Source organism: Henckelia pumila, chromosome 3 (genome assembly GCF_033568475.1).
Source record: "Henckelia pumila isolate YLH828 chromosome 3, ASM3356847v2, whole genome shotgun sequence".
Classification (NCBI taxonomy): domain Eukaryota; kingdom Viridiplantae; phylum Streptophyta; class Magnoliopsida; order Lamiales; family Gesneriaceae; genus Henckelia; species Henckelia pumila.
The window spans coordinates 155,489,094-155,561,182 of NC_133122.1; the positions used below are offsets into that span (position 1 = coordinate 155,489,094).

Genomic DNA, 72,089 nt, shown 5'->3' on the forward strand with positions numbered 1-72,089 from the left:
GATTAGCTGTAGGTCTTTACCCTTAGGATTATTTTTAATTCGATTGGGTTGTATATTGTTTTATTTAGCTTGTTGTATTCTGCTGGTCTGCTTTTATTTAAGTTTTTCGCGGCGATTTATTTAATGCATGCTTAATTATGCTCTAACTCTGATTAGGTAGTGGATCGGGTTGGGTCGCTACATTTATTGGTATCAGAGATGCATGCAAGAGGCTTGGGATATAGTATTGAGACGTTAATCCTTGTAGGATTGATGAGACCTTTAAAGAAACGATGATGAGGCGATTAGGTTGCCCGAAGACTATCATCATCAGTGGGATTTCTAAAGATTTGGCTTATGGGATTCCAACAAGTGCGGACAGGAGCGATGGATCGTGCCCGAGTTTTTGAGACTTCTACTCATGTGGATCCTAGATTTGGATCAAGTACTGGATGCCAGAGGCAGTGGCAGAGGATTGGTTGGTACATACCTGATGTTTGCATCTGTACCGTCCGTACCTTGATGACACTACTCTGAAGATTCTTCAATTGTAGTTGGAGAGATTGTCAGATAGACCTTCACCAGGGAATGCCTCGAGTGACCAAGACATGACTGGATTCGAATGTAAGGTCATAAAATTAATGAAGGACATGATTTTATCTGTATGCTTGTACCGATGCGTTTGGTAAGCACACAGAAAACTTCATGTTCAAAATCGTGAATTAGATACAAGAAGAATGCTGACGGTAGATCGTGAGCAAAAGAGGTCGACTGACAGGCACTGATGCAGAGCATACCTGGTTAGCGAGCTCGAGTTAACTTCTCCAAAAGTCTTGGCAGGACTAGATACCGAGAGAGTTGGACAGAAGTACGCTTGCATTGATGCATGTGTCGATGAGAAGCTTCATGCTCAAGAAACGAAGACTACTACGATGATTTTAAATACTGTATTGTTTTAGTTGTAAACAGTATTTCAATTGTAATTAATCATCATACTTTGATTGTATCATTTCATGTTTTTGGATGTAACTTTTCATTGTATTTTGAATACTGTATGTATTACATGAGATTGTAATAAAGAAAATTGTACATAACTTGAAACGATGATAGGAGTATTAATTATCCAGTAATTTTTGAATGACTGCGGTGATTTTTCTAAGTTTGGCTTGGTATTAGTTGATTAGTGTTCAACTATTGTAACTCATAGGTTTTTGAGTGAGCCAGTTGTAGCTCTTTGACTTGTGGTTAGTCTAGGCTTTTTCCTAGAATTGACCTAGTTAGTCAGTGGATTAAGATAGTGCGAGTGATGAAGTGATTCATCTGGAGGCATGGGAATATTGTTTGGTTGGGGACATGAGTTTGTTCTAGGTTGTTTCCTTAGAACAATAGTCGGTTTGACCTTCGTAAGGTTGAGACTTGTGATGATAGGTTTCATCATGGAACCAGGTCGGGTATATGCCGAGAGTTGTGTACTATGACCATGGCTAGACGTGATGGGGCGCGACCCTATGCCAATATTACTCTGGGAGTCTTTGTACTTTGGAGTTTGTCTGGAAGACTTCGTGCTTCAGGATCGGCGGTGGGGAGGCTAATTAGTCTAGAATTTTGGTAAAAGTCACGACGGGATATGACCTTGGATTAGATTCCTAGTTTGGTATAATGATTTAGATATTGTCTGGCTTTTGTCAGAGATATTAGTTTTAGTTTCTGTTGTGAGAACCAGTCTTGGAGGGATTTTCCTTGACAAGCATGTACTCTGAGCAGATAGTTTTAGCCTATGAGATATTGCTAGATGGATCGATCTAGTAGGTTGACGGATTTCTACCAGCGATGGCTAGGGATTGTCATCAGTGTTATGATTTGGATTTTTTGGTGATAGAACTTGTCCAGAAGATGAGATTGTAGACTGTCTGGGACATTGACTTAGAGACGAGTATTTCCCGCGATGATAGTTCTCATCAGTGGTGGATTATACCAAATGCTAAGGATTGTATACGACTATTTGAGACAAGAGGGAAGTATGGCCTATGCCCGTGAAACCTCGGTGGTTGTCCAGGTGGGTTATTGAGGTAAGCTACCTTAGTCTTGAATTGTTGCAAAATCGTAGCGAGGGATATGATCAGGGGCATGTCCAGAGATTTTGGAAATCTTTGGGGATTCGTTAGTTGTAATTCTTGGACTCGACGAGTCATGACGCTCTTTCCGAACAAATGAGACAAGGGATATTTAGTCCAGTGTTAGCGCTAAGTACTGTCTGAAATTTTCAAAAGTTGAGCGTAGGATTTTCCATGGGATGGAAATGATCTAGGTTGATAGATCACGAACATTTCTTGGGTTTAGTTCTCCTTAATATTCGATTTCAGCATACGAGGTAGCTGTCAGTATTAAGGCGCGAGATTGTGCCGATAGATTGCTAATAGTTATTATATGGCTATCGAGTATAGGTGAGTTAGAAACAGATCGATTTGGGATTGCTGTAATCGGGGACAATTGCAATTGGACTTGTATGGTCAAGTAAGGCGGTAACTTGACAATAGAGACCAGCAAGGGATTCGGTAGTTTCTCAGGATAGAATCTCTCGCTAAGAAGAAACTAATATTGATTCCAACAATTACTTAGTGATAGTAATCGCATACTTGGGATCGAGTATCGGAAGGGATCAAGATTTCTGCTTCGTGTGAGAATTTTTCACTAACAACGATATCAAGAGTGTCAACAGAACAATTCGACGGAGTGTGCTTGTGTTGAACCGTTATGTTGAATCCGACGAGTATTGGAAAAAGCTAATGGACATTAGCAAGGAGACATCAGTTGTCTGAGCATGATATGTGAAATTTTCTAGGATCTAGTTCTTGGGTTCTAGCAGGTTGTGTCACTATTATTCCAGCATGAGATGCATGATGCTGTTGAGGTGACTGAGTTAGTCTATGATCGAAGTAGTAGCCAACGAGGTTTGCCTTGGGATTGAAGACTTTGCAAGATCGCGATGGAAATGATTCGTTCTTTCCAATCAGCAAATTTCATCCGAAAGGATTGTTTATCAGGAACATTACGTTTCGTAAATGGACAATGGTCGGATGTGTTTTGTGAGACAAGTTACTTCAAGTGAAAAATGTCTCCAGGAGTGACTCGAGGACCTATGATTTAGTCCTCTTAGTGCTAAGGCTGATGCGTTCAGCAAAGGCACGAGTTGACTGTTTGAATCTATTGGGATTTAGTTTCCAGGATCAATAAGTTCCACCTTGTGAGGTTGGAATGAGCGTTGATGGTAATCATCATAGGCTCCGTAGCAAGTTATACCAGGTGCAATTACTGTCGAGTTTTGAGACTAAATAGGAAGTGTTTCCATATTTCTGTGCACTGTGGAATGTCCTAATCGAACATAATGGTGGGAGCTTGCCTTAGTCTTGATGTGTGTACAGTGATTGCGAGTATGTATAACTATCAGGAGGATGTCCATCGATTGAATTCATGGGTGAATAACCTATGGTCGAGATGATGTAGATCATCAGAGGCGTGATTACTTCCATTGCAGTGTATGCGTTGCTTCGCAGGTCAATGGTTAAGAGATGACTTAGCGTCATTATTGGCGAGCGATGATAGTTTTCATCAGGGAACAGTGTTGACTTATACTGAGAAACGTGAACTATGATTCGCACTATACATGGTGGACTGAATTCCCAGTATTGCGTGGGAAGCTTGGTTGCTTCAGGAGGGCATGGGAAGGATAATCAGTCTGGGAATCATGTTAAACAGTTACATTGAAGTATATATTAGTGTCAACTGGGTTCTCTTGAAGAAAGACTCATGATAGGATGTGTCACCACGATGTTGGGATTGGTGTTTCTGAAAGAGTGGGTGCCCGGTGAGCCAACTTGTGGCTAAGGGCTTTGATGACTCTTTGTATAAACAATCTTTTGTTTAATATAATTTACACTTTTATTAATGGCAATGACTTTATCTTTCTTCATATTGTTATATTGTGATATACTATTGTTGTTTTGATAAAGACCTTGAATATACTATAGTGTATGTAAGATGTGGTAGAACATGGGGATGTCTATCATGAAACACATCTTATAGTCACTGTATATTCTAAACTGTTCCTAGTCGATTGAGCCGTCCGATAATAAGGATAAGGATCGCTCGAGTTGGAGACTAGCATTTGCGATGCAGAGTACCACGTTTCATTGGTAAGGAACATAGAGATGTTCGAAGCATGCAAATGGATATTCATACGATGAATGATCGAACTACACTATCCGGACTTTCCAAGTGGTTATCACTTATCGAGTGGATAAAGTCCGCGGTTTTGGTTGTACACCATTAGTCCTTACTACTTGAAACATCATTGAGACTCTATATGCTAGTACTGTGCTTTGACTCGTTTACCGACTCTATTGGGGTCATCAGGTGTCGGGATTGGGTACAGTTACAACGCATATAGGAGTCGATGCTTTGTTGTCAAGGATTCACCACATACTTGCGAGTGTGGATATCCTATGCGATCTGAGGAGATATTAGTGTGACGAATCTCTGGCCAGAGTACATGATGTGTTTTAAGAAATGGTTTCTTAGTAACACATGAGATGTCACTATTTGATCTTCAAGATGTATTGCATAGTTATCGAATCTCGAACGACTCTCGATATACCAATGGTTGTTGATTCGATCGGGATATATGGATGAAGGGACCGTACTGTACGCTAACCAAAATCTATTGGTTCTTGCAGGCACTATCAGTAATACCTAGGGAATCATGGGGCGATGTTGCTAGGCGCTCTTACCATGATTCGATGGGCAAGTCGGAAATCGTTGTTTCGAGTCACAAGGAGTTGTGAGCCCACGGCTAGCTGTATCCCTGAACCATTGAGGGTCACACAGAGTAATGGATTTTTAATCCCCGTTGAGATAGTTAAATTTAAAGAGTTAAATTTAATGAACAAAGAAGTTGGACTTCTTAATTATGAGTAGAGGAGTAAGATTTCCTAAAATGACATAGGGATGGGCATTTTTTGGAAACCACTGAATTCGGATTCAGAAAAATTTATCTTGACTTTAAAAGGTGCAGAAATGGTTTCTGTGCACATTGGTGAAATCAGTTTATCAATCGGAGTCATGATGAATTTTATATTAATTTCTGAACATGCGGGCTTTGCTTGTCGGGCTTGAACTTATGTCTAATGGGCCCTAAGCTGTTAGTGGCCTACATTATAAATAAGTTATTGCAGTACAGAAATTAAACACAACAGGTCACAATTTTCGAAAAAAACCCTATTTTTCTCTCAGTAGTGGCCGCCCCCCTTCTCCCCTCTGCTCGGAAAATCCAGTCTGTGAATTTTGAATTGCAGTCTGGTTTAACGGATCAAATTCGTTAATCTCTTCGTAGAAACTTCTGATAGATTTTCTAGTGCAATCTATCAGAGGGATTAAATATCCGTTCGTGGACCTGATTGAAGAACAGTTCGTCCATCAGTTCCAGGGATATACAACAAGAGCAGAGCAATCTGTTGGTGTCCATAATCTCGCTTCGAGATTGGAGGTAAAAATTTATAATCGTTATTTAATTTTTACACACACACAATTTAATCGTAAGGTTGATACCCATTATGGAATCGTTCCATATAAAATTTTTAAACTTCCGCTGCACCGGGTATCAATTCTGATTGATCTGATCGCCGCGTTCTCCAACAGTGGTATTAGAGCCAGGTTACTCAGATCAAGCGATTAAATTAATCGATTGTACAAAAAAATTTTGAGCCTCGGTTTTTGAAACAAAATAAATATTTTAAAAATAAAAAAAAAATTTCGTGCAAAAACCCGGGCAGCGATTGGATCGCTGCCCGGGGGGGCAGCGATGTGATCGCTGCCCGGCCCGAGCCCTATGGGGCGCGGGCAGCCCGGGAATGTCCCGGGCGGCCCGCGGAAAAATTAATTTTTTAATTTTTAAATTAAATTTTAATATGTTAAAATTCTATTTTTGGTCCGATCGAAAATTGTTTTTGATTGGTCCACGAGGCGTCGGATCGAATTGTTCGAGTCCGAAAATTTTAAAATTGATTTTGGATAAATTTGAATTTTTGGAAAATTTAAATATTTTATCCGTTAAATTGAATTTTGAAATTAATTATTTTTGGTACAATTGATGATAAGATATGATCTTATGGATATATTGAGTAAAATATGATTTTATGTATAAAATTGGATTTTATAGATAAAATATGATTTTATTTGATAAAAAAATAAAATATGATTTTGTATATAAAATAAGATTTTATGTATGAAATATGATTTTATCCTTTTAAATTTAAATTGCCATTGAATGTTATCCAATAAATTAATTTTGAATTAAATGTTATTGGATAAGGATGATCGATTGCCATGACCAATTTTGTAGGTGTATGTTAGGAATTTACATTTGTTTTTATTGTTGTTGGATTTATTAATGGGCCTGGTTTATGGCCCAATATGAATTGTCATATGTAATAAAAGTGGGCTTGGTTTATGGCCCGTTCCCACCCCTTAAAAATGTATCCCCTACTTGTCATTGTTATTTATTGTAAATACATTAGATTTAGTGGGAGATCAAGATTTGAAGATGGAGGTGGGCCCAGCAGACAATAAAGACAGAAGAAATATAAATTGGAAGCTCAATGTAATAGGATTGCATTGCATACTGCATATTACCTAGGATTGGACTAAGACTCGTGATTGGCAACCACGGGTCAATTAGAAATGGAATCGATCATCCTATATAATATGTGATATTATTGTTGTATGCATGTTTTAGACAAAATTGTGTGAATCCGGCAAGCATACAAAATTTTAAAAATGATGAGACAAATTTTCATAATTAAAATCCCTCATTTTAAATATGATTTAAAATTGATATCAATATAAATAAAGGAAATTTAAATTTATTTAAATGTTCCTACCTTCCATCAACGATCAATGTATGAGATGCTACCCGCGGATACGGTCCGGCTCATATTATTGAGGGGGCCCGTTCGTCGGAAAGCTGTACATTGGATCGACACATGTTGTAAGTTGGGTGGAACTCCCATGGGATCGGCTCATATTATTGGGGGATCCACATGGCGACCGTCCATCACAACTTAATATTGATGGGTCATCTTGACATGTCACAATAAACGGCGTCATATTATTGGGCCCTTATTGGACATGAGGTAAAAACGTGGAGGTTGCTTTGGAAGCAATTGGGCTCTACCTTTTGAAAATTATGGTTGGCTGATATTATTCGGGACCATAGATTGTCAATTGGACTCCATGTTCTCACTAAGGAAAACAGTTTCCCGTTTTCACTAGAGGGTAGTGAAATCGTTAAAATAGTGGGAATGAGATTCATAAAATAAATTTCGCCTATTTTATGTCTTAGTAAATTAATTAAACAATCATCGATAATTGTCTGTTTCATCTCAGTAATCCACATGTTTCTATTCTCCAACAAAACAAACTTACTGGCGCAAACAATACAGAATGATTCCATAAGTTAAGATTGTTCTAAGTTCGGAAAAGATTTTCTAAAGTGTTAGAAAAGGCTTCTCCGAAAACAGCCCCGGCTGATGTAACTGCCGAAAGGTTGGCCGAACTAGAGAAATGGTTGGACCATGATCTCAAGGCCAAATGTTACATGCAAAATTGGACAAATCTAAACAAGTTTGCCATCACTGCAAGAAATCCGGTCATTGGAAACGTAACTGCAAGGAATACCTCAAGCAGTTGCGAACTGCAAAGAGTATGTTTTACATTAAAATGTTTTTCTTAATACTACTTCTTGGGTATTGGATACCAGATGTAGATCTCATATTTGCAATGAGTTGCAAATGATGACAAGAAGTAATAGTCTAAGGATGGGTGAGACCCAGTCAAGGCTCGGGAATGGTTCCAGGGATAAATCCAAAGCTATAGGAGACATTTATTTTTGCAGAACAATTTTAAGTTTTTTTGAGAGATGTTTTATTTGTTCCAGATTTGATTAAAAACATTATTTCTGTTTCTATGCTTGATAGAGATGGTTATTCTTGCAATTTTGTGAATGGGATTTGCAATATTTACAAGAATAAATGTTTGATTGGAAATGGACAACTTGAAAACGATCTATATAACTTAAAATTAAAAGACGTTCCAATAAATTATGTTGATAAACCGGCAACAACAAACAAAAGGAAAATCGATAGTCAAAACCCGGCAAACCTTTGGCATGCTAGGCTAGGTCATATTTCCTCAAGGAGGATGAACAAGCTAGTGGGAGAGGGCATGTTTGATATGTCTGATATTAACTCTCTACCTACTTGTGAATCCTGCCTGAAAGGAAAAATGACTAAATCTCCTTTTAAGGGGAAACCTGAGCGTAGTCAAAATCTATTGGATTTGATCCATACAGATGTTTGTGGTCCATTTAGAGTTGGTACTCAATATGGCCACACCTACTTCATTACCTTTACTGATGATTATTCTAGGTATGGGTATTTATATTTAATGAAATATAAGTCTGAAGCATTTGAAAAGTTCAAAGAATTCAAGGCTGAAGTAGAAAACAAACTAGGTAAAAGTATTAAAGCACTTCGATCGGATCGAGGTGGAGAATACTTAAGTACCGAGTTTTTGTACTATCTGAAAGAGAATGGGATTCTCTCTCAGTAGACTCCTCCTATGACACCACAGCTGAATGGTGTATCGGAGCGTCGTAATCGAACTTTGTTGGACATGGTTCGATCCATGATGAGCTTCACTGAGCTTCCACCTTCGTTTTGGGGCTATGCGCTTGAAACGGCGGTATTGTTGTTGAACAACGTCCACACTAAAGCAGTGGAAAAAACACCATACGAGTTATGGAATGGCAAAGCTCCTAAGTATTCGTACTTGAGGATTTGGGGATGTCCTGCTTACGTGAAGCGGACAGTGGGAGATAAGTTGGATAGTCGATCCAGCTTATGTTATTTTTTAGGGTATCCGAAGAATTCAATCGGATATTATTTCTATCATCCTGCTGAAACAAAGGTGTTTGTTTCAAGGAATGCCACCTTCTTGGAGAAGGAGTTCTTATTGGATAATAAAGGCGAGATGATGGAACTCGAAGAAATTCGAGAAGAACCCGAAATACAAAATAACGATCCTACACCTCAGGAACCATTGATAGACACGCCTGTACCTAGAAGATCCGAGAGGACTTCTAGACCTCCTATTCGATATGGTCTTCTTCTTGAAGGGGATCAAGATGAACCCGATGTTGGATGTGATCCAAGAAACTTCAAGGAAGCAATTTCTGATGCGGATTCAAATTTATGGCTTGAAGCTATGCAGTCGGAAATAGATTCGATGCATACAAACCAAGTTTGGTCTTTAGTAGATCCTCCCGATGGAATTGTTCCAATAGGGTGTAAATGGATCTACAAGAGAAAGCTTGGGCCTGATGGTAAGGTATTGACCTACAAGGCGCGATTGGTGGCGAAAGGTTATACTCAAAGACAAGGAGTTGACTATGATGAAACCTTTTCACCAGTTGCAATGTTCAAGTCCATAAGAATCCTTATTGCCATAGCTGCTTGGTATGACTATGAGATATGGCAAATGGATGTGAAGACTGCTTTTCTTAATGGAGACATTAAGGAAGAAATCTATATGAAGCAGCCTGAGGGGTACACATCCATGGGAAGCGAGCATAAGGTATGCAAGCTTCAGAGATCAATTTATGGTCTAAAACAAGCATCAAGAAGTTGGAACCAGAAATTTGATGAAACAATAAAGGATTTTGGTTTCATCAAGAACCCGGAGGAACCATGCGTGTACAAGAAAGTAGTTAAGGATGCGGTGACATTCTTAGTACTTTATGTTGATGACATCCTACTCATTGGGAATGACGTAGGAATGTTGCAGTCAACAAAGATATGGTTATCAGGTAGATTCTCGATGAAGGATTTGGGTGATGCATCCTATATTCTAGGGATACAGATCTATAGAGATAGATCTAAGAGAATGATAGGACTCACTCAATCAACCTACATCGACACCATATTGAAACGGTTTTCAATGGATGGCTCCAAGAGAGGACATCTACCCATGTGTCATGGAGTTTCTCTATCCAAGTCTATGTGTCCCAAGACGGATGAAAAGATAGAGAAAATGGCACATGTACCATATGCGTCAGCCATAGGTAGTATCATGTATGGGATGATATCTACCAGACCGGATGTAGCATTTGCTCTGAGTGTCACGAGCAGATATCAAGCTAATCCCGGTCAAATGCATTGGAAAGCCGTGAAGGACATTCTTAAGTACTTACAAAGGACTAAGAATATGTTCATGGTATATGGAGGAAGAGAACTAAAATTGGAAGGCTATACCGACTCTAGCTTCCAAAGTGACGTGGATGACTCGAAGTCAACCTCTGGATTTGTGTTCATGCTCAATGGCGGTGCTGTCTCTTGGAAGAGTTCCAAGCAGGACACCACAGCGGATTCCACCACTGAGGCAGAATACATTGCAGCATCAGCTGCTGCTAAAGAGGCCGTTTGGATGAGGAATTTCGTCCAAGAGTTGGGCATCATTCCTGAAGTTGTTGGTCCAGTCCCGGTGTACTGTGACAACACGGGTGCCGTTGCTCAGGCAAAGAAACCAAGGTCTCATCAAAGATCCAAACACGTACTGAGGAAATACCACATCATCCGGGAGATTGTGGAAAGAGGAGACATCACTGTCGAAAGAGTGGCCTCTGCAGACAATATCGCTGATCCACTTACTAAGCCCTTGCCAGGACCATTATTTGACAAAAATCGCGAAGCAATGGGTCTACGTAGTATGACTAGTTGGCTTTAGGGCAAGTGGGAGATTGAAAGAGTGGGTGCCCGATGAGCCAACTTGTGGCTAAGGGCTTTGATGACTCTTTGTATAAACAATCTTTTGTTTAATATAATTTACACTTTTATTAATGGCAATGACTTTATCTTTCTTCATATTGTTATATTGTGATATACTATTGTTGTTTTGATAAAGACCTTGAATATACTATAGTGTATGTAAGATGTGGTAGAACATGGGGATGTCTATCATGAAACACATCTTATAGTCACTGTATATTCTAAACTGTTCCTAGTCGATTGAGCCGTCCGATAATAAGGATAAGGATCGCTCGAGTTGGAGACTAGAATTTGCGATGCAGAGTACCACGTTTCATTGGTAAGGAACATAGAGATGTTCGAAGCATGCAAATGGATATTCATACGATGAATGATCGAACTACCCTATCCGGACTTTCCAAGTAGTTATCACTTATCGAGTGGATAAAGTCCGCGGTTTTGGTTGTACACCATTAGTCCTTACTACTTGAAACATCATTGAGACTCTATATGCTAGTACTGTGCTTTGACTCGTTTACCGACTCTATTGGGGTCATCAGGTGTCGGGATTGGGTACAGTTACAACACATATAGGATTCGATGCTTTGTTGTCAACGATTCACCACATACTTGCGAGTGTGGATATCCTATGCGATCTGAGGAGATATTAGTGTGACGAATCTCTGGCCAGAGTACATGATGTGTTTTAAGAAATGGTTTCTTAGTAACACATGCGATGTCACTATTTGATCTTCAAGATGTATTGCATAGTTATCGAATCTCGAACGACTCTTGATATACCAATGGTTGTTGATTCGATCGGGATATATGGATGAAGGGACCGTACTGTACGCTAACCAAAATCTATTGGTTCTTGCAGGCACTATCAGTGATACCTAGGGAATCATGGGGCGATGTTGCTAGGCGCTCTTACCATGATTCGATGGGCAAGTCGGAAATCGTTGTTCCGAGTCACAAGGAGTTGTGAGCCCACGGCTAGCTGTATCCCTGAACCATTGAGGGTCACACAGAGTAATGGATTTTTAATCCCCGTTGAGATAGTTAAATTTAAAGAGTTAAATTTAATGAACAAAGAAGTTGGACTTCTTAATTATGAGTAGAGGAGTAAGATTTTCTAAAATGACATAGGGATGGGCATTTTTTGGAAACCACTGAATTCGGATTCAGAAAAATTTATCTTGACTTTAAAAGGTGCAGAAATGGTTTCTGTGCACATTGGTGAAATCATTTTATCAATCGGAGTCATGATGAATTTTATATTAATTTTTGAACATGCGGGCTTTGCTTGTCGGGCTTGAACTTATGACTAATGGGCCCTAAGCTGTTAGTGGCCTACATTATAAATAAGTTATTGCAGTACAGAAATTAAACACAACAGGTCACAATTTTCGAAAAAAACCCTATTTTTCTCTCAATAGTGGCCGCCCCCCTTCTCCCCTCTGCTCGGAAAATCCAGTCTGTGAATTTTGAATTGCAGTCTGGTTTAACGGATCAAATTCGTTAATCTCTTCGTAGAAACTTCTGATAGATTTTCTAGTGCAATCTATCAGAGGGATTAAATATCCGTTCGTGGACCTGATTGAAGAACAGTTCGTCCATCAGTTCCAGGGATATACAACAAGAGCAGAGCAATCTGTTGGTGTCCATAATCTCGCTTCGAGATTGGAGGTAAAAATTTATAATCGTTATTTAATTTTTACACACACACAATTTAATCGTAAGGTTGATACCCATTATGGAATCGTTCCATATAAAATTTTTAAACTTCCGCTGCACCGGGTATCAATTCTGATTGATCTGATCGCCGCGTTCTCCAACAGTTTCCTGACTAGAGGTGTTGTGCACCGAGTGCTTTTTGAAACAATCAGATGGTTAGATTCAGTTAATTATTCGACGAATGTCGTAAGCCAGTCAAGTTATGACTTGGTTTTCGTTAGTCTAAGATTTTTTCCTGCGACGATGATCTTGATCGAGCGAGTGTTTATATCCTTCTTGATCAGTGAGATCGTGGTCAGGATGGAAGATGAATCAGTGATGTGATACTAATACATTAGTGCCAGGAAAGTTCGACTATCGACAAGTAGCGCAGTAATCTTCAATTGGGAGAATGCTAATGCGGTTCTGCAGTAATGGAGCTTACAGGAATTCGACAAGAGTCTGAGTGTGTCGAAATCTATTTCGACCTGACACCCGAGCAAGTGTTTCTAGTACGTTCTCGAGGTTTATCCTAGATTTCGAGGATGAAATCTTTTAAGGGGGGGGAGAATGTAGTGACCGGTATCCGGAATTAACGATTAATGAGTAATTAATCATATGATCGTGTTGAGATTAAGTAAAACATGACTAAGAGATTAATAAATCAGATAAGACTTGCAACAATTTGGAAGTCCCGATCAGAAGATCGGAAGCTCCGATCAGGGGTTCGGAGGTTCCGAACAGTGCCCTGATTATTATGTCATGCGTGACGTCAGGCTGGGCGATCGGAAGCACCAAAGTGGGATCAATAGCTCCGATCGGACTGTCGGCAACCAGCCAGAGGTTGACACGTGGTTGGCCGTGAGGGATCGGAAGCTCCGATCGGATCGGAAGTTCCGATCGCTGTCTATAATATGGGTGTGAGGGCCTCATTTCAAAGCACACCAAGTTCCTCTCCTTCGCTCGAGAGGCTCTATTTTTGGGCTTTGGGTACTCTTATTTTAGAGTTGTAGTAGGAAATATATTTTAGTGTAGTCAAACAGTGTCTGACATAGTAGCGGAGCAGTGCTCGTATAGCGAAGCCGTGCTCGAGGCTGTGGAGCTGCAGCAGGGGTGTACCCCTAGTTTTAGGATAGTCGTCATCAGCGGACTGACGGCGGACGCAGGTATAGCTTTGGCTTCCTAAAATTATTTAGGAGTATGCAATAGCTTAGTTAAGGCTTTTAGATCTTAGTGAATGATGCATGGGTAATTGCATTGTAGGTTAGTAGGCTTGGGATCTAGACCAGCGGAGATAGGAACTGTCTGTAGTAAGGTACGTAAGTACTAACTGAGATGGTCAGCATGATATATATTATATGTGTTGCATTAATATGTGCTACTTGTTTTATATGTTTTACGGCTTTAGCACATGCATGATTTTATGGTAGACTGCATCGGTATGATGTGAGTCATGACAGTGTCCATCGGTGAGGGGTTACTCCTTATGGATTCGTGTCTGGGGACACTCAGCCCCTAGTTTTGCTATCACTAAGCGCGGCCACGACGGTGGGTTTTTACGCTATAGTTGATAGGGGAATATAGGAGAGGCACCGTGGACTAGATATCCGGCATTGCCCAGTATATTCCTGGTGCCCCTGAGTATACTGTTTTACCCTGGTTTTAAACACACTTATGTGTTGCATATATTTTATATATCATTGCTTCCGTATTGAGCGTAGTCGCTCACGTCCAGTATTTTCTGTATGTTTGGACACCTCATTCGATGGGGCAGATGTAGGTGCAGGAATGAGCACCAGAAGCTTGGAGTAGCCAGTGTGACCAGTGAACAGTGAAGACAATAGGATTAGCTGTAGGTCTTTACCCTTAGGATTATTTGTAATTCGATTGAGTTATATATTGTTTTATTTAGCCGGTTGTATTATGCCGGTCTACTTTTATTTAAGTCTTCCGCAGCGATTTATTTAATGCATGCTTAATTATGTTCTAACTCTGATTAGGTAGTGGATCGGGTTGGGTCGCTACAGTTTCTATTGTTGCGGTTGTGGTTTACCTTTGTTCAACAAAAGTGAACATTGTGACTTCCAATGTCCCTTTTCTTTGCAATAAGCACACTCATCACTAGAAACCTTCAAAGTTGACCGATTTTGGTTATGAGGAGGAGGCCGCAGTGGTGCTGCAAATACAGATGGTGTAGATGGTGCAATAGTTCCCTTATCAGCTTGAGACTTAAAGAGAATATCCTCAGCGAGCAATTCATGTACCACTAAATCAACTAACGGAAGAGGGCTACGATGCAAGATTGTCCCACGCAATTCTTCAAAATCATCGTGAAGATCCATCAAGAACTGTACCAGATGTTTTTCTTCTCTATGAGTAACGTAAGCTGGGAATGCTCGCAATGTTGAGGATTCTGTGAGTGCCAACTAGTCCCACAGTTCTGACATGGCAGAATAAAACTCTTGGATGCACATATCTTTCTGCCGAATGCACGAATATCAGCCTCCAATTGATATTGTTTGGCAAAATTAGACTGTGTAAAATTTCACCAGATGATCCCAAACCTCTTTGGCAGTCTCATACTTAGCCAGCTGAGCACCAATGGAGTGGGTAATAGAATTATTGATCAACGTGATAATCTTCGCATTATCAGCCTCCCAAGTATCCAAAAACTTTTCATAATCAGTAGCTTTTGTGTCTGTAGGTTTAACACACACACACCTGTAACATAACATGTAGTAGCCCAGCTCCATTTTACAAGATTAATTAAATTAAATTGATTAAGCATGGATTAAGGGCTCAATTTGAAGTTAATTAGACAACTTTCAAAAATTTGGCCAAGGTGGGTTCGGACCTTCTGAACCAGTATCGGAGGATCCGAACCACTTCAGAGGCATGACCATAGTTCAGAGGATGCAAAGATATTGGACCGTCCGAACTCAGTTAGGCCATGCAGCTGATGAGGTGTCAAGGTTGAACGGACACGAGGCAGTTCGGAGCGTCCGAAGGCAGGATCGGACCGTCCAAACTATGCATGCAATGACGTGTAGCGCATGCAAGGATCGGACCATCCGAAGTCCCTGATCGGACCGTCCAAACTCCGCCTGTAAATAGTCCCTCCAAATTTCAGAATTCTCACACCATTTGCATCTTTCTCTCTCGATCTTTAGGTCTTCTAGGTGTTTTAGGGTGATTCCAGCCTTCCTAGGCTTGGTTCTGGAGCTAGCTAGGCGCTCCGGGGTTGCTGCGGAGAGGTGTCCAAGTTTTGGGGTAGTCGTCCTCAGCGGGATGACGACGAATGTAGGTATAGCTTTAGATCCTTATAGTAAATAGGGAGTATGTTATAGCGTAGTTAAGGCTTTTATAATAAGTTTTTAATGCATGAGTATTTTGCATTGTAGTGCGGACTATAGGTATGGAATTTAGAGATGGTGTAGCTCGCCTAGTAAAACTAAGGTACGTAAGTACAGACTGAGATAGCCAGCTAAATATACATGTTTATGTGTTGCATTATTATCTGTCATGATATGCATGATATATTGTTCACAATTTGTATGCGGCATTTGCATAACATGTTGAGCCTATTATCCTTTTGAGATAGCCAGTTGTTCTAGGGTCGCTCAGCCCTAGGTTTGTTATTATTATACGATCAGGTACCGTGTGACACCCACTGGACCGACGGGGCAGCATGTGCGGTTTACCCAGGACGGTGATAGTCGAAGATTGAGTTCAGTATGTGTGGCACCCACTGAATCTTCGGAGCAGCGTGCGCATTTTGGAGGCGCCTATTGTACTGAGCATGATTTCAGATATGATCCCAGTTTACCCAGAGCATTCATAGTTCATGTTGCATATACTTTACGTACTGGGCGTTAGCGCTCACATCCCTTCTTTTATCTCGGACACCCCATTAGACGGGGCAGGTTTTCAGGTGGACCAAGAGCGAGAGCATTAGTTGGTCGGTGACCAGGGCTTGATAGCAGGGGTTACTATAGGAGCTTTAGATTAAGATTTTATTCAGTATTTATTCGATTTGGTTTTATTTGAGATTTAATTATTTTGGGTTGTATATTTTTAAGGTTTTTCCGCTATGATTTATCTTATTGTGATTGATTAAGTTTAAATGCATTCTTAAGCTCTTGATAAGTAGGTGATCACAGCGTGGGTCACTACATTTATGGTATCAGAGCATGCATAGTAATCTTGGGATCTAGATTGTTGAAATTGGGTTTAACCTTTTGATCATCGTATAGATGGCGGGACATGGTGACGAAAGTAGCCATAGTAGCGTGGGTGGACGCTGGGGCGATCTGGACGATCGGGAGCATCGTCGAGGCCATCATCACCATCGCCATGATGATCGCAGGCGTTTCAGCATGCATAGATTTATGCAGATGGGTCCGAAACCTTTGGTCAGAGGAGAGTCACCAGAGGATGCGGATAATTTACTGCGGCGTATTGAAGTTTGTTTCCGGTAGTTCCAATGTACTGAGGAGCAGAAGATGGAAACTCTCGATTTCCTCATGGAGGGACAAGCACAGAGGTGGTGGAGTTCTGCTTCCGCACCTATCATCACAGCACGAGGATTGTTTACCTGGGCGGATTTTTTCACAGCTTTCCAGAAGCTGTATTTTCCTCCTGCACTCCGACAGGAAAAGGCTAGTGAGCTGTTGAGTTTGAGGCAAGGCTCGATGTCTATTGACGAGTACCATCAAAAGTTCTTTGAGTTGTTGCCCTATTGCCCTTAGATTTCCGACAGCACTGAGGCCAAGTACAGTCTGTTTCTTCATGGCCTTAATCCGGAAATCCATGATCGAGTAGTTGTGGGTAATGACATGACTTATGAGGGATTAGTTAGTCGATGTCACCAGGCGGAGGATAGCATTCGACGCAACTAGTCTTTCCTCTCGTCTAGATCCACGATTTCTTTGGGTCCCCGTACTCATTCGTTTAAGAAGTCTAGATCTTATTCATCTGCTGGATCTGGTGAGACTCGTCAGTTGGGCAAGAACAAGTTACAGTGTGATCACTGTGGAAAAGATCATTCCACTGATAATTGTAGAGCCGCTGCTGGAGCTTGTTTCATCTGTGGAAGTGTTGATCACTTCAAGAGAGATTGTCCCAAGCGTGGGGGATAGAGTGGGCAAGCATCTAGGATGGGATCTCAGGTGAGTAGACAGTCTGAGGCATCAGTGCAGCAGAGGACCCAGAGTAGGCATCATGGAGATGGTCAGCAGTCTCGGATGCAGGGTCAGATATATGTTTTGCAGGGAGCTCAGACGCAGTCAAAAAAGAATGATGACACTCAGAATGATTTTTACGGATGATGTATTTGAGTTTTCTATTTGATAATTATGTTTTGTGATAATAGAATGGTAATAAGTTGTATTCTGACAGTTCTATGGAATTATGATTTTGGGATTTTCTGGAGTTAATTCCAAGTATTTTATGATTAATATTCAGCTGTGGTGATGAATTGGTAAATATTTGCATAACCAGGGGTTAGAGTTGTGCTGGTTTCCAGATGATCAGTTCTAGGCTTTTTCCTAGAATGATTCAGGAAGTCAGTGACTTGAAATAGTGACAGAGATGACTTTTAGGGTCATTGGTTATTGATGATGGATTTTCATCATAGATACAGTGTTGGATGGTGGATTATACTAGGTGCTGAGGACTGTTCTGGATTGATCAAGACGGGATAGGAAGCGCGACCTACATCGGTGATTTCTGGGAGGTTTATTCCAGACAGGCTATTGGGGGAGGCTACCTGGGTCTTGATATTTTGCACAGTTATAGCAAAAGGGTATAATTACCAAAAGGAATGTTCTTATGAATTTGATATTGGTATTGGATTAGTGCCAAGGGATTTGGTTGTTATCGTCTGACGCTGTCAGAGATAGGTATAAAGAATTCGGTATGAGGTTTTCTTTTAGTTCTGTGGTAGTATTTAAGAACTAAAGAGAGAACTAGAAAGTTCCAGAGTTGCTGATTATTTCTTGAGAACATGATTTAATCTTGTAAAATATAATAAGAAGATGTTGATTCTTATTAAGTTCAATAGGTACTTAAGATTATTTTGCGGATGAAATGTCTTAAGTGGAGGAGAATATAGTAGCCCAACTCCATTTTATAAGATTAATTAAATTAAATTTGTTAAGCATGGATTAAGGGCTCAATTTGGAGTTAATTAGACAATTCTAAAAAATTTGACCAAGGTGGGTTCGGATTGTCCGAACTAGTATCGGATGATCCGAACCACTTCGGAGGCAAGACCATAGTTTGGAGGATGTGGAGAGATCGGACCGTCCGAACCCAGATCGGACCGTCCAAACTCAGTTAGGCCATGCAGCTGATGAGGTTTCAAGGTTGAACGGACACGAGGCAGTTCGGAGCGTCCGAAGGAAGGCTCAGACTATCCGAACTGTTCATGCAATGACGTGTCTTGCATGCAAGGATCGGACCTTCCGAACTCCTCGATCGGACCGTCCAAACTTCGCCTATAAATAGGCCCTCCGAATTTCAGAATTCTCACACAATTTGCATCTTTCTCTCTAGGTCTTTAGGTATTCTAAGTGTTTTGGGGTGATTCTATCCTTCCTAGGCTTGGTCTGGGAGCTGGCTAGGTGCTCCGGGATTGCTGCAAAGAGGTGCCCAAGTTTTGGGGTGGTCGTCATCAGCGGGCTGACGACGGACGCAGGTATAACTTTAGCTTCTTATAGTAAATAGGGAGTATGCTATAGCGTAGTCAAGACTTTTAGATTAAGGTTTTAATGCATGATTATTTTGCATTGTAGTGCGGACTATAGGCTTGGACTTTAGAGCTGGTGTAGCTTGCCTAGTAAAACTAAGGTACGTAAGTACAGACTGAGATAGCCAGCTGAATATACATGTTTATGTGTTGCATTATTATCTGTCATGATATGCATGATATACTGTTCACGATTTGTATGCGACATTTGCATACCATGTTGAGCCTGTTATCCTTTTAAGATAGCCAGTTGTTCCAGGGTCTCTCAACCCTAGGGTTGTTATTATCGGATACCGTGTGACAACCACTGCACCAACGGGACAGTGTGTGCGGTTTACCTAGGATGGTGATAGTCCAAAATCGAGTTCAGTATGTTGCATGCATCATATAGACCTTTATATTCGATACTTTACGTACTGGGCGTTAGCGCTCACGTACCTGCTTTTATCTCGGTCATCCCATTCGACGGGACGGGTTTTCAGGTGAACCAGGAGCGAGAGCAGTAGTTGGTTGGTGACGAGGGCTTGGTAGCAGGGGTTACTAGAGGAGCTTTAGATTAAGATTTTATTCGGTATTTATTCGATTTGGTTGTATTTGAGATTTAATTATTTTGGGTTGTATATTTTAAGGTTTTTCCGTTGTGATTATATTATTGTGATTGATTAAGTTTAAATGCATGATTAAGCTCTTGATAAGTAGGTGATCACGGCGCAGGTCAATACATAACCCCACATAGATTTTTCCCGCAATAAATTCTTCATAACATAGCCCCAATACGAGTAATTTTTCCCATTCAATTGGACACTAATCGATTGAAGCCAATCATCTTTACGACCAAACATTATGACAACAAACAATGTTCACGGATAACCAAACAGGAACCAGGGGCGGAGCCACCCTTGTGCTAGGGTGGGCTCCATCCCCACCCAATTTTTCAAAAAAATATTTTTAGTAGTTCTAAATTTAAAAAATAAATAAAAATCAGCCCAATGTAAAAAAATTAAAAACAGAACAATCAATTATATTTTTTGGTTGATTTATTGTGTAGGTTTTGAAATTATGTGATTTGAGATAAATTCGATAATTTTAAAATTTTGTCGAATATTTAGTTGCGATAATATTGATTTATGATACATATGAATTTTCAAGTTTGAGTTTTTACTCTAAAAATTATTGTTTCGATATTTATGAAAAATAATCAATTGGTTGAAAATTGAAATATTTGAGCTCTTATTGACTTTTCAATTATTATTGAGTTTGTATTACTATTTTTATAATATGAAAAAACTGAAAAATCAATGATTATGAGATTTGAAAAATGACTGTTTCTAAAATTTTTGGGATGAATGAAATTTTTTAACTAGGTATTTCACGAAATGAAAAAAATAAAATTTTAAAAGTTATTTTTAAACCGAAAGAGCATATATCCACATATCATGGGCAGACATCAATTACAGTCTAGATGAGCAGAAAATATCAATTTCAATCAAAATAACCTACCAAGTTGAATTCATATGAAAAATCGGTCCAGTTTATTCAGAATTTTGGTTTTAGATTTTAAAAATATCGGTTAGGTCTCTTTGGTTTCGGCTTTTAATATAATAGTTTTGTTTACTGAAAAAACTTAATATTTATATAAAAAATTTATTATTGTTAAATTTTCTAATAAAATTTTATTGGACAATCGAACTAGATTTGAAAATATATTTTTTAATAAATAATTTAAATTTATATAATTCAATTTTCAACTATAATTTTTGAAGTAGAATTGATTTTTTTTTAAAAAATTCTAAAAGATCGAGATCGTTTAATTTGATTACTGATCAAAATAATAGATTTTTTTTTTATTTTTTTTTGGTGTTCATAGTAAAGTTCGATTCATTTGTTTTATTGAAAAAAAGTTAATTCAATTTTAAAAAGTTCTGTTTGATTTTAACTGACTTTTCATATATATATATATATATATATATATATATATATAGACATTGTCTAACACGGGCGGAGCCAGCCCCACGTACTTTTCAATCCTGGCTCCGCCCCTAACAAGAACAGAAAACCAAGTTGATGCGATAACAAGAAAAACTTAATCAAAAGACGAATAGCGAACAAAAACTGTACGGACGCACCAAAAGTTGTGGATGAGATTAAAAGTTCTTCGATAGTTTTAAATCCATAAAGATGAAGGCTCTAATACCATGAAGAAATTGAAGGAGATAACACTAGGTTTGCGTTATCATTCAAGTGTATAAAGAAAAGTTATACAATAAGATGTATATATAGGTAGGTTAAACAATAAGAACAATAAAAAGACTAATCTATCCTTATTAGCTAATAATAATATAATCTAACAACGAGGACATCATAATTCCTTACTCGATATGCTGCCCGCTTTGTGGATCCAATCGGGATAGCTCAATATGGTGTTATTCTTGTGCCTCGCAGTGAGAAAAATATAGAAGCAGTTGGGTCTATGGGATGCTATATCAAGTATACGTGAAGTGGACACATTGGACTGCTGCATTTGGCTTAAACTCCATACAGAAAAAGCCTAATTTGAACGTTTGGCTACTCTCACTTGGGGGATATGGAAGCATCGTATGACATTTATTTATGGGAATGACAATGATGCTATGTCCAAAAATCTGGAGTGGTGCGACAACCTATTGAATGATTTCAAGGAGACAGGAGAGAAATTAAAGTTTTTGCCCATTGACACACATGCATCAGGGCCACTAACTTCGTCAGCACCTCCATTAGGAAATCTGCAACTTGAGGTCGATGTCTGTGTGAATGAAAACCTGCGGCAGTATGGTATTGGAGTGGTGTTAGATTATAAACTCATGAGGTGTCCATGTCTATTGGGTGAGGTTGCCTCAAGTTTATAACCAACTCTTTATTAGTTTAGTATTTCAATGTTGGGATATTGTAACATTGCCGATCCCTTGAGAAGCCGACGTCCGCGGCGACCCTCTCTAGAGGGCTTTAACTCACCTTTTCTCCTATGGTAGTCATTTCCTAGGTCGTCCCTTTCGCTACGCCGCTCTCAAAGAGAGCACCAATGTTAGGTTATAAACTCATGAGTTGTTCATCTCAAAAGGCTTGCCTATTGGGTGGGGTTGTCTCAAGGGTTTATAATCAACTCTTTATTAGTTTAATATTTCAATATGGGATATTGTAACAAGGGGTGATCAAGGAGTCCAGTGGCAAAAAACTATATGTTTTTGGTATGTGTATCTCGGCACCAAGCTCTATATCCGAGGGAAAACTCATAGTGATTTAGGAAGGATTGAAATTTGCTCATGCTCGGGGTTGCGGCATCTCCGGGTGGTCTCTGACTCATTAATATCAGTGCAAGCAGTCACAAATATGAATGAAAATTATAATTATGCATGAGCTAGAATTAATCAGATTCGTATTCTTATGGATACAACGCAATCAATGGATATTCGTCATGTTAGACGTACGACGAATTCGATCGCCGACACTCTAACAAGTTTTGTTTCTTCTTCCCCCAACCCGTTTGCTTGGGATAATGATAATTTTCCTTTTTGTTGGAAGATTTGTAATGTTTTCGATCATATTTAATAAAGTTACTTTCTTCTCAAAAAAAAAAGAAAAGAAACTCATCTATTTGTATATTATTAGTTAAATTATTATTTAAAATAAATAAATAAAATAAAAAAGGACAAATATGATATATACGAGAAAAAGGGTAATGTTTTGAGATCAATTTGCAAACTTCACTTAAATTATGGGTAGAAAGGGTAATGTTTTCATCAATGGGGACTAGCATCTAAGTGTCCCTTTTCATCTTTTCTGGTTTAATCTGCGGATTCTACGAAATTGAGGGTGCCAATTGTCTTAAATCCTACAGACGGGCAAAAGATTCCGAGGTTCTTGGGTTCGATCATTTTTGTAGAGAGGATAATGTTGACCTCTGTCAGACAAATTTCTTTATCTTCAACTTATTCTTGCTTCACAAATTCCCTCCCTCGCCTTTCCAGTACGCAAAATCGTTCCTTTTGTGTTAAGCCTCGTAAAAATTTATGCAACAGCCGTAATAGTCCTATCTGCAGAGCAACATTCGCTATCCACACAAAGAACAGCAGCAGTAGCGACCCTTCAAGTAGCATCCTCACTCAAAGGTACCGAAATATTAATTTACATATGTTTTTGAAAAATGGTTTTGGTCCTGATGCCTTGTATTTTCTTGAATGCTCGAAAAGATTCAATTTTTCTTGTTTTTTTGTTCTTTTGTAGATTTTGTGTAGTTCTTGCTTTCCGGGTTCTTGTTTTTGTAGTTAATGGTGAACTTTGGCTGTTGCTCTGGTATCATGTAGTGTTTTCACAGAATTCAGAATAACTTGAAGCTTTCATTTCGGAGAACTTTATCGATTACCGCCACATTCATAAATGATAAAGCATCTTGTGTGTTCGTTATTGTGTTGTGCTTTATGTTTGTACCTTTTTGGATTTTTAACTGGCGAATTTATGTACGGCTGGACTGGATGCTGGTGCGAAACTGAGATTTTAGGAAAAAATAGATATAAAATTTTACCTTTTTTTTCATTTCAGGTGCCAGGTCTTCCTCTGGCTATACATTTTGTTTCGAACGTGGTTAATAGTTTCAGTATTTTGAATTTTCATTACCTACGAATGAACATGCCATGCAAATTCATGAGAAGTTGAGGAATTTTGAACCCTTTTGCTCGTCGCGTTGACTTTTTGAATAATGGAGAGCTTTAGCTTATGAAAGAACTGAGCAAGTGTCACGTAATAGTGTGCCTCCACTGTCATGCATTAAGCTTCTTATAATATCAAAGAAAATTATTATTTTCGGGCGTGACTGTATGATTTTTGGAGCTTAAGGCTTATCTCTGAATTCTCTGTTCATATATCATATCTTTGCTGGTAACTGGTAAGTCATCCTTGGAAGCTGTGGGAGGATAAACATTTTTCAAAGTTGTATTGAAACATATTCTTCTATAACTGATTTCTATAAACTAAGTGCCAACCTTCTTGTCATATTGAGGTTTACTGTAATAGCTGGATTGAATATGCAAATCAAAAGGATATCTCAGTGAAAAGGAATCTCCTAGGCTTCTTTAGCACACGAGGAAGCAGAATGTTTTTCATTTGTTTTAGTTATTGGAGTTGTGTTGATATTTATTAATAATGAAATATGTTGAAATAAAGTTGTGAATGATGTAGTGATTTTTGTCAAATTGGTGATTGAATGAGTTACTTTTTGTTAAAAGTTTCTGACTATTGCCATAGTTTCTACTTTCCATAGATATTGTATGTGCGTCGTTTGTCTTCATATATTTTTGTTTCCCAATGAAGCCTACCTCACTTTTCTCGAGAAATATCAGTACCTCAACATTTTTTCGTTCCTTCTTGAGACCAAAGTCATCATTCCTTTATCCATAAAATATGCGCTTGCTGCCTCTAATTACTCTGGAACTCCAGGATTCTCAATGGTATTCACGGAGAGTTTGTTTTCATGTATCAGTTAAAATAGCAAATATATATAAGATTCCCTGTAACTCCTTTTGATTTTAAATGAGTTAACAAGTTGCGAGCTTATGGTTGATGTACCTAAATGACGTAAATGTTGACCACATGGGTAACATTTAATTTGGTCCATGACTTTTCACCCAGAAATCAAAATTCATCCGTGTGTTTTTAGATTACTTCATTTCCATCCCAGAGTTTTTAATGATTGCTTGCATTTCATCCATATGATACAAAATTTGGCAAAAGATGTATTTTCTTTTTAGTATTTTGCTGGGATGTTATTCTAAATCTAATGAAATTCTTTCATCAACTTTGAGTTGTATTCATTATTCAGCTTTGCAAGCAACACTAGTTTACCTCCTTGAGTTTAAAGTTTGATTTGTCTGCTGCATTTGGTATGAATTTACAAGACATCCGATTGCCATACACCTGATTAACTAGAAAACAATTACACATTCAATCACACCACACTTAATCTCAGCTACTTGCAAAGTTAGAGAAAGATTATTATATGAAGTGGATAAAACAATTTGATTATGTACAATTACAAAAAATACCCAAAGATCAGTTACTTGGCTCGGTTTTGTATCAAATGGATAAATTGAAGCAACTACCAATAGCACGGGGATGAAACTGAAGCAATTAAAGATATAGGGGTGAATTTGATTTTCTTGCGAAAATTTGAGGACCAAAGTGAATTTTTTTCGGGTCACGTTTTATTAATATGATATATGCACTACTGCAGGTTCATTCTAATGACCTGGTGACATGAGATGTGTGACATTAACTATGTGTGTTTTTGGGGTTCAGTTAACCAAAAAAGAAGTTATATTCTCATTGCTCTGTGGTTTTCCTTGCTCCTGAACTGTAAATGAAGTACTAAGAATAGGAGTGGCTCTTCTGATACTTTGTATGTAACTTTTCCCTTTTAGAAAGTTATATGTTGATTGCTTCAGATTCATAGAACTTTGTATGTGTTAGAAAATTGACTTGGACCTAACTCACCTCAAAAGCTAGCTCAAGAGGTGAGAGTTGTCCTTGTCTATATTAAGAACTGTCCAGGAATACTATCCTACCGATGTGGGACAATATTTCAACACACCCCCTCACGTCCAGGAATGAATATCTGGAGCGTGAAGATATTAACGGGTGACCTAACTATAGGCAGCCCAATTATGGGCGGTCCAACACACACGGAGGGCCTGAGCTCTGATACCATGTTAGAAATTGACTTGGACCTAACTCACCTCAAAAGCTAGCTTAAGAGGTGAGGGTTGTCCTTGTCTATATTAAGGACTCCCAGGAACTCTATCCTACGGATGTGGGACAATATTTCAACAATATGTATTGACATATTCATTTTCCGGATTTAATGTTTCCAGCTGCGAGTGTTGTGCATTCGATCCACTTGGGATTAATTCTGATGGATTCTTGGATTTAAAAACTTCTTGGGAAAGTGCTCTAGAATTGTTTTCTCAAACACTTGAGAGTGCCTCAGGCACCCGAAAAGAGAATTCTTCATCAGCTAGAGGAGCGGCAGGTTTCTTATCAGCATTTTTTTACTAATATTAATGTTCCTCTACCATTGTTTTTCATCTACGGATTTACCTCTCTCGATCCTTGGTAATTTTTTTTTGGCATTTTCCAGCTGCAATTGAAGACACTAGCATTGATTTTGGGGATTTCTTCAAAGGTCCACTCCCTGGAAAATTTTTAAAGCTTTTAGGATTTTTGGCTCTTTCAAGACTTGGGATATACATACCTCTTGGTGGGGTAAATCGGGATGCTTTTGTTGGTAATCTTGATCAAAATAGCTTGTTAGGCACGCTAGACTCATTTTCTGGAGGAGGTATTGGTCGTCTTGGGATAGGCTCGCTTGGTATCGTACCCTTTATCAATGCACAAATTGTTTTTCAGCTTCTCACACAAATCTACCCCAAGTTGCAAGAACTTCAGAAGAGAGAAGGTGAAGCTGGAAGAAAGAAAGTGCTGCAGTATACTCGCTATGCATCCGTTGGATTTGCCATTGTGCAGGTACAGATGTCAGATTCATATGCCATATAATACAGTCATGTGTATATGCATGCATAGTGGCAGAATGAGAGCCGAGTGGCAGTGGCAGTGGCAGTGGCAGTGGCCAGAGGCTGTCCGCTCTTGCTTTGAAGTTTCCTGTGCACATATATATTTTTGTATATTATTATACACATACAAATATGAATTCTACTTTCTCCCGCAAAATGTCTGCTTCTACACTCTTTTGCATGATCATAAAATGCCCAATTTCATTTGCTCTCATTGTATATTTGTGCTGGTCAAACAGCATATCCTTTAGAATTTTTACCCTTTTTAGATACACAAATAAGGGCTGTATCTAAAGGGAACATGAAAACAAAAGCATCTAATCCATGTTTCATGATTGATTGATTGATCCTTAAACAGTATCAACTGTATAATTTTTGTATTCTTTTGACGGTCATATCATGCGACGGGATTTCTAAATTGATAATATTGACAAAAGAATATGTTTTGGCAGGCAATTGGTCAAGTATTATTTCTCCGTCCTTACGTAAATGACTTCAGTACCCAATGGGTTCTCTCATCTGTTATCATGCTGACTCTTGGCTCAGTTTTCACTACATACATTGGGGAAAAGATAACCGACATAAAACTTGGAAACGGCACGTCTCTTTTAATCTTCACAAATATCATCTCCTACCTGCCGGCATCTTTTGGGAGGACGGTCGCTCAGGCATTTCGAGATGGTAATTATGTTGGACTTGGGGGCATCGTTGTGTGCTTCTTGCTGCTAGTTCTTGGAATTGTATACGTTCAGGTGATCTTTACATCTTGCACTAAAGACATTTCATATGATGCCAGCCAAAGGCCTTGTTGATTAATCTCTGACCACATCATTCAGGAAGCGGAGAGGAAAATTCCAATCAATTATGCCTCAAGATACACTAGTGGAGCTGGTGGGCTTCAAAAGTCTGCTTATTTACCCTTTAAGGTATGTAGCCTGTTTCGAGGTTTTTGGTTTATGTTTTTGTCAACTGTACCTGACTATCCTTTGACTTGGATTGCACTATTATTATTATAGCAAGAGGTGGGCTCCAGCCCTTGATGAATTTTTTTTTTTCGTTATTAGTATATATGAGATGAATTGTCATTGGCTCCAGCCTTGGATGAATTTTTGTTCTTCGCTATCCCATTGAGTTTCTTTTCTGCTGACTGCTATTATGTATAATAGGTTCATAGACCACTTTTCTTATAAATATTTGTTTTCAATTAGATAAAACTGAAAAGAAATTGTCGTTTTTATATACGCATGAAATTGTCTATCTGAAAGTGAGTAGTTTTCTTGAATAGGGTTTTGTTTGGTTCAAATATTTTTTTTGTTGAATAGGGTTTTGTCATAAGATCTCTACCATTTCTTAATTATGTCGACGATCAGCAGAGACCGAAGCAGCACAACATTACTCAATTGACAGAATGATTTGTCTTGTTTTAACGCTTCCTTTTTCTTCTGCAACAACGGAAGTACCATTCTCAACTATTTAACTTCTTAAAACTTCCATCTGGAATAAGATGGGAGTTCCTGGCAGATTTTACGATTGTCTACATTGAAAGAAATTTTACTGCAATGATCGACACTAATTCAATATGATGAGTTATATTCTATGAAAAGCCACAGGGTACATCTTCAATATTTTATATCTTGTTCGTGTCAATGTGTAATATTTTTAGTTAACATTAAATGTTTTATAAGTGTTCCTTGATTATAAATTAGTCTTTTATTATATTTTAATTTTTGAATATTTAATTTATATTTTTTTTTACGAGATCAGTCAGCCCTTCTACTGGAATTAACAGTTCTTGATTGGCAGGTGAATAGTGCTGGAGTAATGCCAATCATCTTCTCTACCTCATCGTTAGCTCTTCCAGGAACTCTAGCACGCTTTACTGGTCTGAATGTTTTGAAAAAGGCTGCTGTAGACTTGGTTCCTGGAGGTATGCTATTAAATCTTCCCATGGAAATTTGGTTTCTTCATGCCTGTTACTTAGAGATTTATTACTAGTAATTTTTCATACTTCCTCCATCTCAATGCTTGAGTTAGTCCAGGTGTATGGCATTCGTGTCTTAGGTGGGTTTACGTCATATATTATCCACTTGTTTGATTCATTGAATCTTATGATTTTCCAAAGAAATATAGGTTTACAGTTAGAAGCCGTTTTTGGGGTTCTCTTGAAACAAAAATGGCTGAAAACTAGCTGTATAGCAATGCTACAACTGAAGCACTGAAGGAATTTATCATTACCGGGGACATAAAAATAATATGCATATGTTCATCCAGGTTCACTCTATTTGCCGACAAACATCGTGTTGATTGCATTTTTCAACTATTACTACACGTTTCTGCAATTGGATCCTGATGATGTCAGCGAACAGTTGAAAAGACAAGGTGCCTCGATCCCGCTCGTGCGACCTGGAAAAAGTACAGCTGCATTTATTAAAACGGTAAATTGTCTCTCAACACAATTTTATTGATATTTGCAGCGGTTAGTTTATTGAACACGCATATATACAATGTATTTGACACACTAAAGACTGAAAGAAGAATACAGTAAATTTTCATTTCTCGCGTCGGTTTCAATTCACAACACACAACATGATGCAATTCAATCTGCTACATTGTAGTCATATCCAGGTTGATTTTTAATCATCTTAACACAAAGCACCAAAATTCAATCTGATGCCTGTATTTGTGGATTTTAAGGTTCTGAGCCGGATATCAGTACTCGGGTCTGTGTTTTTGGCAGTTCTTGCTGGTGGTCCTGCCGTAATTGAACAAGTCACACACCTTGCTGCATTTAGAGGATTCGCAGGTACCTCAGTTCTCATTCTTGTTGGTTGTGCAAGTGATACCGCTAGAAAAGTTCAAGCGGAGATAATTTCCCAGAAATACAAGAATATCGAGTTTTATGATTTTGACAAGTATTGATGATCATATGTTGAACAAAAGTGCAAGTATTGAAGATGTGCAAATGAATAGGTGTAGTAATTACTGAAATCGTATTTGTAAATTTTGCAATTCAACGAGTCTAAATTTTGTTCTTGGTTCGAAATGAATTGAACCAATATACAACTGCAAAGTTAAACAGAATGGCAATGTTCATTTATATGTAATAATTGGAGGGCAAAGCTATTGATTCACAATTGGAAAACTTTGCCCTTCTTTCAAAAGTTTATAGGGAAAAATATAAAAAAAAATACAATGAAATATTATAGATATGGATAGATTGGAGCGAGAACTAATCGTCAGGCTCGTCTGAAAAATCAGGCTCTTCAGGTTTAGGTAATTTAGGCAAATTCACATCTTCAATCCTCTGAACTCCCCTTCGTGTAGTCTCTGCTAATCTTGAAGCTAGTATTGTCCACCGGAGCTCTGATTTTACATTTGATGACGTGAACTCACGATCTCTGCCTTCTGTGTGAGCTTCTGCCATTAAATCTGATGCAAATGACTCGATTCTGCTGAGATTTTGACAAATCTTTCTTCGGTTATACCTTCGCCAGGCTGCTTGTATGAAACACGCAGCCCACGTCCTCCAGTGGTGGGAATAGAACCTGAATGTGTGCTGCAGTTTCTTGCTGTGTAATCTTCTAAACTGGTTTGCGACAAACTTGAGATCTTGGGCGCTTAATGCAAAAGCCTCAACTTCTACAAGGGCTCGAACTGTCCTTGTTGAAGCCGGCAAGTTCGCTGATGATTTTGGGACTAGAGCCCAAGCAAGCAACTCTTCTCCACAGAAATCACCTGGTTTAAGTGTAATTGAGTTGAAGAAACCCGTTTGACCTCCATTTGTAGTTGAACTCTCGAGTTGACCCCTGATAATGAAGAGCATGTCTGTCACAGGATCTCCCTCACGAACAATATACGTCTGCTTGGTGCTCAAGGAAGAGACCAGTCGCTGGCATATTGCATCAAGCAATTGATCATCCATCTGTGCGAAAAATGGAACCTGGCAAATTTTCAACAGTAAGTGCACCATGTTTAAAGCTATAATTTAGCCAAACATCTTGTGGCACTCCGAAATTTGAAAATATCACCGAGTGCAATAGTATCTAATACATTAGTATGTATAAGCTAATAGAGAAAATTTAAGAGGGAGGAAGGCCGCCCTCTGCGAACTTCACCATCCTTCATAAATGCTCTAAAGTTTCTTCAACTTAGATGCTGATTATGTGAAATCAAGAAGGTTCGGTGGAGAGCCCCTGAAGGGCTGTCCTAGTTGGTGGAGCGCCCCCTAAAGGGCTCTACCAACACATTCTTGACTAGCCTGCCGCACAAGGCTCGTAGTGCGATTTACCTGACTAGTGTAGTTTGCACATTATTGCATTAGTCTGGGGTTTACCCAGTGCGCATCGAAAGATAACGGCTACGGGTTCTCATGTTATAAAAAAAAGATCGGTGGAGCTGTCGCATAGTTCGAGAATTTACTCAGTGCGTATCAAAAGATAACGGCTGTGAATTTTCAAGTTATAAAAGAATAAAGAAAAATGAAAGAAAGATGGGGATGGAGAATCATACGCGTTTGACAAGGTCTAAGCACAAGTGACGTTGGATATCCCGGCTAAGATCTGCTGGGAGACCTTGCAAAATAGCTTCCTCGTGTACACCTCGAGTCGCCAGCCATTTGTATTGGTCAAAACGCCTCACACGTCTTCTCAGATCTTCGGGAAGCTGACGGTGTCTCATCCATTCTTCGGTGTCTCTTTGCTTTAGTCTCCATTCCTCGAGCCGTATTGTTAAAGACTGCAGGTATGTCTGCATGCGGACAAGAAAGGACGTAAATCAAACCATGTCGGGACAAATAGTCTAACATCTAAGACATGTTCAATGGTTTGAGGATGTTGGTGTGATGACAAGTTCATTGCATGTCAATGTCCACATTGTTAACTTCATCTTATGGTTCTGTGAAGTGTGAGATGATATTGCAAAAATGATGTGAAATATTAATTTTTTTATTTTATTAAAACATGAGTATTTAAACACAAAATAAAATTACATAATCAAAAGAAATTATAATTATAGATAATTAAAATTTAAATCTTACAAGAAATTAAGAAATATATAAAATAAAAAATTACAAATAATTGAAGCTTCCTCGCCCATTCTACACGCCCCAAGACAATATACATAGATCCTTACAACTTCACCCTCTCCAATGATCATTAAAAAAAAATAAGAGAAGCAGAATCTGGCAACTGACCTCCATATTTCCTATAAGATGTGCGAACAAAACAAGACCCAAGATGGCGATGAGTATGGAAAACGACGTCTCCCCGATAAACGTGCTTGTCGACAGGTTCTGCCCATATGAACTAGCATCACAAAACAGATGATGGGTTACAAAAGAAGCCACATTGGCATTGAGTGCTTAGTTAGACAGGTACAAGGACCATAAATTCAAGTATATTTCCGTCTCTCTTTAAGAAACAAATGTACCTTAGGTTCTGTAATCCCCACCACAAGCAATAGAAGTATTTCCGAACAAAACTAGAAGAAGCAACACGTTTTGTGACCAAGTCTTCGAATATTCCAAAATTGAAACTGATATCTTCACCAGGGTCACAACTTCTGAACACATCCGTTCCAAGAATCCACGAACTGCGCTCTCTGCTATCATCTGAGTCGCAATTCAAGTATTTGATCAAGCATCTTGTAGTGCTGTTCTCTTTTCTACACACCGATTTCCAGCAAGACACGTACCGATCAACCGACAGGACGTACCATGCCGCACCCAAGACCTATGTCCTCGAAATGATATTTGCACAGATAAAATTAGTCCTCGAGTCTTTTGATAATAGAGTAAATTAGAATGAGAGAGTTACATACATGGCTTGCCAGCATGTAGAGTAGCAAATTGTAGGCGGCACCGGCCCAAGCAGTTTTGGTGACAACTCCTGTTGCTTTTATGATCTGAGAACTTAATGGGAACATAACATACAGTCTGGGGATATATTGTAGCAGCACGATCAAAGCAAGAGCGTTGTTATTATGATTAGCTCGATGGTTTCTTGCAGCAGGCATGATAAACCAATTGACAAACTGCAATATATAGAGTCGACGCACCGTAAACCACTCGTATTTAAAGCTCAAAAATGAAGGGAAACGTGACTTCATCTTCTTCTGCCATTCAAGAAACAATGCAAGCTTTGAACTGACATGAAAGGTAAAGCGTTAGTCCTTGAAAAAAGTACCTGTGGAAGAGGAAGTGTTGCGATTAGATCAATGAAGAAATCGGATCGGATATATCTCCTGGCGATTTTCTTGGGATCCATAACAAGTTCACCTCGACCAAAAACTCGTGAACTCGGCGAAACATATGCTGTCCTAAACTTTATCACCATATGCAACATATAAAAAATATCTGCAACACTACGAAAGCACGTCACAACCATCCGCAAATTGTAATCCGTCTTCAAGCACCAAGACCCGTCGTTCTCTCCTATGCTGGGCAAGTAAAAATACAATGGGTCGACGAAAATAGCCAGAAGGCACGAAACAATGAATACCCTGTTCCAGTTTAGCACAATCCGGCTACCGGGATCGAGTATATGCTTCTGCGATGGTTTATGATCGAACTTGAGAGTATCAATAACTTTGGATATTGCTGTAGAATTGAAGAGTGGGGGTGAGAATTTGTAGCCCGTGGATGACTTTTCTTGCCATGGCATAAAGCTTCTTTGTTCCTTCACACTATTAGAATAGAACCTAAGCATTTTAGACAGAAATTAGAAATCCCATTATCTAAAACATGAACCCACAAGCTCAGATGATGTTATCCAAGAAAGATGATTAATTTATCATTTTAGCAAACACCAAAAACAGTATTAGTCACATATGACATACCTCACAAGTTTCTCGTTCTTCGTCTCCATTCTGATGAAGCATGTAAACGTAATCACCGTTTTCTAATGAAATTTGATAATATATATATTTATATTATTATTATTATTATTATTATTATATATATATATATATATATATATATATATATAAATTTTCAGCTGTCCAACCAATGATGCACAACTCGTCTCCAACCACTAAAACTCAGTACCGTAGTTTAGTTATGCGAAAAAAAAAAAAAAAAAAAAACTAAAATCCGATACCAGGTTTTAGTGGTCGAAGACGAAGAAAAAAAATATTGTTGGGCAGCTGAAAAGTCCTCGATATATATATATATATATATAATATATATATATATATATATATATATAACCTTTGATAATGAATTAAAATAACAAAACATTCTCGATGAGGTTGCTGAAATCAGATCAATAATGTCACTCTCATGTGTGCAGAAACCCGAATAAAAAATTCAAAAGACCCAAATGAAGAGATTTTACTTGCGGGGAAGTAAGCTGACAGATTCAGAAAAGTCAGCCGTTGGGATTCTTTTTACTATATTATTCAACATGCGACATGGGTCAAAGAAGAGACAAACACCAATTAGAACAAGCAATTTGATAAGAGAATGGCACTTTGGTCCCTCAAATTTGAAGCTGCAATTAATTTGGTCCGTCGTGTTTCAATATAGTAGTCATATTTTTGCTACACAAACATCTTCGACACATTTGTAATTTTTAGTGATGCTATTCCTTTGTTTCTTCGAACAGTTGTACACCAAAATATATTGACGATGTAATGAAGTTGATGTTTTACTTAAACAAAAAAAAAACAAAAAAACAAAATCTTCGACACATTTGGTCCGTGCCAACCATTGGCCTAAACCGTTCAAGCGCCAAGATTTGTCATTTAAAGTCGCGGTAGTCAAACTCGCTAATCTCAATGGTTAATCGAGCACAATTTGTCATCCAAAATGGTGGATATTTTGTAATGAATTTCACCAGTGAAAGATATCTTGGTACAGGGAGTACAATTTTTTTTTAGATTAGAGAGTGTAAAAACACATTTTTTTCTGAAAGGGACTGTAGATAAATTTAAGTTTGGGTTTTCGGGATTTAAAATAAATTTACGCATACATTATTTCAAAAAGTGAAAAAGAATTTATTAAAATGAAATAAAGATAATATTATGGTGAAAATGAGACTCATAAATATTTGGTTTGAGAGATATTTTATTTTGAAATGTCGAATATTTGAGTAGTGAGATATTTGATTGATGATGTGGAGCAGGGGCGTAGCCAAAAAATCTACTGATCCTGGGCTGACAGATGACTCATCAAATAAATTAAATACTTAATAATTAAACTATAATAATAGACTAATTTATAATCAAAAAACACTTACACATTTAATTTTAACTACAAAATATGACATAGTAACACTGATGCGGTCGTGGACAGCTCGCATGCGGATCGTGTTGCTGAGAATGTTCGAGATCTATTGGAGCTGTCAGAAGGGCCGATTACAAGGCGTCGAGCTAAACAGTTCAAGGAAGCTCTTCAAAATATGATGCTAAATTATCAAGGTGGCGTTGGAATTATTGGAGATCATTTTATAGGATGTTTTATTGTTCTTGAAGTGCAAAAAGACCTTGAGAAAGAAGATGTTCAAAGTGCGAGACAGAGCCTTTCTCGCTCGAGCGCAACATCCTACTGCTCGAGCGCGACTGCGAGACAGAAATTTTCTCGCTCGAGCGCAAGTTTTACCGCTCGAGCGCGCCTTGTGCTAGCTGAAAAAAATTGGACAGAAGACTGCTCGCTCGAGCGCCAGTTTTTACCACTCGAGCGCGAGCAGATTTCAAAGAAAAACACACGGTGGCGTGAAGTGTGTGTGCGCGATGCAGAATATTATTTTTGATATTTTTTTTTACCTATTTTGAGTGTTTTAAGCATACTAGGAAACTTTCTAGTGATATATTTTGATATTTTTTGCATTATTTTGTGTTATCTTTAATTATTTTGTAGTTGTATTATAGATACAACAGATACATTCAATATTCAATAATTAAGAATTCATTATTGATTTTTATCAGTCTAAAATTCTCTCAATAATTTTATTGAAAATTTGGCTTTATTCAAATCAAACTTATCAAAGTTTTCAACTTTGTGGTGTTTGTCAATTGTTCTTCATTGAAGATTGTCAGATACAAGTTATCTGAAGGTCTCCTTGAAATCAATTATTTCGTAATTTTCGTTGTAATCGTTTATCGATTAAACATGAAAATTCAAAATTTATCTTTTGTTATTTCTGTGTAATTTACTTGTTTCAAAAAGATCGAAAACTTACTTGAGTCTTTCGTTTAATTGATCCGAGGGCACAAATTGGCTTGTTTTCGTGTTTTCTTTTCATTAATCAACAAGATTCATATCATTTGGCATCAGAGACAAGGTTCTTTGAGACAAGTAAGTATTGTTTCAACAATCTTTGTTTTTGTCTGTTCTTCGCTCTTCCTCTTCGTTCTTCGTTCTTCATCTAAATCTATTCTTCGTTAAGTCTTCGTTGTTCTATCTTGTTGCCCAAGTTTCGTGTCTTGTGCTACATGTTATCTCAAAATTAAAAAAAAAAAAGAAAAATTTTCGGTCAAAAAAAAGAGAGAGGAACCGAAAATTGCTTTGAGAAAACATATATATATATATATATATACAAGCGACATAACTTGTGGCAAAATTAAATTCTTGTGTCTTAGTTCATCCTTGGGTGCAAGTCTAGCTGATTATCCATAAGTATTTTTCACTTGTTTTTGTTTGATCTTTCGTGAAGTCAATTTTTCGGCGTCTACAAGTTTTTAACTTGAAGGTTTGATCTTTACTCCACAAAGAAAATCCTACCATATATTTGAGTGAAAAGAATTTGATTATTTGAGTGATTTGTTTGGAGTGACTTGTGAGAACTTGGGTGAGGATATTTTATTACTAACATTTTCTTGCAGGTACAATGAATCCTGTAGGTGAAAATTCAAGCCAAAAAATTTCCAAAGCTCAAATGGAGGCATTGGTGGGACATATGACTAGAATGATTAGGTCGGAGTTGGAGCCACTACATGAGAGGATGAGTAAGTTGGAGGAAGGTAGTAGTAGTGGGAGTAAAAGTAAAAATAAGAATGGGATGGATGACTTTGAGGGTGAGGGTGAGGGTGATGAGGGCCATGATGATGATTGGGAGAGGGAAAAGCAAGAGCGTGGGGTTGGTAGAAATAGGCGAGAGGATGTGCGAGGAATATATACTGATGGGGGTAGAGAATATGGGAATATTAGTAGTATTAAGATAAAAATTCCATTGTTTCATGGGAAGTCTGATCCATAGGCGTATCTAGAGTGAGAAAAGCGGGTAGAGCTCGTGTTTGATTATCATCGCTATTCTGATCTTAAGAAAGTGAGATTGGCAGTGGTGGAATTTATGGATTACGCATTAATCTGGTGGGATCAGCTTGTTACCACTAGGAGAAGGTGTGGTGAGCATCCTATTGAGACATGGGATGAGATGAAGCAGGTCATGAGAAACTGGTTTGTGTCTAACCACAACTATCGTGAGATGTTTAGGCGCTTGCAGACTTTGAAACGGGGTTCTAGGAGCGTGGAAGATTACTTTAAGGAGTTGGAGACTAAGATGATCCGGACTAATATTGAGGAAGATAGTAGGGCTACTATGGCACGTTTCATGTGTGGGTTGAACAAAGAGATTCAAGATCAAGTAGAGCTTCGTCATTGTTTTGATCTTGAAGAGATGGTGCAGATGACCATGAAAGTGGAGCAACAGATCAGGCGTAGAGGAGCTTGTCGAACTACATCAGGTGGAGGGTCGTCAACTTATTGGCGTCCAAATGTTGCAAAATGGGAGGATAGCAAGCCGGTGTCCAAAACAAAATCTGACACCAAACCAGAGGCGCCAAAGCAAGGTAAATCTGAAACTTCTTCTAATCGTTCTAGAGATATCAAGTGTTTTATATGTCAAGGTGTTGATCATATTTCTATCCAATGCCCAAATAAGAAGTTAATGATTATTAATGTTTGTGATGATATTGAGTCTGAGAGTGAGGAGGATATTGAAAATTATTATGATATGTCCGCCTTGGAGGATCCCGATGATGAGGGATTTGGTGCAGTGGTTGGAGAGTTGTTGGTGACTAGGAGATTTTTAAGTACACAACCCAAGGAGGAGGAAGAGAGTCAGCGAGAAAATATTTTTCATACTCGTTGTTTTGTGAATGGTAAGGTGTGCAGTCTTATTATTGATGGTGGAAGTTGTACAAATGTAGCAAGTTGTGAGTTGGCAGAGAAATTGGGGTTGCCTATTCTAAAGAATCCTCAGTCATATCGGTTGCAGTGGTTTAATGAATGTGCGGAGGTGAAGGTTACCAAACAAATAGCGGTTCTATTTTCTATTGGTAAGTATGTTGATGAGATAGTATGTGATGTGGTACCTATGCATGCTTGTCATATCTTGTTGGGTAGATCGTGGCAGTTTGATAGGATGGTAGTGCATGATGTTTTAAAAATAAATATTCTTTACTATGAAAAAAGAGTACATTGTATTATTACCTATGACTCCGAAGAAAGTATTGGAGGATCAAATGAAAAAGAAAAAAAAAAGAAAGGAGGCCGAAAAAAAAGTGATAAAAAAGTGAGATGGCCTTAGAAAATAAAAGTGAGAGAAAAAAAAAAAAGAAAAGAGACTGAAAAAAAAAAGTATATATAGCCCAAAAGAGTGAGTTGAGAGATGTTTTACATTCTCATGTTCCACTTGTGTTGATCTTTTATAAGGAGGTTCTCCTAAACACAAGTGATATAGCCGGAGATATTCCGAGCGTTGTTACATCTCTTTTGCAGGAGTTCGAGGATTAGTTTCAGGAGGAGCTACCTCAAGGGTTACCACATTTGAAAGAAATTGAGCATCAGATCGACTTCGTACCCGGGATTGCGTTGACGAACCATCCAGCTTATAGGAGCAATCCAAAGGAGCAAAGGAACTGAAAAAACAGGTAAGTGAACTTTTAGATAAAGATTTTGTGTGTGAATCGATGTCATCGTGTGCAGTTCCTGTGTTTCTATTACCTAAGAAAGATGGATCTTGGCGTATGTGTATGGATTGTCGAGCTATAAACAACATTACTATCAAGTATATGCATCATATTCCTCTACTAGATGATATGTTGGATGAATTGCATGGCTCTAGTATTTTTATCAAGATTGATCTTAAAAGTGGTTATCATCAGATTAGGATGCGAGAGGGAGATGAGTGGAAAACTGCATTCAAAACAAAATACAGTTTGTATGAATGGATGGTTATGCTTTTTGGATTGACTAATTGATATGAATCTTATGTATGAAAGGCAACACGACTACAACGAATCGCACCTCAATTCTATAACAAAAGAATTCAAAGATTTTGTCCCGACTTTGAAATAAGTAACAGATTTTGGAATCTCTACCTCTAGTTGAACCTGTAACTAGCAACAGAGAATTCACGAAGGAAACAATCAAAGATTCAATTAGAGCTTCAAAGGAACCTGTCTTTGACAACCCGATTGAAAATCGATTGACAAACGCCACAAAGCTATGAAACTTTGATAAGTTTGATTTTGGGTAAAGCAAAAGCTTTGATAAAATTCTAGAGAGAATTTTGTATTGTATAATCAATAATCAGAAATCATAATTGTTATTAAAATAATGAATGTTGTAGTATTTATATTACAACCCAAAATATTAAAAGATAACGCAAAATAAATCAAAAAGATATCAGAGATATCTCTTAAAGTTTCCTAATAGAAATAAAAAAAATTTAAAAATAACAAAAAATATCAAAATATGCATAATATCTCGCACACATACAAACACCTTTGGTGTGTGTAAAAAGGCATGGCGCGGGCGCGCCGACATTTCGCAGAGCAAGGCGCGGGCGCGCCGCAGCTTCGAACTTGGTCTTCAATTTCTTCACTTTCTTGACCCCCTTTGACCTCAATAAGATTATAGCAACCTCCAAACTGACTGTCAATCATTCCAACGCCCTCTCGTGAATTTATCATCAATAATTGAAGTGCTTCCTTGAATTTCTGAGCTCGGCCTCTTGTAACTGGTCCTCTTGGTAACTCCAACGGATCCCTGGCCACTTGAACAACATGTGAGCCATCCATGTTCGCATCATCCTCCCCTTCTTGAAAATGATTTGTCCTCAAATCTTGATCATCACCTACATCAAATGGAGATAAATCAAAAACATTAAAAGTAGCACTTACATTATACTCACCTGGAAAATCTAATTTGTAGGCGTTGTCATTGATGCGCTCCAGTACTTGAAACGGTCCATCGCCTCTAGGTAAAAGCTTTGAACTCCGTTTTTCAGGAAACCACTCTTTTCTCAAATGCAACAACGCTCAATCACCTGGTTCAAACACAACTCTCTTTTTTCCCTTATTTGCTTGCTTTGTATATTGCAAATTTTTTTTCTCAATGTTCGCCTTTACCCTTTCCTGCAAATTTCCACAAAGTCCGTCTTTTTCTTACCATCCATGTTAACCCTTTCACTCATAGGCAAAGACATCAAATCCAACGGGGTTAAAGGATTAAAACCATACACAATTTCAAATTGTGAAAAATTTGTAGTAGAATGCACACTACGATTATATGCAAACTCAACAAATGGCAAACATTCTTCCCAACTCTTCAAATTCTTTTTAATGATAGCACGCAACAAAGTTCCTAACATTCTATTAACAACTTCAGTTTGACCATCCGTTTGAGGATGACATGTAGTCGAAAACAGTAGTGTAGTACCAAGTTTGCACCATAATGTTTTCCAAAAGTAGCTCAAGAAACGAGTATCTCTATCAGACACAATACTCCTAGGCATGCCATGTAATTTAACAACTTCATTAAAGAACAATTCAGCAACATGAGAAGCATCATCAGATTTATGACACGCAATAAAATGAGCCATCTTAGAAAATCTATCAACCACAACAAAAATTGAATCCCTCCCCGTCTTAGACCTCGGTAGTCCTAAAACAAAATCCATAGAAATATCTACCCACGGTTCACTAGGAACGGGAAGTGGAGCATACAAACCATGTGGATGTTGCCTAGACTTTGCTTTCTTACAAGTCACACATCTTTCACAAATTTTCTCAACATCATGCTTCATATGTGGCTAGGGGTGTCAAAACTCAACCCAACCCGCCAACACGACATGAGTCGACCCAAAAAATATCAGGTTAGGGTTGGGGATTTTTGGGTTTGGGTCGAATTGGGTTGACCCGAAAGCTAACCCGAAAAAATTAATCGGGTTGGGTTCGGGTCAACCCGGGTTGACCCGAAATGACCCGAAACTTTTAATTATTATTATTTTTATATAAAATTAAGATAGATTTACTACATTTTTATACGTTGTATGTTTGAAAAAAATTTATTGTATATTGTTATAATAGATTTTCGTCATTTAATTTTTATTTTGTACAATTTTTATTTTTTAAAATAATTTTTTATTTTTTGTTATAAGTATACTTTAAATTTTTTACAACTAAAATTTCAAATTTAAATTATATATAAGCTTAGATTTTGTTATTATGTGATTAAATTAAATATTAATATTATTATTGTGTGTTTTAAATTTTTATTTAATTATTTTCTTAAAAATAAAAAAATAAAATCGGGTTGGTTCGGGTTGATCGGGTTAGACGGGTTAGCCGGGTTCGGGTTCGGGTTGGGCATTTTCGGGTTGGTTCGGGTTCGGGTCGGGTTCGGATTGACGAATTTTTTTGAAGTATTCTTGTCAACCCGACCCGAACCCACCCGACCCACCCGAATTGACACCCCTATATGTGGCCGATAAAAATGTTCATGCAAAGTTTCATAAGTTTTAGCCACACCAAAATGTCCCATTAAGCCACCCCCATGTGATTCCCTAACAAGTAATTCACGAATAGACGACTTAGGAATACACAAATTATCCTTCTTAAACAAATATCCATCATGCATGAAGAATTTATCTTTTGGACCATGCAAACATGACGCATATATCTCACCAAAATCAAGATCACTAGTATATAACTCTTTCACATACTCAAATCCTATGAATTTAGAATCTAGAGTAGATAAAAGTACATACCTTCGTGATAGAGCATCCGCTACCATATTTTCCTTTCCCTTGCTTGTATTTGATAACGTAGGGAAAAGTTTCCACAAACGCCACCCACTTAGCATGCCTCTTGTTTAGATTTTATTGTCCTTTGAGATGCTTCAATGATTCATGATCCGTATGAATCACAAATTCCTTTGGCCTCAAATAGTATTGCCATGTCTCAAGTACCCTTACTAACGCATAAAACTCCTTGTCGTAGGTAGGATAATTCAAGGACGCCCCACTAAGCTTCTCACTGAAGTATGCAATCGGTCGCCCCCCTTGCATCAAGACACCTCCAATTCCTACACCTGATGCATCACATTCAATTTCAAAAGTGTTAGTAAAATCAGGTAATACAAGTAAAGGAGCATTAATTAATTTATTCTTGACAATATTAAAAGACTTCTCTTGCTCCTCGCCCCAATGGAATGGAACGTTCTTCTTGATCACTGTAGTCATAGGTGCTGCCAAAGTACTGAAATCTTTCACAAATCTCCTATAGAAACTTGCAAGACCATGAAAACTTCGAACTTGACCAATAGAAGTAGGCGTTGGCCAATCTCGAATTGCACTTACCTTGTCCTCGTCAACTCTGACTCCTTGGAAACTCATAACAAAACCAAGAAATACAAGTTCTTTTGTACAAAACACACACTTCTTCAAGTTCGCATACAATTGTTCAGCTTTTAGGGTGATTAGCACAATTCTCAAATGTTCGACATGCTCATCCAAATTTTTGCTATATACCAAGATATCATCAAAATATACCACAAAAAATTTTCCAATATAAGCACGCAACACATGATTCATCAATCTCATAAAAGTGCTAGGTGCATTAGTTAATCCAAAGGGCATAACCAACCACTCATACAAGCCGTATTTGGTTTTAAAAGCAGTTTTCCACTCATCACCTTCGCTCATCCTAATTTGATGGTAATCACTTTTTAAATCAATTTTACTAAAGATGCTAGAACCATGCAACTCATCCAACATATCATCTAGTCTAGGAATATGATGCCTATACTTGATGGTAATGTTATTAATGGATATACAATCCGCACACATTCTCCATGAACCGTATTTCTTAGAAAATAACAAAACAGGCACAGCACACGGTGACATTGACTCACGCACAAAACCTTTATCTAACAGTTCACTTACCTGTCTTTGCATCTCTTTTGTTTCCTTCGGGTTGCTCCTATACGCTGGACGGTTTGGCAACGCACTTTCGGGCACAAAATCAATTTGATGCTCAATCCCTCTCAAAGGTGGTAATCCTTGAGGCAAATCCTCCGGAAATAAATCTTCAAATTCCTGCAAAAGAGAAACAACATTGCTCGGAATATTTTCGGCTATATCACTTGTGTTAAGGAGAATCTCCTTATAGAAAATCAACACAAGTGAAGTATGCACATGTAAAATCTCTCGCAACTCACTCTTTTGGGCCATAAATATTTTTTTATCGGCCTCTTTCCTCTCAATTTCTTTTTCGTCTTTTTTTTTCTCAATCTTTTTTTCTAAGGCCATCTCACTTTTTTGTTCACTCTTTTTTTCGGCCTCCTCTTTCTTTTTCTTTTTCAAATGGTCATCCAACACTTGCTTTGGAGTCATAGGTAACAATACAATAGGCTCCTTTTTCAAGGTAAAAGAATAACGATTTTTAAAACCGTCATGTATCACCTTTATATCAAATTGCCACGGCCTACCCAACAGAATATGACAAGCTTGCATAGGCACCACATCACACAACACTTCATCTACATACTTACCAATGGAAAATGGTACCACCACCTGCTTATGCACTCTCACCTCCAAACTATCATTAAACCACTGCAATTTATAGGGTTGAGGATGCTTTATAACAGGCAAACTCAACTTTTCCACCAACTCATAACTCGCTACATTAGTGCAACTCCCACTATCAATAATAACACTACATACTTTGTTATTCACAAAGCATCTAGTATGGAATAAATTTTCCCTTTGAGTTTCTTCCTCCTTCTTTTGTTGTACATTCAACACTCTCCTAGTCGCTAACAATTCTCCAACCACCGCATCATATCCCTCTTCATCGGGATCCTCCAACGCAGGCATAACATCATAATTCTCCTCCTCACTCTTAGACTCAATATCACCACTAGCATTCATAATCATAATTTTTTTATTAGGACACTGACTAGCAATATGACCAAGTCCTTGACATCTAAAACATTTAATATCTCTAGAGCGAGTATTAGTAGTTTCAGGTGTACCTTTACCCACTTGTTTTGGTGCCTCCAATTTGATGTCAAATTTTGGCTTGGATACCGACTTGTTGTCCTCCCATTTTGCAACGTTTGGATGCCAAGGAGTCGACGATCCTCCACCGGTAGGAAGTCGACCAGCTCCTCTCCTCTTGAGCTGCTGCTCCACCTTCATGGCCGTCTGCACCATCTCATCCAAATCAAAACAGTGGCGAAGCTCCACTTGATCTTGGATTTCTCTATTCAAACCGCACAAAAATCTGGCCATTGTAGCTTCATTATCCTCCTCAATTTTGGCCCGGATCATCGTGGTTTCCAACTCATTGTAGTAATCCTCCACGCTTCTTGGACCTTGCTTCAGAGTTTGTAATCGCCTGTACATGTCATGATAATAATAGTTAGGCATAAACCGCTTCTTCATGACACGCTTCATCTCCTCCCACGTCTCAATAGGCGGCTCTCCACACCTCTTTATAGTGGTCACTAATTGTTCCCACCAGATTAACGCATAGTCTACAAACTCAACCACTGCCAACCTCACTTTCTTAAGGTCAGAATAGTGATGGCAATCAAACACAAACTCCACACGCTTCTCCCATTCCAAATACGCCTCCGGGTCAGACTTCCCATGAAACGCTGGAATTTTCATCTTAATACTACTAATATGTTCATCCTCCTTACTGCCCTCCGTATGTTTTCCTCGTACCGCTTCTCGCCTATGTCTACCCCCATGTACTCTTCTCTCTCAATCCCAATTCTCATCAAAACTCTCCTCATCTCCTTCAAAATTACTCCCCTTCCTATCTTTAATTTTTTTTCCACTACCACTACTCTCCTCCAATCTACTCATCCGCTCATGAAGAGGTTCCAACTCCGACCTCATCACCCTAGTAAATTGCCCCATCAATGCCTCCATTTGAATCTTGGAAATTCCTTGGTTCACACTTTCACTAGCATCTTTATTAGGATTCATGGTACCTGCAAGAAAAAGGTTAGTAGTAAAATTCCTCACACAAGTTCTCACAGTTCACTCCAAACGAATCACTCCAACACTCGTTTTCTTTACACTCAATTTATGTAGGCTTTTGCTTTGTGCAAAAAAAAAGTGAATCAAACTCTCAAGTTCACAACTTTTAGACGCTTGAAGATTGACTCTCGAAGATTGACAAAAACAAGAAGAAGAAATTTATGGATGCTTGAATTTTGACTTGCACCCAAGGATGAACAAGAACGAAAATTGTCCACAAGTTATCTTGCTTCTTCTATATATATATATTTTTTTTTTTGAAGCTTTTTCGGTCTCTACTTTTTTTTTTTGACCGATTTCAAATCTCTTTTTTTTTTGAATTTTTTTTTATTTTATTTTTTGAGATAACTTGAAGCACACGACACGAACGAGAAATAGACTTAGACGAAGAATTAGAAGAAGGACGAAGAACGCAAAGAACACGAAGAATAGATAGTCACAAAGATGTGAAAACTTACTTGTTTCAAACATTTGCTTTGATACCAACTGATATGAATCTTATGTATGAAAGGCAACACGACTACAACGAATCGCACCTCAATTTTATAACAAAAGAATTCAAAGATTTTGTCCCGACTTTGAAACAAGTAATAGATTTTGGAATCTCCACCTCTAGTTGAACCTGTAACTAGCAACCGAGAATTCACGATGGAAACAATCAAAGATTCAATTAGACCTTCAAAGGAACCTGTCTTTGACAACCCAATTTAAAATCGATTGACAAATGCCACAAAGCTATGAAACTTTGATAAGTTTGATTTTGGGTAAAGCAAAAGCTTTGATAAAATTCTAGAGAGAATTTTGTATTGAATAATCAATAATCAAAAATCTTAATTGTTATTAAAATAATGAATATTGTAGTATTTATATTACAACCCAAAATATTGAAAGATAACGCAAAATAAATCAAAAAGATATCAAAGATATCTCCTAAAGTTTCCTAATAGGAATAAAAGACTTTAAAAATAACACAAAATATCAAAATATGCATAATATCTCGCACACACACAAACACCTTTGGTGCATGTAAAAAGGCATGGCGCGGGCGCGCTAGGGAGAGGCGCGGGCGCGCTGACATTTCGCAGAGCAAGGCGCGGGCGCGCGACAAAGGCAGCGCGGGCGCGCCGAGAGTTCGCAACACTTTGTCAATTTGGCATCCGGCAGCGCGGGCGCGCCGTTGGTTCATGAATCGAAAGGCATGGGCGCGCGGATTTCAGGCGCGGGCGCGCCGCAGCTTCGAACTTGGTCTTCAATTTCTTCACTTTCTTGACCCCCTTTGACCTCAATAAGATTATAGCAACCTCCAAACTGACTGTCAATCATTCCAACGCCCTCTCGTGAATTTATCATCAATAATTGAAGTGTTTCCTTGAACTTCTGAGCTCGGCCTCTTGTAACTGGTCCTCTTGGTAACTCCAACGGATCCCTGGCCACTTGAACAACATGTGAGCCATCCATGTTCGCATCACTAATGCACCTAACACTTTTATGCGTTAATATTTGTGTTTTTTGTTGCATATTTTAATATCATTTTATTGTTGTTTTAGCATGCATTCAGTTGTTTTAATTAAGTTTTTGTTCATATTTTATGCTTCATCTCTACATTATATGCTCCCGAGTTTATTGTGTAGGAAATAACACTTTACTAAAAAATTGAATCAGAATGAAGCTCGCTCGATCTATGGTTTTCTTTCGATCGAGTGAGGTATAGATTGAACAATGAAGTTTGAGAAAGCGCATGTCCCGCTCGATCCACAGCATTCTACCGATCGAGCGTGTGGAAGAGAAAAGACGGAGATTTGGATCAAAATTATGTGTGCTCGATCGGTTATTTTTTACCGATCGAGCGCGATGCAGATTTCGGGAAAAATCTTTTAAACAAGGAAATTTGATTTTGAAGGACTCTAGTCTTTATTAGGTTTTTATTCCAAATTTTGTCTATCTAATAATCAGACTTGGACGCATAGAAGCAGAAGAACGCTTGGTGGCTAGGTTTTCTTCTAAATTTTCTTAGATTTCTTCTTTTCTTCTGAATTTTCTTTAGAATTTCATGAATATTTGTGGCTAAGTTCTAATACTTGGTTGAGAAAGACAAACCCTTGAATTTATTTGTTTGTGAGATTTAAATTTTCAGTGTTTGATTTTTATTTGGATATCAAAAGTTGTTTGAGATTTATTTTATTCTTGTATGTGAGATTATTGGATTGATCATCCTATGATTTTATCATACAATCTATTGCTTAATTAGATATCAAATCCGTAATTGTTTGATCCCCCTAATTCTCGAAGCAAATACAATTAATATTTTCCGCTTGTGAATTTATTAATTCGTAAGAACATCTTTTGACTAGATTAAATTTATCTGCTTGTGTATGTGTTGTCTAGATTCATCAGTCTTACTAGTTTGAGTGCTACCTTAAATTTAAATCTAGATCGCTTGTATCTTGGTTTATTTATTGGTAAGGTTTAATTTAGAACGCTTGTGTATAATTAACTAAAAATTAAGGTGAGATAGAAATTTAGTTTTCAATGATGAATATTCAATGAGAATTAATTATTTTTAGAGAATCGATGATCGAATTAATAATTCAAGGGGGTAGTCGACCGATACCAAATATTTTTTTAATTGATTTCGTCATTATAATTTTTATTCTCGCATGCTAGTTGGTAAATTTTCATTTTAAATTGCTTTTAATTAATAGTATTTAATTCCAAATCAAAAACCCCTTTTTATTTATTTTTAATATTTTTAAGAATACAATTAAATTTCACTTTTCTCGTGGGAACGATCCCTACTCTTGCTACTACACTTTATTTATCTGAATTGAGTTGGGTTAATTTGGGCACGATATGACTAAGTGTTACCAAATATTGGCTCCGTTGCCGGGGACGGTGTTTAATTTATTGTGTTCTGGTTATTTTGTTTTATCTTATTTTGTTTCTTTTCTTTTCTTCTATTACTTCTCTGGTCGTTCATGTCTGCAGGAGAATCTTTAGAAGAAGAATTTTCCTACGATCTTGAGATTGATAGAACTTTTCACCGACGACGAAGAGAAGCTCGAAGGAGACTAGAAGAGGACGAACATCAAACTAAAAATCTTGAGGAAGAGATGGCTGCCAATGCAAATCTGAGCCTGAGACAACTTGGCACTCATGATCTAAACCAGCAACCTTTATGCCTTACTTTTCCTACTCTAGAATCTAATGCTATGTTTGAGTTAAAATCTGAACGATTCACTTATTGCCTTCTTTTCATGGTCTCGTAGGTGAGGATCCTCACAAGCATCTGATGGAATTTCACGTAGTATGCACAAGCATGAAACCTCATGGAGTGACGGAGGAACAAATTCAGCTAAGAGCCTTTCCTTTTTCCTTGAAGAATTCTACAAAGGATTGGTTGTACTATTTACCTCATGGATCCATCACAACTTGGATTGAAATGAAGAGAATTTTTCTGGAGTAATATTTCCCAGCTTCTAGAGCAGCAAATATCAGAAAGGAAATATACGGCATCAAGCAATATATGGGGGAGTCACTTCATGAATACTGAGAGCGGTTCAAAAAGCTTTGTGTTAGCTGTCCGCAACATCAGATAAGTGAGAACCTTTTAATTCAATATTTCTATGAAGGTTTGTTGCCTCATGACAGGAGCATGGTAGATGCGGCCAGTGAAGGAGTTTTTGTGGACAAAACTCCATGGGAGGCAAGGAATTTAATCGAGAATATGGCTGCCAATTCTCAGCAATTTGGCACCAACAGAAGTTATCCTGCACCCAGAAAGAATAATGAGGTAAATGTTTCTTCTCTTGAGCAAGAATTAATTGAACTGACGTCTCTTGTGCGTCAAATGGATGTAGAAAATGGACAGACTGCAAAGGCATGTGGAATTTGCGCTGTAGTGGGACATGCAACTGATATTTTCCCCACACTTCAAGAGGAATTGGTCGAACAAGTGAATGCCACTGGAGGATTTCCTGGGCCACCACAGCAGAAGTATGATACGTATTCCAACACATACAATCCAGGTTGGAAGTATCATCCAAATATTAGATACGAAAACCCTCCGGCGAATCAACCTGGACCTCAGGCACAATCGCATAATCAAGCTTACAGGCCACCGTATTCTCCACAATAGCAGCGTCCTCAAATTCCAGCGCCAGATGCGTTTCTTGAAAATATAGTTAAGGATCTTGCAACTAATACTCTGAATTTCCAACAGGAAACCCGAGCAAGTATCCAAAACTTGAATACCCAAATGGGACATCTCGCCACTGCAATCAACAAGCTGGAAACGCAACATTCCAACATTTTACCATCTCAAACGGTCCCTAACCCAAGGGAGAATGCTAGTGCGATCACTCTCAGGAATGGGAAAGAGTTGAAGGTTAAGGAGAAGGTAGTTGATGCTTCGTCAAAGAAGGAACAAAATGAAGAGCTGAAGATAGAGGATAAAGAAGCAACTCAGGCATAAGCGCAAAAGGGTAAGTTTCCTCCTCTTTCTGAGTATAAACTCGTAGCCTTTTTTCCCTTAGCACTTAAAGAATCTAGGAAAGATGAAGGGATTAATGAACTCTACGACATTTTTTGTAGATGTGAGGTAAACATTCCATTGCTAGATGTTATTAAGCAGGTACCTTGCTATGCAAAGTTTTTGAAGGAATTGTGCACTGCAAAAAGGAAACAGACGTTGAAGGGATGTCAGAAGATAGAGTTGGGAGAAAATGTATCTGCTGTGATCCAAAGGAAATTTCCTGCAAAATGCAAGGATCCAGGTATGTTCTCTATCTCATGTATCATAGGGAATGTTAGACTGGAAAATGCCATGTTAGATCTAGGAGCATCAATCAATGGCATGTCATATTCTATTTATGCATCCTTGAAGCTTGGTCCTTTGAAAAAAACTGGAATTATCATAAAATTGGCTGATAGGTCTAATGCATACCCTAGGGGAGTAGTAAAAGATGTGTTAGTGCAAGTAAATAATTTGGTGTTTCCTGCTGATTTTTACGTACTTGACATGGAAAATGGTGATCACAATAGTCTAATTCTGTTTGGCAGACCATTTTTGAAAACGTCGATGACAAAAATTGATGTTCACAGTAGCACACTTACTATGAAATTTGATGGTGAGGTCGTTAAATTTAACATCTATGATGCCATGAAATTTCCTAATGGTAACGATTGTGTTTATTTTGTTGATATTGTGGATTACTTGGCACAAGAGTGTTTTGAGCTTGCAAGAAAAGATGAGCTAGAGGTGGATATTATAGCACCCATTCAAAAAGACAATGAGGAAGTTTGTTTTAGTGAAGAAGTAAAAGAGATTGTTACAATTATGAACTGTGCCCCTGAGCTACCTCAATCAGGTAATCTTTCATATATCTCTTTACCAATACCTAATACTCGACGTCTTCCATCTGTTTTGCAGGCACCAATCATTGAGCTAAAGACGCTGCCCAAACATCTCAAATATATTTTTTCTGGGAGAAGGAAAAACATTGTTAGTCATCATCTCTAGCAGCTTGGAGGAAGAACAAGAGGAGCAACTCATAAAGGTTTTGAGGAAGCATAAGACTGTTATAGGATGGACTATTGCAGACATCAAGGGAATCAGCCCTTCTACATGCATTCATAGGATTCTGATGGAAGAGGGAGCAAGTCCCTTGCATCAGCAGCAAAGGAAATTGAATCCACCTATGATGGAGGTGGTGAAGGCAGAAATCCTCAAACTCCTTGAAGTTGGAGTGATTTATCCAATTTCTGACAACTAGTGGGTTAGCCCTATCCAAGTGATTCCCAAGAAAACCGGAATTGCAGTGGTGAAGAACAAGGATGACGAATTGGTTCCCACCCGCATTCAAAACAGGTGGAGGGTTTGTATAGATTATATGAAATTGAATGCTGGAACCCGAAAGGACCATTTCCCTTTACCTTTTATTGATCAAATGATTGAAAGATTAGTTGTCATTCTTACTATTGTTTTCTTGATGGATATTCTGGATATTTTCAGATTGCAATTGCACCGGAGGACCAGGAGAAGACAACATTCACTTGCCCATTTGGTACCTTTGTTTATCGGTGTAGCCCTTTGGACTCTACAACGCACCATCCACATTTCAACGGTGTATGGTTAGCATATTATCAGATTTTATTGAGCACATATTAGAAGTCTTCATGGATGATTTTACCGTCTATGGTGATACGTTTGAGAAATGCTTTTCTAACCTTGCTCTTGTCCTTAAGCGGTTTGTCTAAACCAATCTGGTCTTAAATTCTAAAAAATTTCATTTTATGGTTGGGCAAGGTATCGTTTTGGGTCATGTCGTTTATTCTAAGGGAATTGAGTTAGATAAAGCTAAAATTGATATCATTCAATCTTTATCTTATCTCACTTGTATGCGGAAAATGCGTTCTTTTCTTGGCCATGCAGGCTTTTATAGGAGATATATTAAGGACTTCGCAAAGATCGCATCTCCCATGTGCAAGCTGTTTCAGAAAGATGTCACTTTTGAGTTTGATGAGTCATGCAAAACTTCGTTTGACAAACTTAAGGAATCATTGACTTCTGCACCCATCATCCAACCACCTGACTTGAGCAAACCGTTTGAAATCATGTGTGATGCCAGCGACTATGCGGTAGGAGCAATATTAGTACAAAGAGTTGGGAAAGCATCGCATGCCATCTACTACGCCTCGCGAATCTTAAATGATGTCCAATGGAATTATTCCACCACTGAGAAGGAGATTTTAGTCGTAGTTTTTGCTTTAGAAAAATTCCGATCTTATCTACTTGGTGCTAAAGTTATTGTTTATTGTGATCATGCAGCTCTTCGGTTTCTAATGGCGAAGAAAGAGGCCAAGCCAAGGTTAATAAGATGGATATTTCTCTTGAGCGAATTTGATGTAGCGATCAAGGATAAAAGAGGAACATAGAATAGAGTGGCTGATCACTTGAGCCGTCTAATTCACATTGATGAGGAACTATGCCTGCAAGAATAATTTCCTAACGAGCAACTATTTTTTGCAAGCACAGTATTACCCTGGTATGCGCATATCGTAAATTATTTAGTTACTAATGGGTTTTCCTCAAATTTTTCCAAGGCACAAAAAGATAAAATTAAAATTGATGTAAGTACTACGTGTGGGATGACCCTTACCTGTGGAAACATTGCGCTGACCAAGTTATAAGAAGATGTATATCTGAAGGCGAGGTGATTCATATCCTCACGTTTTGTCATTCGTACGCTTGTGGCGGTCACTTTGGTGCTAAAAGAACAACAAGAAAGGTATTGGACTGTGGATTTTTCTGGTCATCCCTATTTCGAGACACTTACTTCTTTTGTAAGTCGTGCGCCCAATGTCAAAATACATGTAATATATCCCAGCATAAGGAGATGCCTCAACACCCCATTCTCGTTTGCGAAATTTTCGATGTGTGGGGCATCGACTTCATGGGACCTTTTCCTAGTTCCTTTGGATTTATTTACATATTATTTGCTGTGAACTATGTTTCGAAATGTGTGAAAGCTAAAGCCACCTGTACTGACGATTCAAAAGTGGTTGCATATTTCATCAAGCATAATATTTTCTCTAGGTTCAGGATTCCACAAGCAATCATAAGTGATAGGGGAACACATTTTTGCAACCGGAATGTAGCTGGTTTATTGAAAAAGTATCATGTCACTCACAAGATCTCTACTGCATATCATCCGCAATCCAATGGCCAAGCTGAAGTTTCAAATATAGAAATCAAGTCGATCTTAGAGAAAACAGTGAATCCGACGAGGAAAGACTGGAGCTTGAGATTGGATGATGCTCTGTGGGCCTACAGAACTGCGTACAAGACACCGATTGGCATGTCATCATACCGATTGATTTTTGGGAAACCATGCCATCTGCCAGTGGAATTGGAACACAGAGCTTATTGGGCTATCAAGAACTTTAATATGCAGATGGATGAGATTGGAGAGCATAGAAAGCTACAATTGCAGGAGTTGGAAGAAATACGCAATGAAGCGTATGCCAGTTCAAAGATTTACAAGGAGAATACAAAGGCATTCCATGATAAGATGATCTCTAGAAGGGAATTCAAATTTGGTCAAAAAGTTCTCCTCTATCATTCTCGACTTTGGTTATTCTCAGGTAAGTTGCGTTCTCGATGGATTGGTCCTTTTTTTTGTTACTAATGTTTTTCATCATGGTGCAGTTGAAATTCAGAGCTTGGAGACCTCTAAGATATTCAAGGTGAATGGACAAAGATTGAAACACTATTTTGAAGGAGTCCAAAAGAACGAAGGGGAGGACGCCTATGACCTAAAACTCAAGGATCCAAAAGATGTTGCGTAAACAGACGCATACAGTCGAGCTATAGACTGTCAATTTATCGCTTACTGAGAGGCAACCCAGTGTTTTTTCCCTTCCTTAGTTTTTCAGTTTTATTTTCGTTCATTTTAGTGAGTTTTCTTTTAGTCTGGTTAATTTTGCTTAATTTTAAAATTTTTGAATTTTTTTCAAAAATAAAAGTCCTGCTCGATCAGTTAATTTCTACCGATAGAGCGGACATTGCTCTGAAATCAGGATTTTGGACTAGTTTTTAGTCTCGCTCGATCGGTTACTTTCTACCGATCGAGAGAAAAATTCTCTAGAATTTTTTTTGTGTGTGTGGTGTCTTTAGTCTCGCTCGAGCGGTAATTTATTACCGATCGAGCGAGATCTTTCTGAAGCCGATTTAAATTGTGCACCCTTCTCTTCTCTCTAACTTCTTTCTTTCCCTTCTCGTTAAATCCCTAAATCTTCAAACCCCTTCACCATACTTTTCTCATCACTTTCCCTCTTCTGATCGCAGGAACACGCCAACCTCTCCACCATACCTGCGCACCCAACACGCCTCTCAGCGCCCTACTCTTGCTCCAAGCTCGGCTGCTCCCCTGTTGAAGAATTTTCTCAGTCGGCCCCTGTTCTTGAATCCACACCACCAGCCATATTCTCCGACCGCCCTCTGTTCATCGCTGTTCCTGCCTCTCTGTGAAAGTTTCCTAGCCATCACACGTCTTCCCAAGTTATCAACAAACTTTAAAAAGGCCCCTCTCGGTTGCTCGGTTTATTTTTGTTCGGCACTCTTTTCTTCGTTTCCGTCATTATATACTTAGTGTCTATGGGACGAAAATGAGTTCGTCTCATCGGCGAGTCTTCCTTTAACGAGCCGCGGCACCCGTTTTTTGAACGGGTCTAGCCGGTAAATTTGTCAATCAAGCGGCACGTGACAGGTACAATCACGCCAAGATACACCGCTCTCCTATTCCGGAACGTGGTATTGAACTTAATCTTAATGAGAGTGGTGTTGTTCTCGATATTGACGACCGTGATTGGGTTAAATTTTGCAAACAACCGTCTGTGGCCATTGTACCCCTAGTGCGAGAGTTTTACGCAAATGCGGCGGAGCGGGATGATAGCAAGGCATTTGTTCGAGGCAAGTTAGTTCCTTTTAATGAAAATGCCATCAACGCATTACTTGAGATTCCAAATGTAGATGACTGTCTTTATCAAAGCCTTAAAGCCGAACCCGATTTTCACGAGGTAATAGCACAATTGTGATATGATGGTGCTTCTTGGCATGATCTGGTTGAATTCCAATTTTTCTCGGAACACTATTTGCGAGTGGAACCCGCCACCTGGTATGTCTTTTTGACAAAGAGATTGATGCCGATACTACATACCAGTGATGTCAGTACTGATCGTGCATTGCTTCTGTACACCATTGATATGGATTGGGACATTAATGTGGGCCGCGTCATCCGTAGCGAGATTCGGAGATCAATCTACTCTACATTGTTGGGACTTTTATTTCCAACGATTATCTCTGAACTATGTGTACAAGTCGGGGTGCCAATACGAGGCGATGAAGAATGGCTCCAACCAATGCGTTCGGTGGATAAATCCGTTGTTGCGGCTAAAAAAGCATACCGGGCCAAGCATTTTCCGCCAGGTGGTCGAGCTTCATCTAGCAATGCTCCCCCTCGGACCACTCATCCTTCTCGTCGCTTCACTACTGACTCTGTCCGCGAATTTACTGCCTTTGCCCATCACCAGAATGAGTTCATGGCTGCCACGATCGCCAATATTCAGGCCATGGACGCTATTATTCGAGGCATGTCTATGCACCTTGGTCTTGATTCCGCCACTTTGCCGCCTGTTGTGCCATTCCCGCCTCCTCTCCAGTTCCAAAATGCCAATCATGTCATTCCACCTGAGGTCGAAGAGGACGACAACACCGACACTTAAGCCAGGGGAGTTCTGTTTTGCATTTGCATCTCATTGTCATTTTTTTATTTGTGTTGTTGTGTTTGTGTTTCTGAAGCATTGAGAGCAATTCTTTAGATAAGTGTGGGTGGGTACATTCATTTTTTGGCATTTTGTTTTGCATTCGTATTGTTGAATTATATGCATATAGTTCGTTTGCATATCAATTGTTAATTTGTTTAGTGCTTGTTTGGTGTTGCATAAGTAGGATGAAGATTGTTAGTCTATGATGATGAATTTGAAAAAAATGAATTTTTTATGAAAATTTTTTGCTCTTGATTGGACATGAGAAACACCATAGGTTGATTAGTGAATATTTTAAGCACACATGTTTAACCAATGAATTGTAGCGATATATTAGATGATGTTGATGTCTGTTGGACCATTGCACGAAAATAGATGTCTGTAGAACTTGATAGTTTCTTGAATCTTGATGATCTTTTTGATATGGCATATACGATCTTGGGCGCAACTGTTAAAATATTTTGTTTATGAAATTTTTGTGAAAATGCATGTAACTCCATCCGGGTTATGAGCAAGATATTGATATCTTAATCATCTTGTTCTTGACAAAGTATGCGGAATGCATGGGGTTAAACTTTTGAAAAATTTTCAAATCACAATTCCATCTGGGCTTGAAAGTGCTTGAAATTCTAATCACTATTACATAGCTAAGTTTGCGGACCTAATGGGATTGTAGTTTCATCCGGGCTATAGACGAGGGGATTGAAGTTCGAATCCTATCTTAGTTATAGCTAAGTTTGCGGGTAATTATTGGAACTTTAAAAATGTCGGGTGCAAAATCCGATGGTACGTAATTATATCTCAAGAGCGTTGTGTTATGTTAAAGGATTGTTGGGAGGAGGGCTCTAGATGGTGATACTTACACTGAGGTGTCATAGGCCCGCAAACAGTCTTAAAACTATGTCTTTTGAAGTTTCATGTAGCTGGGATAACATGACACACACACACGTTCACACTCGACTGGGGGTGTGTCATGGAAACTCGAGAGTATTCGTAAGCTTGTTTTTGTATGTGGAACTTCTTTGAGGCTATGATATTCATGATTCATCCTTGCTTATGTTTTTGTTTTGTTTACATGTTGTCTTTTGCATGACTTGATCGAGGGCGAGCAAGGTTTAAGTGTGGGGGAATTTGATAGTTGTGTTTTTTGTTGCATATTTTAATATCATTTTATTGTTGTTTTTGCATGCATTCATTTGTTTTAATTAATTTTTTGTTTGTATTTTATGCATCATCTCTACATTACATGCTCCCGGGTTTATTGTATAGGAAATAGCATTTTGCTGAAAAATTGAATCAGAATGAAGCTCGCTCGATCTGTGGTTTTCTACCGATCGAGCGAGGTAGAGATTGAACAAGTAAGTTCGATACAGAGCATGTCCCGCTCGATCCGCAGCATTCTACCGATCGAGCGTGCGGAAGAGAAAAGACGAAGATTTGGATCAGAATTATGTGCGCTCGATCGGTTATTTTCTACCGATCGAGCGCGATGCAGATTTCGGGAAAAATCTTTTAAACAAGGAAATTTTCTTTTGAAGGACTCTAGTCTTATATTATGTTTTTACTCCGAATTTTGTCTATTTTGTAATCAGACTTGGACGCATAGAAGCAGAAGAACGCTTGGTGGTTAGGTTTTCTTCTAAATTTTCTTAGATTTCTTCTTTTCTTCTGAATTTTCTTTAGAATTTCATGAATATTTGTGGCTAAGTTCTAATACTTGGTTGAGAAAGACAAACCCTTGAATTTATTTGTTTGTGAGATTTAAATTTTCAGTGTTTGATTTTTATTTGGATATCAAAAGTTGTTTGAGATTTATTTTATGCTTGTATGTGATATTATTAGATTGATCACCCTGTGATTTTATTATACAATCTATTGCTTAATTAGATATCAAATCCGTAATTGTTTGATACCTTTACTTCGCGATGCAAATACGGTTAATATTTTCCGCTTGTGAATTTATTAATTCGTAGGAACATCTCTTGACTAGATTAAATTCATCCGCTTGTGTATGTGTTGTCTAGATTCATCAGTTTTACTAGTTTGAATGCTACCTTAAATTTAAATCTAGATCTCTTGTATCTTGGTTGATTTATTAGTAAGGGTTAATTTAGAATGTTTGTGTCTAATTAACTAAAAATTAAGGTGAGATAGAAATTTAGTTTTCAATGATGAATATTCAATGAGAATTAATTTTTTTTAGAGAATCGATGATCAAGTGAATAACTTCAAGGGTGTAGTCGACCGATACCAAGGCATGTTTTAATTGATTTAGTCGTTATAATTTTTATTCTCGCATGCTAGTGGTAAAATTTCATTTTAAATTCCTTTAATTAATTAATAGTAGTTAATTCCAAATCAAAAACCCCTTTTTATTTATTTTTAATATGTTTAAGAATACAATTAAATTTCACTTTTCTCGTGGAAACGATCTCTACTCTCGCTACTACACTTTATTTATCCGAATTGAGTTGGGTTAATTTAGGCACGATATGACTAAGTGTTACCATGCATTTAATTAATCATGTTTTGCGTGCATATATTGGGAAATTTGTGGTTGTATACTTTCATGATATTTTGGTGTACAGCAAGGATTTACATGATCATGTGGAACACTCGAGAGTTGTACTAATTACTTTGAAAGCTGAACATTTATATGCTAATCTGAAAAAGTATGTATTTTGTACAAAAGAACTCGTGTTTCTTGGTTTTGTTGTGAGTGCACAAGGGGTAAGAGTGGATGAAGAAAATGTGAGTGCTATTCGAGATTGGTCGACGCCTACGTCGATTGGTCAAGTTCGAAGTTTTCACGGGCTTGCAGGATTCTACAGGAGGTTTGTAAAAGATTTTAGCACGTTGGCAGCACCTATGACAGCAGTGATTAAGAAAAACGTTTCGTTTCATTGGAGAGATAAACATGAGAAGTCTTTCAATATTATTAAGAAAAAGTTCATTAATGTTCTTTTACTAGTTTTGCCTGATTTTTATAACACGTTTGAAATTGAATGTGATGCTTCAGGTGTAGGGATCGGAGGAGTATTGATGCAAGGAGGGAAGCCAGTGGCATATTTCAGTGAGAATTTGAATGGAGCGGCGCTAAATTAACCTACATATGATAAGGAGTTTTATGTCCTAGTGAGAGTGTTGGAGACGTGGCAGCATTATTTAAGGCCAAAGAAGTTCGTGATTCATACGGATCATGAATCTTTAAAGCATCTCAAGGGACAGCAAAAGTTAAATAAGAGACATGCAAAGTGGGTGGCATTTGTGGAAACTTTTCCTTATGTCATCAAGTATAAGCAAGGTAAGGAAAATGTAGTAGCGGATGCGTTGTCACAAAGGTACGTACTCTTAACTATTTTAGATGATAAGTTTTTGGGTTTGAGCATGTGAAGGAGTTGTATGCTAATGATGGTGAATTTGGTGAAATATTTAAATCATGTATGCATAGTCTTCAAGGAAAATTTTATTTGCATGATGGTTACTTGTTTAAGGAAAATAGATTGTGCATTCCTAAAACTTCAATTAGGGAGTTTCTTGTTAGAAATCGCATGGTGGTGGTTTAATGGGACATTTTAGTGTGGCTAAAACATATCAAGTTTTGTATGAGCATTTTTATTGTCCACAAATGAAGCATGATGTAGAGAGAATTTGTGAGCGGTATGAGACACGTAAGAGGGCAAAGTCTAGATCACAACCGCATGGTTTGTATACTCCACTTTCAGTACCTAGTGAACCTTGGGTAGATATTTCTATGGATTTTTTTCTTGGGTTACCGAGGTCTAAGAAGGGGAGTGATTCTATTTATGTTGTGGTTGATAGGTTTTCTAAAATGGCACATTTTATTGTTTGTCAAAAATCAGATGATGCTTCGCATGTTGCAAATTTGTTCTTTAATAAAATTTTTAGATTGCATGGCATGCCTAGGAGTATTGTTTCTGATATGGATACTCGATTTTTAAGTTACTTTTGGAAAAATTTGTGGTGTAAACTTGGAACTAAGTTGTAATTTTCTACTAGTTGTCATCCTCAAACTGATGGACAAACTGAAGTAGTGAATAGAACTTTAGGAACTTCGTTGGGCTCTATCATTAAAAAGAACTTGAAAAATTGAGAAGATTGTTTGCCATTCATTGAGTGTTCTTATAATCAAAGTGTTCATTCTACTACGAGTTATTCGCCGTTTGAAATTTTTTATGGCTTTAACCCATTGACTCCATTAGATTTGATGTTTTTACCTATGAGTGAAAGGGTTAACATGGATGGTAAGAAGAAAGCAGAATTTGTTAAGAGCTTGCATGAGAAGGTGCGTGAGAACATCGAGAAAAAGAATTTGCAGTACACTAAGCAAGCGAACAAAGGGAGAAAGAAGGTCGTATTTGGGCCCGGTGATTGGGTATGGTTGTATTTGCAAAAAGAGCATTTTTCGGAGAAAATACGTTCGAAGTTGTTGCCTAGAGGGGATGGTCCATTTCAAGTCCTTGAGCAAATCAACGACAATGCTTACAAACTAGATCTGTCAGGTGAGTATAATGTGAGTACTACTTTTAATGTTGCTGATCTTTCTTTATTCGATGTAGGTGATGGGAGAGATTTGAGGACAAATACTTTTCAAGAAGGGGAGGATGATGCGATCGTGGACAGCTCGCATGCAGATCGTGTTGCGGAGAATGTTCGAGATCCATTGGAGCTTCCAGAAGGGCCGATTACAAGGCGTCGAGCTAAACAGTTCAAGGAAGCTCTTCAAAATATGATGCTAAATTATCAAGGTGGCGCTAGAATTATTGGAGATCATTTTGGAGGATGTTTTATTGTTCTTGAAGTGCAAAAATACCTTGAGAAAGAAGATGTCCGAAGTGCAAGACAGAACCTTTCTTACTCGAGCGCGAGTTCTTACCACTCGAGCGCGCCCTGTGTTAGCTGAAAAAAATTGGACAGAAGACTGCTTTCTCGAGCGCCATCTTTTACCGCTCGAGCACGAGCAGATTTCAGAAAAAAAACACACAGTGCGGCATGAAGTGTTTGTGCGCGGTGCAGAATATTATTTTTGATATTGTTTTACCTATTTTGAGTGTTTTAAGCATATTAGGAAACTTTCTAGTGATATCTTTTGCATTATTTTGCGTTATCTTTAATTATTTTGTAGTTGTATTATAAATACAATAGATACATTCATTATTCAACAATTAAGAATTTATTATTGATTTTTTATGAGTCTAAAATTCTCTCAAGAATTTTATTGAAGATTTGGCTTTGTTCAAATCAAAATTATCAAAGTTTTCAACTTTGTGGCGTTTGTCAATTGTTCTTTATTCAAGATTGTCAGATACAAGTTATCTGAAGATCTCCTTGAAATCAATTGTTTCGTAATTTTCGTTGTTAATCGTTTATCGATTAAACGTGAAAATTCAAAATCTATCTTTTGTTATTTCTGTGTAATTTTACTAGTTTCAAAAAGATCGAAAACTTACTTGAGTCTTTTGTTTAATTGATCTGAGGGCACGAATTGGCTTATTTTCGTGTTTGATTTTCCTTAATCAATCAGATTCATATCAAACAACGAACAGGATAAAACTATGAAATATGTGCCCTACTATTTTTCATATAATAGAACTCATCAATTATTGAATCAGTGTCGATCTTTGCAGTAATTCTCTTTCAATATAGACAATCATAGAATCTGTCAAGAACTCGTCTTCCATCTTATTTCAAAGAGAAGTTTTAAGAAGTTTCATAGCTGAGAATTATCGTTACGATGTTGCAGTAGAAACAGGAAGCATTAAAACAAGGCGAATGAGCTTGTAAATTGAGTGATAATAATTTGCATTTTCAGTCTCTACTAATCTTTGACATAATTCAGAAATGGTAGAGATATTTTGAAACCATTCATGATGAATTATATCAAACTTATAATGCTCCAACTATCTTCTCAAATAATGTATTTCTTGTCCATTGAAATCTCCAGGATCAAATTTCTCTGCAAGATTGTAAATATCATCAATATTAAACAGCTTAAAATTATCTCGAGGTTCCAAATCAGCATGAAGTCTAAAAAGTTCTACAGCCCCATCATCGAATCAGCTATTTAGCTCTTTCACTTGCAAATCTATTGCATCATTAAATACATCAAAACGTTAATGGTGCTCAAATGTAATAGAATCCCTTTGCTAGCACGAACGTCTTATACCAGATCTATAACAAACTTTCATATATGGTATCTCAATACCATTATTTTCACAAATTTATTTCACGATCGTTAGAAGAATATCATAACCTTATGCTCTCAAAGTATGAAGTAAAAATTTTGTAGTTGAGACAAGATCCATTGCATTTAACATGTCTAAAGACTTCTCTTACAAAGCTCGACAAAGCAAATCTGTTATCCCCATAATCTTGTGCATCAAATAAACTTAGACACATACTTTTCTAGCACAAAATTTTATTAATTATTTATGTCTCTCCCCAAATAATCTGACATGAAAGACATACAAAATTCAACATTTCAACCACTTTACTTTGTTAGTCTATAATAGATAATGGATTGTATTATTTTATGACCTCAATTCTTAATCCAAGTATTTATATACAGTATCAACATGATTTCTAATGTAATGAAATGAAATTCTTAATATGATCAAGTCATGACCCATCACCCATGGATTGCCATTATAAAATTAATTATATATAAAGTCGAGAAGAGGTAGTAAATGAAGTGGGGGAGAGGTGTCTGCTGTCATTTTTAATTCCCAAAAAGAAAATAATGTACAAATTTTTATTTATATGGAACATACACCATGTGCTCCCCACCGATTTGTATTAAATTACCATATATATACCTAGAAAAATCGTAGCACAACTCATAGAAATGGAGCCACGAGCTAGGATTTCGGGTTTCAAATTGATTCACGATTTACACCCCAAACTTGGTATCAAAATAAACCTTACGGTGTGAAAAACCAAAATCTTCAATCAATTTTGACTTTGAGATTGCACGGTTGCACCAACAGATCGCGGCGTTTCTTGACAAGAAATAGCCGTCGAGTTTTAGATTAAGAATTTAGGACAGAAAGAAATAAAACTATTTTGATCGGTTATTTGAGTATGTTATGTTTTATTGGGCTAAAATAAAAGGCTAAAAAATGTAATAGTTTAAAGACCAAAATAATTTACCTAGGCTTAAGCAAAATAAAAAGTAAAAATTCAATACATACTAATAACTTGAAAAAAAAAAAAAAAAAAAAAAAAGTCTGGCCTGGAGCCCCCATCCTTTGGGTGCTACGCCCTCAATATGGTGCATGAGATCTATAAATATTTGGGAGAAATATTCATCTTACTGTGGATGTTCTTATATTATTCAATCATCCCCTGACAATTCCACAAACGGATACAAAAAAATTTTAAGAAAAAAAAAAAAAAACGTGTTAAAGTCCATGCTAGAGTTTGATTATATCCTTTTAAGAGGAATTTGATTACACACTGTGCTAAAATAAAACGACTTATGATTTGTGATATCATATGAACACTTCAAATCACAAAATATGACAAAATTCTAGATGTTTTCCGTACTCTGTATAAATGATGATTCATAATATAAATCACCTTGGGGTTGCATTCGGTTTGCTATTATTTTTAGCGGTCTTTCTGCAACAAATTAAAGTCATGTCACTGCTTAAAACAAAAAACAAAAAAACAAAAACAAAAAAGTGATGTCACTCAATTGATCGTGGGACTCTTTTTCGAAAAATAAAATAAATAACCGATATACTAGTCAAGAAATTCATTAAATCTTCCTGTAGTAGAGCTTAGACTTCTAAGTTCTATCCACTTTCACGTGTAACAATTGAATTTTATTGATGACAAGAAGCATTTGAGCACGTCTTTGTCTATATGTATTACCTACCATAGGGAAGTTTTCAATGAAATATTTCCCAACTAAAAAAAATCGAAAAAACAAAATACTCTTGCTCCAGTAAATTTGAAAAAAAGAAAAAGAAATGCATGAAGAAGATCAATAGGAAATGTAAGAATCAACTTATCTATTCTTTGTATGATCGAACAAAGCAATATAAACAAAAGATCTAACATTAGCGTTGTCCTATGGTGGGTTGTCTACTTATCTATGTCATTATGAAATGACCTGTGTAGTTATAAGGTTTACTTCTGTACATAGCTGCACCATTTCTCTCTAGCTCTTCATGTCATGTCTCAGATTTCATTTCCAGTCGATTCCCACTTCAAAAACTCGCGTTGACGGGCGATTTCAAGGCGATCCTTCGAATGAGACCCCGTTTCTTGATACTTTGGCAAGTGATTTGCTGATAGGCCTTGAAGTAATTTGATGACTTCAAACGTATCGTCGAGATAGTATTTTGCCATGCTCGGTTTTTGACCAACTGTGCAAGCGAAAACTTCTGCGGAATCCGGTAAGGAACGGTTCGTGACTGAACTTGCAATGGCCTCGAACATGTCCTCATCTGATCTGTCATCACCGATGCAGAGTACGAAATCGGCTGCCTTTCTTTTATTCGCCATGGTTTCCATTAGATTCTTGACCACAACACCTTTGCTTACGCCCTGAAATACATATGAATGAAGAAATGCGATTGAAGTACGAAGACAATTAGCTACAAGTGTTTCTGTAACACAATCGATCGACAGGCCTTTGTACTTAGTTTTCCAATCAAGAAATCAACATATAGACATCCTAACAGTCAGACATCGTCTATATACCTGTGGTTTCACCTCAACTATCTGCTGGCCGCTGCTTACGACCACAGGGTCGTTGGCAAGCACGCTCTCCAAATGATCCAGAAGCTCCTTCGCCTGCCAAGAGCCAAAGTCAGGGTCCGCTTCTTGATGATGCCAAACTAAAGCACTCTCCTTCTGCTCAACAGAAGAACCATCGGTAGCTTCTGTGTAGTGTTCCATCACCGGCAACGCAATTCTTTTCCAGTCCAAATCGACTGCTAACCCGCAAGATTCCCATGCCGAATTTTTTGTCCATCTAGCAGGAAACCAAAGTACTGGATTTACCAAAATGTAACAATAAATAACCCAAAACAAGAAAGTGTAATAAAAGATCGTGACAATACCGGGTGAAGTAACCGTGTTCAGCAGATAGCCCGAGCCTCTCACATTGAGAGAACCACTTTCCAAGCGAATCCGTCCCTCTGCCACTGACAATGAACACGACATTTTTGGGATCATTGGACAAAGTATTCAAAACTGAAATAACTTCAGAGGTTGGAGATTTGTCAACTCGATCTTGAGGCATCATGGTACCATCATAATCCAGAAGGACGAGCCGGCTATTCGAATTGTTATAAGCAGAAACTATGTGCTCCACTGAAAGCTTCCTAAAATTCGGACCTAAAGCAACAACTCGTGAATTCAAGCCGAATCCAATGCCCCAACACCTCTTTGCGTAATGCTCGGAACAAGCTCGTTCCAGATCCTGATTGAAACTTCTAGCCCAATAGGCAACATCGTGAGATACAACATACTTGTAATGTTTCTCATGGCGCAGTTCTTTCTCAGAATCGGTCATCGTGATTCCCAAAACCATAGCCTCGGCCACGCTATTGATGTTCCAAGGATTGACCCGAATAGCACCACTAAGGGATGGGGAACATCCAATGAATTCGGACACAATAATGACACTTTTCCTTGGTGCTTCAGAATCCTCAAGTCCAAGAACCTTATCCAACTCAGGGCCACCTTGCCTAGATACTGTGTACTTATATGGTACCAAATTCATCCCATCTCTAACCGCATTAACCACAACACATTCAGAAATCGCGAAATATGCGACTTTTTCTTGAAAAGAAATAGGTCCATTTAAACAAACAATTGGCTGATACCCCGGTTTACAGTATTTTTTATTGATCTCATCAGCAACTTTATTGATCTCACTTTGAAGTTCTTGAATATCCTTTCCCTGACTCCTCGGTGGGTTCATGATCTGAATCAAAACGACACTTCCACGATACATAGGATTCTCGTCCAAAAGCAATCCAAAGGCCATAAACTTCAAACTAATCCCTTTGAACATGTCCATATCGTCAACACCTAACAACACAGTTTTCCCACCATATTTTATCCTCAATTCCTTGACCTTTTTTGCGGTTTCATTCAATGACATGATGGATTTAATCTGTCCCATATGAATCCCCACAGGAAGGATCTTAATACTAACAGTTCTCCCATAATAATCCAATCCAATATACCCCCTCTTGGATTGATAATCCAGTCCAAGCATCCTGCTACAACATGACAAGAAATGCCTGGCATAATCAAAAGTATGGAATCCAACAAGATCACAATTCAAAAGGGCCCTCAAAATCTCCTCCCTGACTGGCAAAGTCCGAAAAATTTCCGAAGAAGGAAACGGGATATGAAGGAAGAATCCAAGTTTCACCCTGTGATGCCTTTTCCTCAAGAAAGTAGGCAGAAGCATGAGATGATAATCATGAACCCAAACATAATCCTCATCTGGATTGATAACCTCCATCACTTTATCAGCAAAAATTTTGTTCGCTGTCACATATCCCTGCCACATAGCCTTGTCAAATCTGACCCCATGATTGGGTGTCAAAGGCAACATATAGTGAAACAAAGGCCACAAATAATGCTTGCAAAAACCATGATAAAACTTATTAATCAGATCAACCGATAAAAAAGTAGGCACGCATTTGAACTTGTCGAACAAGAATTGCGCCACCTCTTCTTGTTCGGACGAATCAATCTCCACTCCCAAACACCCAACAAACACGACCTCCACATTAGGGGGAAACCCATCTTTTAATTGCAAAACTAGGGCATCTGCATCCCAATCAAAGCACCATTTTTTACCTTCGACCGGATCCTTGAAACACTTCAATGGCAGCTGATTGTAGACAATTATCATCCTTTCTTGATTCACGGATGAAACAAGGTCGGACATTTCTGACCCATCACCCGCACCATTTTCTCCATCCTCAAAATCCGAGATGATCCCGGGTACCGAAATAACTCTCGGGATACGAGTCCGATCACTGGAATAGTCATCCAGGTTCAAAAGATTGAAGTAAGATCTCGACAACATGATGAAAAAACCCAAAAAAATTTGGATCAACCTGGATGAAAAGAACGGAAAACAGTTCAATGTGCAATGGAAAAAAAAAAAAGGATATTTCGACGCTGGTTTGTATTTGTGAATTATTCACAGAAAACAAAGGGAATTCAGTTCATGTAGCGTATATATATATATGAGTAGATAGGAGAGAATCAAGATTTCGAGATGCAAATCCCATTGAATGGAAGGAAAAAGGATTGCAAGAATAGTTTGAAAATTATTATTATGGACATATTGTTCACAAGGAAGGTGGTACGCTGCACAAGTAAAGATAAGAACGAAGGACCGACTTACCATATGGGACTTTTAAGCATTCTCGATCCCCATATCTTCATTACTTGTACCTTCTTATTTAATTAATTTTTATTTTTTTTTTACTTATTTAGACCCACCCGCACATATATTATAATAATAATTATCAATTGATTTGTTGGTTATCGCGATAATACGACCATTTATTCAATATATAGGTATCTAAGAGCGACGATTACTGATTTCATAGTCATCAAAACGATGAAGGAAAAAAATTGTTATAATAATTAATACTAATAATTTTATCCATCAATTTCAATTTCATTATTTCATGAAATAATTCTTATGTTGGTGCTCGAATGATTTCGCCCACCTAATCGTATTTACTTAATCCCAAATTTTATGTGATGTAAAAATTTTATATCTCGTAATTTGTTGTATTTTAATAGCGTAGACAGAGGGAAAATACTTTGGTTTTAAAAGAGTCAATTTAATCTTTAACAAAAAAAAAAATTTGTTGTTTGAGAATGATAAATAGATGGCTTCAAATTATCATAACTACTGTTTATATTTTAAAAATCTTGAAACACACACATTTTGCTTAACCTTTTTAATACTTATTAAGCTTTAAATATATGGTGGTTGCTATTTTTTAAATGGATAAATCAAGTAAGAGGAACACGAGTTTTGATTATGCAAATCCAAATCGGTCTCTTATTTTATTTACACAAAAATTAATGTGACACGGTCTTACGTGACAATTTTGTAATATGAATTTTTAAATTAAGTTATTCATAAAAAAATATTATTATTTATGTTAAAATTATTACTTTTAATTATAAATATAAATCGTCAAAATCCGTAAAACAAAACTATCTGAGACCTATTTATTTAATTGATATGACTGGTTAAAGTTATTTTAAATTAGTTTTTAACTGGGCAATGCTATTTAGAACACAAAATTATACGTTTTTTTTTTGTTATAACTTTTCGATTTTGTTTGGATGGACAAAACTTGAGTGTATTTCAAATGAACTTAATACCAAATCAAATTATATAATTTCAATAGTAATTGTGGTAAGTTTCAAATGATATCTCCCTCAAATCTATCTTTGAATCAAATATCTTCCTTCATATCAAATTTATCTGTTCAAATATAGCCCAAGACTATTTAATATTAATATCTGGATGCATGCATTGCGAGTTTGTCTGTGATTTTTGTAACGAAATACAAAATAATAATAATAATAATAATAATAATAATAAAAATAGTAAATAGTAAAATGCAAAAATTATTTAGAAGAGATTTAGGGATGGATAAAGTTTATGCAGATAATATGGTTGAGCGGAGGACGTGGGTAGACATGCAACAATATTTTTGGCACCGATCTCTAATTTCAAATGCATTTCATCTTGATATCGAATTTATATTAAGGAAATAATATTTATATATATATATTGATATTTAGCGGATATTTTATATTTATTTGAAAATATAATTACATATGTGGGTGGTTTGTTAAATCTAAAATAGAAAAATTAAACGTCTGAGAAATTACCATAAGGCGTAGTGGAAAAGTATGTGCGATTTGGTGGAATGGATAAGGATACAAGTGGAAGAATTAAATAAGGGCGGGTGGGAGAGATCCGTAATTATAGGGGAATGCGAGGGGTAATTGTGGTAGAAAATGGAAATTAAATACGGGGATCAAGGGCATGTGTCTTTCTAGATCTTATTACAGCAGCTAGGCCCGCCAAGAGTCGGCGCGGATCGTCCGGCTGACTCTCTCCTTGTTCGAATTCCCTTTTTTTAAAAAAATATATATGTATATATTTAAGAAATTGCTAAAATTTTGTATATATTTTCAAAAAAAAAAATTTATATAGTATATGTATCTTGAAATGTATAATAGTATTAATTGACTCGATCGATTGATTTACCCAATATATAAATTGCAATTATATGTCTAGGTAAATTATTGAATAGCCACTCGAGATTAATCTCATATAATAATCACGGATGTTTAGTCTTAAGGAATGGTCTTTTATATACAAAAAAGTATATTTATAATTAATTTTTAATATTTTTTTGAGCTGAATTAAAGAGAGATTTGTTGCAATTGAGTGTCAAAGTTGATGAGATAGATACACTTGATAAGTGATTATAAATTTAATGTTTGATTCTCCCACCAACGATTTATCATGTGAGTCTGTCATGTAAGATTTCTTAGTATAATTTAATTTATTGACGTGATTTTATAGACTTTCATGCTAACAAAATACTTACCTCACCTGCATCGAAGAATAACTGCAGCATAATTCATAATCATTAAAAAAATTTGTGTATCAAACAAATAGGAAGGCATGCATGAAATACTACCAGACAATGAAGAGACAACTTGTCAATTCTCGAAAGTTGGATTTGAAAAAAGAATAAAGTTTCGGTTAGATGATAATTTTATAATTCCTCCTAATTCAGATTTTTGCTGAATAATTAATTAAAATTTAAAAATAGCTCCTAAAGATTATAATTTTAGTAGGGTAATTAATTAATTTAATTATGCGACATTAATGTTTTCCCATTATCTTGTTTTGGATTTGATGATCAGACAATCTCCACGTAGTACTTACATTCGAGTTTGTTCTTGGCTTTATCGACGGTGAGGATGGGACAGAATTGGACCGCTAGATCATCAACACGTCATCGAGCACGGGTCCGTTTTGCCCATTGCCGACAACGACGAATGGAAATATGCCACGTGGAAACTATCGGTGGATTTCAATGTACTAGAAAGAATTTAATAAGTATATGTTTTGTGGATTGGATAGTTATCCACAACTATGTAGTCACGTGGGATCCAATTTAAGGTTAAATGAAGAAATGGGGCCCACTTTATCCATTCCCTATTTTGTTTATTTATTATTTATTTTATAGTTGATAGTTGATATGGGTGGCCCATACTCATACGATTTATTTATTGGTTTCATTTAAGTTTTGTTTCCACAAAATAGTTTTGTTGTACAACCTCGATGTTAAAAGGAACCAACTTGTTTCAAATAAAAAAAAAGAAAAAAGGAACCAACTTGTTTCATTGTTTAGTATTTTTAATCTTATTACTTGAAATTAATGCCTTAAATTTATTTTAAATTTTTTTTCAATATTTCTAAAATTATGTCATATTTTCTATTAAAAAATTTTTTTAATTAATTAAATATTTTTATTAAAAATGGAAAAATTATTTCGAGCTCTAATTATATGCATAATATATCGTGCAATATCATATGAGATTTTTAAATCGACTTTCAATAATCTCTCTCTCTCTCCACGTATATATTTGTATCCTTTAATAGCACCAAATTTTATTGTGATCATATCCATATTCGTGTCATGGTCAGTATTCTAAAAAGCTTGATTAAACCTCGTTTAATCTCGTTTAAGCTTGAAACTTCCCCAAAACGCCTCGCTTCGGCCAAAAACCTTTAAAAAATGGTCAAACACATATTGATCATATTAAGTGTCATTAAATACTCTTAAGTGCGATTTTTTAAAATACCAAAATTAATTAATAAGACGAAGAAATAACAAAAATTATCAAATATATTAGTAAGTAATGCTAGCAATGTAAAAAATGTACAATCTTGGATAGTTAAGTGTAGCAATGATGAGTATGCATTACATATTGAGTAATATTAATGCTAATATTTTAAAGCAGCCCAGTTAAATTGAGTTTGTATTTGATGACAATTTATATAAAATGAATGATATAATAAATTGAATTAAACTTTGGCAAAAAAAATCAATGCATTACACTTACATTTATTATATTTATGCATTATTTACTCCGTTAATTTGTGTAAGATATTTAAAATTTTAGTTTAAATTACAAACATTTTTTTTTATGTTTATCCCCGTATTAATACCGCTTAAACTTAAAAAGCTTGAAACATGGCTTTTACTTTTTGGAATCTATTATTAATTGATAATGAACTTATTTTTATTATATTATTTTTTAGATATGTAGGAAAATATTAATTAATATAATTTTAATACTTTTATTGTAGTGACCCTGCATGGAATCACCTACTAACTGGCAACTAATAGCATGCATTAAACTTAATACAGCAAAATAATTAACAGAGTAAAAACGTGCGGAAACATAACCATAAATTACATATCAGCTTAGTAATATAATCCAGGCTTAATACTGTAGTGATACAACCAAATCAAAAACTTAAACAGTAAACATTATACAGCTATATCGAATCCTGCTGTATAAAATCCTCAAGGCTCCTGCTCCCTAGTCCTGCCTTGAACTACCAGCTCCGTCCATCCTGCGACCTGCCCCATGGAATAGGGTGTCCAAGATAACAACTAAAACGTGAGCGCTAACGCCCAGTACATAGACATGAGTACACGTAAATATATGATGCATGCAACATGATGACTGGTACAGGGTCATCCGAAAAATCATGCTCAGAACCGGCGTCATATGAGTGCTGCCACCACACGGATCAACCTCTGGGTGCAACCACACTCGTCTAGTACACCAGAGTAGACAGACATAAATGCCCCCGCTGTCGCGGTACTCTCAGTGATAGACTATCGAGTATAGAGCTGAGCGGCTCTATAATCAGGTATAACAAGGAATAGGCTCAACGTGTATATGCACATGACATATGAGTATAGAAAACGGTAAATCATACATCATGCCATATAATAATGCCAAATAAATGCAACATATAAACATGTATACTCGCTGGCAATCTCAGTCAATGTGTACGTACCTCTAGGCTAGTTCAAGTAAAGTAGATCCTAGGTTCCAAACCTATATTCAAAAGTTCACCGTATCACTACACAAGTTCTATAAGCCTTAACTAAGCTAATAAGTACTCCCAAAACTTAAATCGATTCCCGGACCATACCTTCGTCCGAAGTAAGCCCTTTGGAGACGCTAGTCCCGGATGACTATAACCACAACTTGGTTATTCCAGAACTTCGATTATAACTGATAGGGCCCTCAAGTGTATATCTCACACTATATAACTGAAGAAGGGAACTCGGGAATTCGTAATTGAAAATGAACTCTGAACGACCCTATTTATAGCCAAATTTCTCGGCCAGGATCGGAACTTCCGATTTCGGGATCAGAGCTTCCGATCCAGCTCATTGCGTGCATGTCTGCCACGTCAGGATCGGAACTTCCGATCTACGATCGGAGCTTCCGATCT

General features: G+C 37.5%; 3 protein-coding genes across 3 annotated transcripts; 1 reads left to right on the top strand and 2 right to left on the bottom strand.

Annotated features, from left to right (window-relative positions):
* Positions 1 to 23,069: 23,069 nt before the first annotated feature.
* Positions 23,070 to 30,016, top strand: LOC140893405 (preprotein translocase subunit SECY, chloroplastic). Its single transcript, XM_073302476.1, has 8 exons — positions 23,070 to 23,444; positions 26,199 to 26,356; positions 26,465 to 26,850; positions 27,350 to 27,649; positions 27,734 to 27,823; positions 28,701 to 28,824; positions 29,169 to 29,332; positions 29,592 to 30,016. Exons 1-8 carry the CDS (start codon positions 23,227 to 23,229, stop codon positions 29,814 to 29,816), a joined length of 1,665 nt encoding a protein of 554 aa, XP_073158577.1. The 5' UTR covers positions 23,070 to 23,226; the 3' UTR covers positions 29,817 to 30,016.
* Positions 30,017 to 30,063: 47 nt separating this feature from the next.
* On the bottom strand, positions 30,064 to 33,825 carry LOC140893404 (cyclic nucleotide-gated ion channel 17-like). The gene is made up of 7 exons (XM_073302475.1): positions 33,732 to 33,825; positions 33,080 to 33,593; positions 32,715 to 32,927; positions 32,325 to 32,626; positions 32,089 to 32,200; positions 31,407 to 31,643; positions 30,064 to 30,837 (listed from the first exon to the last, which is right to left on the bottom strand). Exons 1-7 carry the CDS (start codon positions 33,758 to 33,760, stop codon positions 30,127 to 30,129), a joined length of 2,118 nt encoding a protein of 705 aa, XP_073158576.1. The 5' UTR covers positions 33,761 to 33,825; the 3' UTR covers positions 30,064 to 30,126.
* Positions 33,826 to 63,516: 29,691 nt separating this feature from the next.
* Positions 63,517 to 66,912, bottom strand: LOC140886219 (probable alpha,alpha-trehalose-phosphate synthase [UDP-forming] 11). The gene is made up of 3 exons (XM_073292726.1): positions 64,588 to 66,912; positions 64,226 to 64,499; positions 63,517 to 64,069 (listed from the first exon to the last, which is right to left on the bottom strand). Exons 1-3 carry the CDS (start codon positions 66,576 to 66,578, stop codon positions 63,701 to 63,703), a joined length of 2,634 nt encoding a protein of 877 aa, XP_073148827.1. The 5' UTR covers positions 66,579 to 66,912; the 3' UTR covers positions 63,517 to 63,700.
* Positions 66,913 to 72,089: the final 5,177 nt, after the last annotated feature.

Excerpts from the sequence above, each read along its gene's own strand:
- LOC140893404 (XM_073302475.1), bottom strand. The coding sequence starts at position 33,760 with ATGGAGACGAAGAACGAGAAACTTGTGAG. Across the intron at positions 32,928-33,079 it reads CAACACTTCCTCTTCCACAG|TTTGTCAATTGGTTTATCAT; the intron begins GTACTTTTTTCA and ends TATATATTGCAG. Across the intron at positions 32,201-32,324 it reads TGGGGATTACAGAACCTAAG|TTCATATGGGCAGAACCTGT; the intron begins GTACATTTGTTT and ends TTGTGATGCTAG.
- LOC140893405 (XM_073302476.1), top strand. The coding sequence starts at position 23,227 with ATGTTGACCTCTGTCAGACAAATTTCTTTATCTTCAACTTATTCTTGC. Across the intron at positions 23,445-26,198 it reads AGTAGCATCCTCACTCAAAG|CTGCGAGTGTTGTGCATTCG; the intron begins GTACCGAAATAT and ends TAATGTTTCCAG. Across the intron at positions 29,333-29,591 it reads CAGCTGCATTTATTAAAACG|GTTCTGAGCCGGATATCAGT; the intron begins GTAAATTGTCTC and ends GTGGATTTTAAG.
- LOC140886219 (XM_073292726.1), bottom strand. The coding sequence starts at position 66,578 with ATGTTGTCGAGATCTTACTTCAATCTTTTGAACCTGGATGACTATTCC. Across the intron at positions 64,500-64,587 it reads GAACACGGTTACTTCACCCG|ATGGACAAAAAATTCGGCAT; the intron begins GTATTGTCACGA and ends GTTTCCTGCTAG. Across the intron at positions 64,070-64,225 it reads TAGTTGAGGTGAAACCACAG|GGCGTAAGCAAAGGTGTTGT; the intron begins GTATATAGACGA and ends TATGTATTTCAG.